Raw genomic sequence first — 67184 nt, forward strand, 5'->3', positions numbered from 1 at the left:
GGTTTCATTGCGTAAAAATACAACAATACTTACACATCGGTGTGAGCGTCAGTCTCACACTCCTAAATCATTAGATATCGTCGGACATAATTCGATGTCCGGTTAAAGACCTCTGACGAAAAAATAATGAAAAAAACACAATCGCAATTATTTCCATTTTGTTCTTCTCGAAGTTGGGAACTCGAATCGAGGTGGGATTCGAATTACATTCGGATTGTCGTGATAACACGCGTGACGTTAAATGCTTTTAATTATTATTTGGAATAGGTTTTTTGTCGAATCAAATGAGATTGGGGTTCCTTAATTCGACTGTTATGTGCTGTACTGTGACATACCTAGGGAGCGTAGTTCTTTAGTCGTTGAAGGGATAAAAGTGCCTTTTCATTGCGAGGAAGCCTTCCTTAGCCTTCGTGTTCTGAACATAATATTTTTTTTATCTTATTAAGGCTTCGAATCTAAATGAATATTGAAGATTTTTGTCTAAACTCTAAACCTTTAAAAATAAAACAGCTTTTGATGAACTTGAACCTTAATATTGTTATTTTCTGCAGAACGATAGGATAAAATTATCTATATTGTACATTCCATAATCGAATTATTACTTGTTTTACAATATTTATTTAATATAGGAATTCCTATTGAATTTGAATACACAAATAGACGTGCGTTTATTCCGACATAATGTGGACTTATTGGCAAAGAATACTTATACCTACTCTAAAAAAGAGCTTATTGGTAATTAACTATGCCAGATAACGTTAAATATACAAATACCCGCAATTACTGTAATTATTGTAAACCTATGAAACATGTACCATGAGTTTTTTTTAAATCTCCATTTATATTCAAACTCAAAAACTTTTAAAAACTTTTACCAGCTTTATAAATGGTATTTTTTTAACTACTGCCTACTAATAGCACACACCTTTCGTTTTGATTTCCTACCTACTGCATTATGCTTGTATAGACCTACGGAATCCAGAATTCTTACAGCGTTAATAATTTATTTGGCTTCTTTGTAAAGCCGCTATATTAAATTCATTCTTTTCATATTATCTAATAAAGAACCGTAAAACGTGTCTTTGTGTATTTTTCTTTTATATTATTAGCTTAATAATAGGACTTTAATATCGTCATTTCTATCGCTGTAAATATCTAAGTATTTTAAACAAGGCTCAAAAATAATTTTGCAATTTTCTTAAAAATTACGTTTGAAAAGTTCTTCAAAGAATATAATATACCTAGTAATCGAAAAATAGGATTGTAAATGTTTCGGTTTGAAAAATTATCCTTAAGGATTTAAAGATTGTGTACCTCTTTAGGAAAGGTGTTCAATTCATTACATTTTCTGATTTATGAGGCTATTCATATAGCTTATAACGACAATGCAACCCAACAACCTTTATTGTAAATAAACAAATAAAAATCAAAATGTTTTGTATATGGCAACTTTTATGGTCTATTTCAATTTTCTTCAATTTTAACTTTAATAGGTACCCGATTTGCCTGTAAAAATGATAATTGAAGAAAGCTTTACGTCATATTACATAGGCTAAGTGTAGTTGCTAGTCCAGTCACGTAGATCGTGCAATATCACCTTGATAACACCATTATCAAAGTCGAATTAACCTACATAACATTCAATGAAGACAGTTGGTTTGGTAAATGGTAACGCGCCATTTTGTAAATACTTTTTGGTTACCATGGCAACCACAATTAGTAATCTAAAGTCTTGTAAATGGTAATATAGGTAAACCAGAATCTGATGGCAAATAGGGAAATCAAAATTTTGAGTGTGCAACCCTAGGGAAAATGGACTGAACGATCTTGATACTGCTTACTTTTTATTTTGACCTCAATATCATTAGTCACATTACATAAGTGGATAAAACTGTACTTAATAATGAGATATATCCACGAAATATTATGTAGGTACTTAGGCACTTATAACATATTAATATTATACATATTATTATTATTTTTATATAGGTAATACATATTATTTATTTATACATACCTATATTTGTATATATCATTATGCCATGTGAAAATATGGATTTTAATGATAATTATCTGGATTAAAACTCGATTATTTATAAAATATATTATATGATAAGTACGATGTTTTATAAAATAGAACAAAAATAAAATAAAATCATGTTTATTTTCGTTTTTCGTATTAACACATTATAAAATTGACTTGGACTGCTTGGACTTGACATATAGCCGTATTGTAAGCGCCTGTAATAAGTTTCCATAAAATTATATTTTAACCCATTGACCACCGTAAGCCCCGATCGGGGCGCGACACAATAGATTTTCTATTGTGTCTGTGATTCCGAGGACTGATGGATTAATCAACAAACAATAGTATAGTTAAGTACCTACTTATAACATTTTTTATTTAAAGTATCAAAACGGGTAAGTCCAATTTAGCAATAAAATCTTTCACGCGCTTTAAAACTGAAAATTGTGATGTGTTTGATCCTTCTTCATCGAATGTTTTTCTATAGATATTGTAAACAACACCTATTGCTTGTGATCGCAGCGGTTTTATCGATATTTCGAAGATTTTGAAGACAAAATCCGAAAAATTAATCATCAACACAAATAATTTGACAACCAATTTGATAGTTGTCAAATAAAGTTGCCACATGAAAATCTTTTATTTTTGAAATATAAATATGCCATCAGATTCTGGTAGACCTATAATCAACAATGATATGACTTTTTTTTGGAAAATTCAAAACTTTCCGTAGATATTATATTCCACAGCATGGTCTAATCAAAAATGTATGTTTTTTACACAATGTGTTTGTGTGTCTGTCACTAGAGTAGGTTTTTTATACGTTAGTTAGGTACCTACAGTGGCAAAACAAAAAGATTGATTGGTAGCCAATGACATTTACATAATATCTTTACTTTATATCATTGTTGGTAGCCATATCACTAAGCACCTAAGAGTAAATTGATATTATCTATGATAATTAGGGAAATTGAAAGAATGAAGCAAAATAATTTCAATTTTATTATAAAAGTACAAAAATGATAAACTTAACTAATGTACGTATGACTATTACAATAATTCTAAAATACAACTATTCTACCTGTTTAACGTAATTAATATATTTTATTTAATAGAATAAATTCGTCACTCTTCAACAATTTTATTAGGGTAAATGATATAAAAAATAAGTTTCACATTAAAAAATTCCAAACAGAGGTTTTTGCGTATTTTATTATACATAGCTGATGAGCTCATAAAAATTATATGATTTTTAAAAAAGGAATTGGAGAAAGTTTTTTTTAATATTGCGTTGGAAAATCATTAAGTACTTTATAATAATTATTTGTTTTTGTTGTCGTTGTCGTTGTAGTGGAAAAAATATTTAACAGTAATTAAACATGAAATTCAGCGTAACGTTATATTAAAAATAATATGTATTATTTTTATACTTGGTAAATTATAACAATCTATTTAAGTTATCAATAAAACTCTTTTCCGAGATCATATCCTTAGCTTCCATTTGTATATCTTTGTATCACATGTGCATAATCTGAAAAAAAACAATTTATATTAAAACCATGTGTTAAGAATAGCGCCATCTACAAAAACTGCAGAAACTAAACAATTAATAATAGCACCATCTATGAATTTTATGCGGAACTACTATCTGTTTTCTTTTTAATTATTTTTGACCAATTACAATAATCATTAATATTCAATGTTATTAAAAATAAATTTACATTATACATATTTATGATTTACAGAATGTTACATTATATAAAATTTGGAATATTATAAATTTTTAATTATAAAGATTAAACATTTTGAAATCAGCGACATCTATCAAAAATCCGCCAAACTACGTCGCATCAAAGTGAGTTACAGTTGTCCATACCCTTTGTCAGATGTCGCTAGTGCTTCCGCCGCTCATCCCGCCCGGTCTTCTCCTGCCGCTTGAGGTCATTGATCGCCGTCACGCTGCCGAAAAGCACTTTCGCCGTCACTTGCTGAAAATGTACGTATTACCAGTTAGATGATACAAGATTGATAGAACACGGCACAGTGTGATTTGTATGGAAATGAAGATTTGTTTTTCCGATCAGAGAACGCAGCGGCTTGAGATACAAGTCCAATTTTGTGTTTAAATTGATGGCATAGCTACTAAGTATTTCGTATAATATTATGTAGGATGCTATAGAAAAAAGTTATTGTTCAATCATATTTTTTCGATCCAATGTCTGTGGAGTCAATATCGTTAGCAATTATTTTGAAAACATAGACATTAATTCTGAGCCCTAACAGAAGTGCGTGTCATTATTTGCAAATAATTGTTATTGTCTGACCTGAAAATTAATTATATCTTACTCATGATTCTACAAGCCCCTAATATTATAAGATTAGATTCCCTTAGGAATTAGGAAAATTATTGAGGAAACATTCTCATGCAAAGGTCTCTAGGAATTTGTACATATGTAGGTAATTTAAACCGTTTATCTTCCATAATATGCAAAGCTTATGCAATATTTAATCAAGGTACTATACCTTGATATATTATAATAATAAAAATGTTATGCCGGGTCCAGACTGGTGAAACGTAACATGCAATGTAACATTCTGCCTTTCATTGCATGTTCGCTGCTGGTGTGGACGCATAGCGCGCTCATAACGCGCATTCACTACGAACCTCCCGTAGTCGTGTTCCTTGCCCCTTTGTGTTCGTCGAAAAACCGACAAATTTCGGATCGCTCCGCGCGCGGCTTGTAATGCTCGTAGCATGCGCGTGTAATGCACAATTCGCGCGCGCAAGACGTCCAAACTATGAGAAATTGTTACAAAGTGTGTTACCTTTCATGATACATTGCAGCAATGTGGACGGTGAATTCTTTCATTGCATGTTACATTGCATGTTACGTTTCACCAGTCTGGACCCGGCATTAGATTTCATATAAAAATATTGAACAGAATATATAAAAAAAGACAAACACACGACTATATTCTAACACGAAATATGAAAAATAGAGACAACACAAATTATATTCCATTTATGAAAAGCAGGTCAATTCGATCTAATGAAAATATTATATTAAAAAATCCATTCCCGTACATTCACGCAAGTTCTCATTAAATTTTAATTAAAGGAAAAAGTGAATAAAATAGCGACCTATTTGAAATAAAAGCTCGTATAAATTGGACGGCAAACCGCAAATAATCTGACGTCATGTAAAACCTACTTTCTCTGAATGCATCTATTGTTCCTTCTCCCTTGCTAATTGGCTGTAATGAGTTCTTGTGACCTTGTACTTACAATTTATTACAGTGGGATATTGAATATAGATAAAATAGACTCTTATGAATGGCAGGTCGTCTAGAATTTTCCTAAGTTTTGAAGTTCAGCATGAGATCGTTTATTAGAGACTTAAAAGGAACCTTTTGAATTTATTTCATTGGAGAAAAACTGATTTAATTTCTAACATAGCGAATTATCTGGAGGAGTCAGTGTACAAATTATATAGTCCAGTCTGTGGGGAAATGTAAAAGCCTCTGCTCTACAAAAGGTGGCGTAGAAAATAATAGGTAATGGGCTTAGCTTAGAATTCCAATAATTGATATTTGATATACCGACAGAGGAAATAAATACGATTGAAACAAGCCTTTATCTTTAGATATCTCTTACACAAATTGATGTAATAAAAGTTCCACTAATCCAGATTAATCTGGACTATATTTAGTCATCGGGTCTTCATTTTCAATTCAGTAGTTCTGTAATACTGATCACTTAATACCATTAGGCATATTATTTATTATTTGACGACATTACTTATATCTTTATATTTAGAAATTAAAGATTTTAACGGATTTTAAACGCAATTTATTCATTATATTAATTTTCCGACGTTTCGCATACTTTGCAGCGAGCGTGATCACGGGGAGACTGAATAAATCGCGTTTAAATTCGATAAAATCTTTAATTTCTAAATGTTTTACACTCGCGTAAAATTAAACACTAGAAAATAATAATATTTCCTCATTTTCCAAACTGTATTAACTCGGTTTCTTAAAGATTTAAGTTTCTAATCGCAAAAACCCAATTTAATCTCTATACTTAGAAAGTTCTAGATAAGATTATATTTGATATCATCAGCGCGAAAAAGAATTACGAGTGATCTAAAACAGCAATAAATATTGATTAAACCTTAGCCATGATGAATTGGCACAGGATCCCTTTGAAGGAAGTTATTTGCTGAGGCTTTTGAAGTCGCTCGTGTTATTCTTGTTTCATACTTTGTTATTATTAGATTATCGGAAGCTTTAGGCTTATTTGTGTTATTATCAAAATAGTATTCGTTTAAGGATAACCGTTTCTTATTGTTTTAGGTACAAAAAAAATACGTGTGGCACTCGAGGACTGCCGCGGGAAAGCTATAGCATAGCATCGCTGTGCCGGTTGGAGTGGGGGGCGTTAGGTTTTTTCGTTACGGAATAGAAGCTATGCAATAGCTTAAAAATAATATTAGCAACGCTGCAAGGTTTGGTCTGTTTGTAAAATTCACAAATTCGTCTAGAATGGGAAAACGGAGAGATGGAGTTACCGTCGCATTTCTAATTAGTGTAAGTACGGACTAGAGTTAAATTGTTTTCATTATTATGTGTAATATTGAACTTGTTCTTCTAATGTATCTTTAGCCACCTTCAGAAGTGATAGCCAATTACAATCAACGTGTAGTAGGTAATACGGTAAGACATGATGCGCCTAAGCGTCAATATTAGTGAGTTTCATAGTTAATTGAGCAGGATATATTAAGCTGTAGGTATAAGTAGGGCCGTAAAATATAAGCTGCTATAATAATATTATCACCTTCATAATAATATTATATCGATATGACAGAAATGTGATAAAACATCAGAAGAGGTGTGCATGTATTGTATACCGCAATACAGGGAATTAGATCATCCATTGCCTACTATAAATATTTCTAATGTTCCTACAGATATGTAAAACAGAGACCTAATCCTGTCTAATTATAGTAAACGATAGCAATTTCGCGTCGATAAACATTAAAACTGGGCCGTAAAACCGATTTACTGTGACACACGGAAGGAAGCCATTCCGTGCCAATTGCCTAGAGTGCTTAAGAAAACAATACATATTTCGCTTGCATGTGACATAAAAGAAAATTCATTGGCCCATATACCCTTGGCAAATGTTCAGGGTTGCCAGTGAGCTCATTAGGGCTGCAATGGGTTTGTCGTAAACCTTAAAAGGAACGGAATTTTTCTGGGTAAATAGTAAGTGCAAATACTTAGTGGTGTTCGATTATGTCAAATGTTGTTGTTTTATTTTTACAGATCATGTGAATCGAATATTATTTTTTTTGGGTGATAATTATGAGCACACGCACTTTAATAACGTCAAAGTGGAAAATTTTGAGATTTTGAATTTAACTGGCCATAATATATAATTAATACACAAAAGGTGCAAAGAAAACTCTACATTTTCGATTCAACCGAAAATATTTGTGTGTTCCAACCATTAGCAGAAAAATGTCTGTAATTAAATGAAGTTTAAATTGTAAGCATTCTAAAACTTGCAAAATTATAACCCTAGGCCATGGAATTTTTATTTTTATCATCAAAACAACATCGTTAACGCTTTCAAAGCGTTTATATCAAGATATCAATGTGTGTGTTTTGTTTTTATATAGTTGTAAGTGGTTGTAAGTAGGTAGTTATAGTAATTTTAACTGTGATTTTAACCATTTGTCTTACAGTTGAAGCTATGATGGAGCTTTGTCGAATTATTATTAGTGTCATTTTTATCAACATTCAATTCCAAATTAGTGCAAGCTTAAGCAAAATCGACATGTTTGGTATGGATAGTATATAATAATCATAATAAGTTGGAATATATTTGCAGAACTTTTGTTATTGTTAATTAAATTAACTTCAAAATCAAAGCGTTTCTATGGGTATATCTTCGATTATAGAATCATGCAAGTATTATAAAAGGTACCTATTTCCGTCTACAGAACCCTAAAAATTTACATTATGCAATTAAAATTTCGCTTCAAAAAGGTGATTCAGCCATACCGGATCGTAATTGTAACAAAGTGTCGAAATGTGAGACAAAATTGGCGCTGTGTATGGTAATGGGAAAGGATCGATTTTTGGTAGCCTCGATTCGATTTTAAATCTACATCAATGTGTGAAGAGAAAACTTTTAAGGCTTTGTCAGACAGGACGCGTACTTAGCGCGCGTCAGAGCGTTAAGTGGACGCCGCAATATGACGCTAAGATGTGTTCTACTACCATCGTAGAATACCGTCAAACAGAGCGCCGGCGCTAGCAGTACGCAACGCTCTGTCGCGGCGTTAGGACGCTTTAACGTCGGGTGTTGTATTTTTTTACAAATTTTATTTTAGCGTCGGAGTTAATAGGCGTAAAATAATAATAAAATACTGCATAATGACCGAAAATTTGATAGAATTGGTTAGAAAATATCCATGCTTATATAATACGAAGGATAGTTCATATAAACTATAAAGATATATCAATGAAGGCAAAATTGTGGGCACAAATCGGAGAAGAAATTAATGAAACTGGTAAGTAAAAAATTCTTCCGACTCCGGAGTTAATATCGCTGTACCTTGTTTTGTTCGTAAGTAATAATTATGTAAACAACATGCAGCTTTAATAATATCAATTGCTGTGTCCTAACGCGCGCTAAAGCGTTCTGTTTGACGAAGCCTCGCGCGACGTTAAAACAGGACGCTGCAGCGCTACTACGCAGCGCTAAAATACGCGTCCTATCTGACAAAGCCTTCAAATTTAACAAACGGTAAAAATAATGGGTTGTTTACCACAAATTTAAAAATATACATTTTTGATTGGTCGATAAAAAAAACAAAATACACCTAGTTTTAACAGCTTTGGTGTGGCTTTGGGCTTCACGGCTTTGATGTGTTCATCCCACTTTATCGCATGGCATGACCACAAATTCCTGTAACATTTTTCCTTCTTAAATTTTGTTTACTCCCAAAGAAGAGTTTTTCTCTAATAACTTTCTTTCAGATATCTGTCACATCTCTTCTTGGATATGTTTTATCGTCAATCTTACCACAGTAAGTTATGTTCAACGAACAGGAGTATCCTGCCGTACCCTGTTCGTTCAATAATATTCTCGTTTATCTGAAACGGACAGTCTCCTGCCCAGTTTCTTTTCAGAAATATTCTTGTCTTAATTTGTTCTGCTGTTCTATAGAAGTATTTGCCAGAGATATTCTACTTGCAAGTCCAATGTTAACAATGGCCTTAACACTGGCGTCTGCGAGTCGCTCCACATTTTGTAATTATAACATGACGTCGCAGTCGGCTATTATGTCAAAATCGAGATCAACCGGACCGGTTCCTTCTCGATCATTGAGCGGTAATTAAAGAAAAATTGTCGCTTTTGGGGTACCGTTGTAATAAATTTTGTAACTGTTTTTGCACTGTGCTCGAAAATACTTCAGAAATTGAAGGCTTGGTTTCGGTAAAGAAGTAGATGCAACAGAACTCAACAATTAACTATGAATTATTTATCGACTTTGATGAAAACTATCCTAAATACCTTATGTTATCAGAAACTAGTGGACATACACCTACACACGGTCGCTATCTATTATTGTTATGGATTTATTCATGTGAATATTTAACTGTAACTGCAGTGTGACTCCTACGCAAAGAAATGGCCAGACCAATTTATATGGATTGTCGCGCCTACACTTCAATCGTCACAATGAGTGGCTAATTACTTTATACTATTGCAATTTTAATTAGTGCTTATAGGTACATATGTATACTAAACTTTGATACATATACGACCGATAAAATTATCCCTGCTAGCGACATGGGATGTTAATACGGCTCTAGGATAAAGGTTGAAAAGTTTAACCAGGTAATTGCCATATTATGTAGCAACAGATAGCCATGTTGCCAATTGTTTGAAAGTTACTAAGGATAAAGATGTACAAGAACTCCCTTACATAACCTACGCCTAAAACCGTAAAACTTCTTTTAGGTTTGCACGTTAATCTATACTTATTTCTAATAGGAGAGACTGGTCTGGTTTGAAAAATTCTTTCAGTGTTATATAGCCCATTTATTGATGGAGGCTATTACATCGGAACAATGCGGGTAAAACCGTGGGGCACAGCTAGTCCTCTTATTATAATAATATAAGATAAACATATGCAGATTTTATTTTAATAGTTACCTGATAATTTCCATTGCTGCTGACGTTTGGCGGGTTGTATCCCCGACTGCCGAAGCCTGGGGTGGGTCCACCATGATACAGGGTGTTGTTGTTAGCGTCACGCGTCGTCGCGGTGGCGTATGTTGACTTGCAGTTGTGGGACATGCTGTATAGCTGGAAAATATGATTGAGAATATTATACAGAGTGGAAATTTTCTATAGGCCCTGGAGAGAAAGTACTTAAAATACTGGAAATATTGAATTTTGCTGAAAGGAAACGTTTCTTTGTTTTTAAAAAGGAATTTCATTACAATTTTTTGACAATTTATTGCCATGATCGGGAATTGAACAAAGGATTAAGAGTTGGAATCATTATTAAGTTATTTTTGTTCTTGTTAGTTTTTAAAACAAATGCTTCGTTAGTTGGTTTCAGTCTACGAATAAAAGTTATTTATTCGGGAGTTTCAGGTTTCATTGGTTCAAAATAAGTGGAATCAGCGACGTTTATGTTTAGCTCAGTATTTTAATATATTTTTAGTTTACTACTTAAAACATCTTAATTACAGACAAAAATATAACTGTTTAATTGAAAATAACCGAATTAAGACCTATACCTTTGTGTTTATCTCATTCTCAATTACATAAAATTTATTTATTATCAAATTACGAGGAAATACCGTGTCATATAAATCCCGGACTCAAACCCGGAACAGTCACTTAAAAAAGCGTTATTTAATAAAATATCGCATAACACATTATTTATCTTAAATATTTACGTAATACGGCTAACCGCAAAAGAAAAAGGGTTCCGTGTGAGGAAAAAAACCCAGAATTAATTGTTCCGTAAAAACAATTTTAAATGTGTATGAAGTAATATTAATATAGAAGTGTCATTTTAAGGTCAAGGAATAAGTCGGAATTTCCGTTCGCGGAATTTCAGGCACAATCTTCATATTATAATTATTTAACACACTGCATTTCTTAATAATTTCTGTATATTATGCAATTTTGTTGGAAATGCAATTTATTGATTATATTCGATAGTAAATAAAGGGTTCTAGAGCTATACGTAATTACTTATAGTATTGTAGGTATTTGTATATGTATATGCATGCATGTTAGTTCACTCATTCCTCTAATTTTTTTACGAATTTCGATTATTATTGCGTTTAATTTAGATAGTAAAAATTGTCAAATATTGAAAAAAAAAAAATCTTCGTATTCTTTAAAAAAATCTTCGTAGTTTTTATTTCGAAAAATTTTTATATCGTTTTTACCTGTTTTCTTTGTTATTTGATTCGCCAACCTTACCACGACTGGTTAGTGGTTATTTATTAAATACATAGAAGCCAATTATAAAAGCGGGCCTGCCAAAAGTGTAGCAAGTTGGTCGATACAGTTATTAACAGTAAATGAAATAAGAGATGAAAATTTATGTGCGGTTCAAGGGATAGGATGACGCGGGAATTATTTATTATGATATACTTTACTTAAAACATACCATTCAACGTTTTAAGTAATTAAGAAGCTTTTTATTATTATGTGTATATAATTATTAGTTACACTCTTATTTATTTATTATTATGTTATTTATTTATTATGTTATATTTTTAAAATCACTGAATGACACGATTTTGAAAAGTTTCTCTGGCAGAAGGCTCTTGTTAAATGCTTAAAATTAAATATTTCATGTTATTGTGATATAGCAGTATAAAATAATTAAAGTGCGATTTTCTTAATAAAAATACTGTGTATCGCGAAAACAATTTAGTTTCAGTTATCACTAACCTTGAGTTGTTTTTTTGATAACAATCAAAGATTTTCCTTAACATTATTTTAATAAGTACCTTCTTAAAGAAAACGTAATATTAATTACATCGAATGCATTTAATTTATTTTATCTTCCATCTACGCTATGTAATTGATCTAGTTTCCCATTTATGACGTCACCAATAATTAAATTCAGCCATATTGCAATATCCAGTTCCTAAGAAACGCCCGTAGCAGGTTCCAATATCCAAGGCATCTGATACCAAAGTTGGATAATCCAACCGGTTATCAAATATGATTAAATGTGGGCTATTTAATTAACTAGCTTTTTCACGCGGGTCTTACTTATATTTTGTGGGGTTTTATTATGTTTCTATTGATGTAAAGTATTATGGTGGCATGGTATTGCTACTGATCTTCATCTATTCATACTAAAATATATAGGTATGTATTTAAAATTACAGTAGGCATCGTTATAATATAGGCTGATTGTTGACTAGTCAGAATTAATAAAGTTGTTTGATCCAAGATGATAACAGAAATACTACGTCAATGTATTATATAATTAAGTTACATAACATTACGAATTATTACCGTATGTAATACATTAATATCAGACTTAGGTTTTAGTCATCAAAGCGTTCATTAAACATAGTTCAGTAAATAAAAAAAAATGTTGACAAAGCTAACAATGAACAAACGGTCAAGGAAAATGAAATACCTTATATGATTAAATATATTCATTGATTGATAACAGGCCCGTAGATTGCATAGCATTTGCATGTCTAATAAGACGACATAGTACTGATAATACGTGTATATTAGGGATTATGTAAAAATAAGGCCTTTTACAAAAACCTTGGTTATCTGGCACGGTTAAGTACATTTCTATGGGGTTCCCACTTCCCACTGTTGAACTCAACATATGCAATCAATTCCATAGGGAACAAGTCGACACGATATATCAAATTTCAAACTTGGCCTATCTAATTGGTGGGTTTAGGCTGGTCGGTGGTTAGTGTCGTGTCTTATGTCGAACATAACCTAACAAATCTATAGTTTTAGGGTACAAGTCGAGAAAATATGATTTGAAATAGTACGGAACCAACACTCATTTTATTAGTTTAAAAATAATTATCTATACCGCCTCGCAAATTCTTTATTTCCTCTTAGTTTAGCAACTTCATATAAATAATACATGGTCATTATGCAAAATGCCGCTATTTATCACTTGATCGACAACACATATATTTTATTAATCATATTCACTTCAATTTCTTCGCCTTCCGCATTGAGGCTGTATCAACTCGTTATTATCTTATCAATAACTGGGCTCTAATTATAATATTAAATTATTCGTATGAATAACACGAGGCGTAATATTGTGTGTATGTTTTTTAGTTAGTTCAATAAATATAAAAAAGACGTGTGGCACTCGGGGACTGCCGTGGTAAAGCTATTGCATGCTATGCCTTCAAGCCACACCTCCGCGCCCGTCGGAGTGGGGAGCGTGAGGTTTTTCGTTACTAAATTTCTGGATTTCGGTCCCCGCGCTCAAGGCCCGCGATAGAAACTATGCAATAGCTTAATTAATAAATTAAGTGCGCGTGAATCGAATTGAACCATCTAATTTTCGTGTTATTTTTATAAGTAAACTACTAACTAACTGTCCCGGCAAACGTTCTGCGGCCGATTCTTAGTACTACCCGACATACCCGACATGCACAAAAAATTTCATGAAAATCGGTTAAGCCGTTTCGGAGGAGTATGGTAATTAACAATGTGACACAGGAATTTTATATAACAACAATTTACAAGTACAAGGCTTAATGAAGCCAGTGAGTTATGTTTTTAATTTCTGTAATTCAACTTGTATTAGATAACTAGGGACATACGAAACAGATTAATATATGTTTACATTTAACGTTGGTCAAGTAATTACTAAACTGTAATTTTCTTTGCACAAACCAAATGAAATGACATGATACAAACTTAGTCAATAGTAAATTAGTACCGTGCCAACAAATTATCCGATTACTTTGGTCATTCAACTCTATAAAAACCAGTCTAATTATGATAGGAATTCTGGATTTGTTTTCGTAGTATTTAATTGGAATGACATTAAATATGTTGGCACATTATATTGATTAATTATTTAAATAATAGGAAATGTGAAAGTTATTACGTCATGAGTCTTTTTCTGCTGAAAACTTTGTTCTCTTATCGAAAAATTGATTAATCGTAGATATATCGAACTCATAGTATTTCCTAAAAAGATCTTAATTATTGTATAAATCCTAAAAAGATATACGTATAATGTTAAAAAAAAATTATGACTTCAGCTTCTTGATTTTAAATAATATATTATTATTTATATAGTTATGGTAATTTAAGAATTAAATAAATTTTCATTTCACCACGAAAGAGCAAAAAAAAACATTAAACCGCTTACGCTTATGACTTGGCTCCTTCCTGTTTTGATGTATTTTGTGCTCCAAAATAAATTAATACTTAAGTTTGTCAACTTGATGCGGTCTATATAAAGTTATATACGAGTATCTTGTGTTCATTTCATTGGAAAAGAAACGTGTTTTTTTAATGAAGTGTCGAATATCTTAATACTATTATAAAGGCGAAAGTTTGTAAGGATGTATGGATGTATGGATGTTTGTTACTCTTTCACGTAAAAACTACTGAACCGATTACAATGAAATTTAGCACACATATAGAAGGTAACTTGGATTAACACATAGGATAGGTTTTATCCCGGAAATCCCACGGGAACGGGAACTATACGGGTTTTCCTTTGAAAACGCGGGCGAAGCCGCGGGCGGAATTCTAGTAGATTTTATAATTATTTGCGGATGATTGCATGTTAGTTAAAGTGTAACTAGTTTTATGGGCTGAATAAAACTAATGAAAAGACGTTTAATATAACTCTGGTAGAGAAAGGTTTTGCAAAATAAAATTGTGTTTTAAAATTAATGTGGAATTTTAAAAAGTTTAGTTTTTTAAATCCGTCTATTATCGTTTAGAAACATGAATAAGATATTGGAAATATATTTCTAAACCTATGTCTTTCCACTGAGAACTAAATATTAAGTATCAAGATGTTTAAACAGTTATGGTAGTATATTTTACCCTGAAAATAATATTCGTTACTGATAAAGTAAATGAGATGAAAACAGGAAAATTAAGGGAACGGTGCGGATGCTAGGTATTTATATTTTTATTCTCAATGTTTCGTTTGTACTGTGATAATAATCCGTACTGCCTTACTGGATTTTTGACATTTTTTGTATCAAACAACATCGTATAGGAGCTACCAACGTTGACAAGAGAGCATTTTAGTATATTTGGTTCTTTGATATACTGTTCCTCTTGCTATTTCGGTTAGAGTCCGGGCTGTCTGGCTGGTCGCAGTGGTTGCGTTTATTAGTGCGCATCTTATCTGCACAGGAAAATATCCGTAATTTAAAGTCATTTTTTAACGCGTAATTTTTAATCTTTTGCCTTTAGATAGATCCATGAGACATAATTTTTTTATTGCCAGACGTTTTTTTCGTTGTTAAATAGGTGCCAGACGCAATTTTTTATTTCAAATTCATTAAAATGTCATCGAAATAAGTGAAATTCCATCAACATGAGTCCCCGTAAAGGATATACTATGTATAATATTCATTTTACTATTTACAATTTTTTAGCAACAATCTACCATGGTGCCTCCTTTTCCCAACGAACCTCAAATAGGACGTTAATGTAAACTTGATAAAAACCAAATATCATCAAATTCATATTAATACCCAAAAGTGTAATAAATATGAAACCATCTATTAAAAATATTAGTTTACTAATTATTCAATATAAATATTAAAAAAGGATAATATAATATAAGTAATAAAGTTATTACTTACCTTTTAAGCGGAATCATGTTGATGTAATTTCACTTATTTCGATGACATTTTAATGATTTTGAAATAATAAATTGCGTATGGCACCTATTTAACAACGAAAAAAACGTCTTGCAATAACAAATTTATGTCTGATGGATCTATCTAAAGGCAAAAGATTAAAAATTACGCGTTAATAAATGACTTTAAGTTACGGATATTTTCCTGTGCTCACTAATAAACGCAACCACTACCGCCAGCCAGACAGCGCGGACTCTAACATAGCAAGAGAAACAGTATATCAAAAACCCAACTATACTAAAATGACTTTTTTTAAAACGTTAATAGCTCCCGTACCAACAGCTATAATAATCATTTTATAAAGAAACGGAATATTAAAAAGATACGAATAATTGAAAATATAATTATTTGACTTTTTTATTTTAGTACAACATATCATTACATAGTTAGCTAGCTACTAGTTATTATTCTTAATCCATACTAATATTATAAATGCGAAAGTAACTCTGTCTGTCTGTCTGTTACTCAATCACGCCTTAACTACTGAACCAATTTACATGAAATTTGGTATAGAGATATTTTGATATCCGAGAAAGGACATAGGCTACTTTTTATCCCGGGAAATAGGATAGGTTTAATCCCGGAAATCCCACGGGAACGGGAACTATGCGGGTTTTTCTTTGACTGCGCGGGCTAAGCTGCGGGTGCAGGAAAGCTAGTAGGCATAAATTCGATGTCGCTGCCTGTCCGTCCCTATGAATGTTTCAATCTACGGAAAGGATATTGAAGTTATTTTTAATTATTGATAGAGTTGTTCTTGAGGAAGATTTTAGTATATAATTTATTAAGTTTTCTAGAAAGCGGGCGAAGCCGCGCGTTGAAGGCGGTTTGGAAGGTCTTATAATTATGTAGATCAATCATAATGCTTGTAAACATTTTGAAAAGAATGCGATAAATTAAATATTTACTTTATTTATAATAATAAAACGTCAATAAACTAATTATAATTACAACCGGTTTTTATAAATTATTGCCAGAAGCAGGATCTAAAGATAAAACTTGTATGATTTACGTTTTTAAAGTGAAACTTTTATTACATCGTCTCAAACTTTTTGGTCTGTGTAGCGCATGTCGCGTGTATCGCGGCTGCCGAGTAGGTATCTACTCGGCAGCCGACCGTCACGCGACATGCGCTACACAAAGCAGTGTTCGGAACCGTTCGAACAGTTTCACTTTTACCGTGGTTTCATAAAACCACACAACATTTTTTTTTAAATATAATTATTAATTACTATAATGTCATATATATACGAGTTTACCCAACTGCGTCACATAAAGGGTAATGTTAAAAAATAATAAAAAATGTATCTAATATCTCGCTAGCACCGTTCAAAGTTCACAAAAAGACCTAATTGAATGAAACATGAAATATGAAGACACAAATTTTATAAAAAAACAACATAATAATATCGTCCTTTAATTTTCTCAAAGAAATAATGAAATTCTACATACCTATATTCTAATAGGCTTCATTATGGAATTAGAAGGTCGATTTTCGACCACCAGGGAAATGTAATTATTAGTACATATATACCTATCTATACTAATATTATAAAGCTGAAGAGTTTGTTTGTTTGTTTGAACGCGCTAATCTCGGGAACTACTGGTCCGATTGGAAAAATTCTTTCGGTGTTAGATAGCCCATTTATCGAGGAAGGTTATATGCTATATATCATCACGCTACGACCAACAGGGGTGGAGCCACGGGGGTGAAACCGCGCGAGCAGCTAGTCTATAATAAATAAGCAAGTACCCATGGTCAATAATTTGGAATCGTATATGACAGTTAGCTTGAAAAACTTACGTAATAATAGGTATTTACAATTTGGGGCACTTTTGAGTAGGTATAAAAGTGTGTTTTTTTTGTGGTTATTTTGCGTGTGTGAAATTATTCGTTAATAATTTACACGTCAAGGGATGTTTTCCTTTGGTCAAGTTTAGAGGAAAAAGTTTTAGCATAGATAAAAGTGATAAAACATACAGATAAAAATAAAATTTGTTGTTTCAATATTTGTGTAGGAGATCTTTTTGGAGGAGAACCCACGGAGGGTTGTCGCGTAAAAACCATATAAGAGTTGTTTGGAATATTTTGATATAATATTATGTTACATATGTATTTAGTAAAATTTAATTTTAATACTGACATGATTAAAAAGAGCAACTATGGAGTTTTTTGCCGGTTCTTCCCCGTAGCTACTGCTTTCCGAATCGGTGGTAAATGTTAAAAATATGTGATGACGATTCAAAAGTGCTTGTAGAAGAAGTCTAATTGAATAAATAAATGTTTGAGTTTGAGTTTGAGTTTTATATGTTGTATTTACTTGTTTATAGGTGACATATTAGGTAGGTACCTACATCGTAATATTATAATTTAGATGTATCGAATTCGTGCTTTCACGACAAAGACAGATAATTAATATCAAATGGGTTCGTTAAAAAATAAGAGTGAGTAAAAAATTCATAAGGTAACCATTTAATATGAGTTATATTGGTAATCTATGAAAATAAGGCGCCAATATCTGGTCGTAGTAAAAATATGTATTTAATTTACATTGAATATCCTTACACAATGATTATATTTCAAAGTACTCAGTTATGGAAAGTTTTTATTATATTTTGAAGCAAAAAATGCTTCGAATTTTTTCGCTAAATATTGAACAACATTGTAGATTACTAATTTACATACGTAATGAGTTTCATTATATTAAGTGTAATAAAAGCACTTTCGGCTCACATTTACGAATTGCCTTATTTGGCGCGATGCAGTTTTTATATCGGAATTTTTTCTTCAATGTAATTTAATTTTAAAGATAATGTAAATTGTTTTAGTGTAAAAGTAGGGACTTAATAACAAAAAGCTCCAATTTTTTCATTTTAAATATTAATAACACTTTTAACTTGGAATGAAAGCAGGGAAGAAACCTGAAAATATGTTTCTCCAATTATTTTATTTCTTTTTAATATTAATAATACTTTTAACGATGGAATGAAATAACATTTCAGACAAAATTAGGGCTATTGTACCTTATAATAAAACTTAACCTAACAATTACAGTGAAGTGAACCTTTTCGCACAAAAATGGCTGACACAATCTGTATGAAATTTGCTACAGGGATAGATCTGAATTAGCACATGGATTTTTGTTTCAAAGCGAGTAAAATGCTTCAGCTAATAATTTAAAATATGCAAAACTTAAATACTTTCCAATATATTTTAGGTTAATTCGAATAGACGAAAAGGCTAACCACTACACCAAAAGACCATGAGACATTCCATAGATATGTATCAACTATCATTACAATTAATATTATTAAGAACAGTCAACCCGGACGTCCTAATATAAGTCTATTTAAATAGTAAATTAGATTTGTCGATCGCCTAGATCCGGCAGGTTAAACCCAAAATTATTATTGAATATCATTAGTACAAGATATATCTATAAAGTGAAAAACCCGTATTGTCTCTAAACCGGATAAAAAGCAGGACTTACTTTATTCTGTGACTAGATTTCCGCCCGCGGCTTCGCCCGCGTTTTCAAAGGAAAACCCGCATAGTTCCCGTTCCCGTGAGATTTCCGGGATAAAACCTATCCTATGTGTTAGTCCAAGTTACCCTCTATATGTGTGCTAAATTTCATTGTAATCGGTTCAGTAGTTTTTACGTGAAAGAGTAACAAACATCCATACATCCATACAAACTTTCGCCTTTATAATAGTATATTATGATATAATCATAATGAAAATGAACTAAATTCTATTCCCTAGTCGTAATAATATACCATTTCATTTGTGCTAAATCACTTCTATATTTTTTGCGTGAAAGAGCATACATTTTTTGTATTTAGGTTTGTATAAGTAGAAATATAAATAATGTAAATCTGACAGTAAATATGTAACATATTTACATTTCGCACGCATCAGACCAAATAAAATTGATGTTTGTGAATTGTTGTTAAATTTAGTTTGTATGCAAATAAATATGTTAAATTATAATAATAATATATTCCAACCAACTTAATTGCTCTATTATTTTACCTTCTATTTAGGGCCAATTTTTCAATGCTTGGATAAAACTTATCCGTCCAATAAAGTATTACACGATAATATTAAAATGTCACGTAAACTGTCAAATACGGGCAATTAGAATACGTTTTTAAAATGATAGTTTTATACATTATTCGACAAATAAGTTTTATCCAAGCATTGAAAAATCGGCCGTTAAAATAAACATACTATCTACCTATTACCATTCTTGGAAAATTCCAAACATAAAAATAACATAATCTACTAAATATACATGTAAATAATGAAACGCATCTTAAAATAGCATCTGACCAATCCGGTTTCTAACTGTATCATTGGGTCAGACAGCCGGAATCGATCCCGCTACCTGTACATTGATTGTTATCTATTGTCTATGTATAGTGGTTTTGCTTTTGGTCTAACTTTTTTTCTATTATCTATGGTAGAGCAATGAGGAGGTCACTAATCTTCTCAATGACTGACTTCTGAATAACTGATCTGATAACGCACGGCCCTAACTACAAAAATTTGGCATGTAAATAGCTAAGTCTACCATTATGAGGGCTTCCGCTAAGAAAGGATTTTGATAAACTACCCTCAAAGAGATTAAAATAGGGGATTAAAGTTTTTACCATGAAATTTTATTTTTATTTTTTATCAATATAAGTAACGTTATCTACACAAGGAAGTAAAATAAATATTATTTTTCGTTTTTTCTACTATAAAGCTCTCATATCTCATTTTTTTAAACTATGTATTAAAAAAATCTGATCGTACAAAGGCTACAATAATTATCACTTACTGGGTAAAGCCTTAAAATCACTGTTCACTTCACAGCACAAATAACTTAATACTATTCAAAAACGGTAGCAGTCTTAATACATGACACACAGTCTCACTCAAAACCGCATGTAGTATGAATGTTTTTATAAATCGACATATTGACAAAATCTATGAAATAACGGACGCGGCTGTAGTGCAACGGGGGAAGGGGGGGGTAATTACTGCCACTGTGTATGTCATGGGGAATTTTGGAACGGGAATTTTGTGTACACTGGACTTTATAAGCATGGCAAAAAGTGGGGTATTCCAGAATTTTGTATATCTCAGTTTTGATTCGATTGGTTGTGTCTATCTTCACAAACATGGGCATTAATTTTATAGGATGTACTGAATCTTTAGTCAAACTTAAAAATAAAATGAAGCTTTATGTAGCTGACAAGTTATACTAACTGAAGTGATTTTGTCTTCCTAGCTATTTTTTCAAATGTAAAAGAAGAATCCTTAGGTCTAATATTTGTTTATATTTAGCTATGAAGAAGAACAACTTCGGAAAGTTGAGAATAACAATTTCCTTTCAGAATTTCAGCGATCTTCTGATCCCGTATTGGATACAAATGTTATTTTGTATCAAAATGTAAGTCTGTCTGTTACGGCTAAAGGTAGGTGAGAACATAAACTTAAGATTAGCCGGCTAAACTTAGGTTTATTTTCGACGAGGTGTTAATGTTAGTTTGTTCTATCTTTAGCCGGCTAAACTTAAGTGTAACCGCAGGCCCGTGGCTAAAAATGTCGGGGTGGGTAGATTTGGTTACTATAATACATGCAAGGAACAGGGCGAGTGTTTTCTGGCACTTCGCCGGCTGCTGCCGCAGCACGCTCGCTGCGCTCGCTCGGCTCGTGCGGGTCTTAAGAGTTCTAACCTAACCTAACCTAGCCACCAGCTTTCTGCCCTGAGTCGGGGTGGGTAGATTTGGTTACTATAATACATGTAAGGAACAGGGCGAGTGTTTTCTGGCACTGTGCGGGCCCCTCAAGCCCTCCACCGGCCCGGCGCTAACCAAATCTACCCACCCCGACATTTTTAGCCACGGGCCTGCGGTTACACTTAAGTTTAGCCGGCTAAAGATAGAACAAACTAACATTAACACCTCGTCGAAAATAAACCTAAGTTTAGCCGGCTAATCTTAAGTTTATGTTCTCACCTACCTTTAGCCGTGACATGTCTATTTTACAAATGTTCTACAAATCTGAACCTGAAGCCTGATAATCCGTACCAGAATGTGCCTTTTTAATAAGTATTAAAGAAAGTAGTATAGCCACAAGTACAAGTTGTTCTCGTCTCCGTTTACGTATTGCAAGTACTATGCTTCATTAAACTTGTGTGCTAATTCTTAATGACGGCTGAGGCTATGAAACGAGCTTCCATTTATAGGTTAAGCAACCTTAAGCGCGGTCAGTAGATGGATGGGTGATCCGTGATCGTAGAGAAGTCTACAAACCATTGCAAGATAGCAGTCATTTGTTTTGCTCTCGTAGGCGACCAATAAAATAGATTTATTGATGCATAAACTGTGATAAAACGTAGAATAACATGAACCTTTGCACTTTCAGAGCAATCTGTAAATTATCAAAAACTCACACACACTCATATAATAATACGAATATCAAATATAGAAACAACCTGTGTTCGAGTACCTACACCTACAAATGAATTAGGAGGATGGCACGCACGATTCACAACTTTGTTAACAACATAACCTGTTGTAAATAAATATGTGACAATAATATTTGCTCTGACGCTATTATATTATATCCTAGGGAAACCCCTGTTTGTAAGTAATTTATTGTCACAAAGTCAACAATTAGATTAGCGGTGTTTTATATTTAGAAATTCTAAAGTTCTCCGTTTTGTATAAATGTAATGCTAAGTGAAACTATTCTGTATTAACATCCTGGAATTCGGAATTTTACTGTAAAGACTAAGTATGAACTCACGCCTTTCCAATATATATAGGTTTGATCAAATTTCATAACGACATTCTTAAAAGTAACTTATTAAAACAAATATGCTAGTTATTAAACTAATTATATGAACCAATGCTACTAACAATTGGGGGGTACTACATTTTCTTTACATTAATTTTATTACCTCAATTCAAGCTTGATATTATCTAACATACTGAAAATCGCCATTTTCATAGCCTCATAGTAATTTGAGTGCATTGACCCGAGGCTGTCTTACATCCGCCGAATAGAAGTGATCAAATAGTTTGTCTGTATGTCTGTTATTGTGACCTCCTTTGTGCATTTGGATAGGTTGTTTTTTATAAGATGAATGTGATTTCTTTCCGATCTTTTTGGGTTACTGCATTATCAATAGTACAATAGGAATACTTCCTTAAGGAAACTGTTTTAAAGAGAGATAGAGACAAGCATTTTATTCGTATTCTATATTGTTATATCTAAAAAATAGCACATACCTACTTACTTCTAAAAATAATGAAACTATTAACGAAAACAATCAGAACGACTAAGTAGTTATGGCTGTAATTATTTATTGATAACTGGTTTAAAATTTATTTGCATTAATTTATATTTATAAAAATCCTTTTTGATGATTAAAAATAAAAAAATGTGTGAACACACGTAAGAAGTGAAACTTCTTTATGACCTTATTTTTTAAAAAATAATTTACTATATGCAACTTTACAGAAATATGTCGAATCACGCGTGGTAGGGATAAGAAAAAGATGGCGCGTAACGGAAAAATGTCATGCGTAACCAAAAAATGTTACACTAAATTTTTTTCCAACCCCGATAAAGAAGTTTCACTTCAAAAACCGCACATTTCCTTTTCCATTTTGCTAATATTTGCTACTAATTTGAAATGATATGTGTGATATTTACAAAGTTTACATGTAGTATAAATTCTTTCGCTTTTCCCTACAAGTATTTAAAGAAAATCTCATTTAAACTGAAGTGTATTTATATCCACTTTCTTGTATTGATTTTAATTCAACCGACCATTTAATTGTGTAGTGATCGATCTAATAAGATTTATTGGAGCTGGCTTTTAAAAAGCTTCGAGCTTGTTCAATTAAGATCTAATAGCGGACATTATTTATAAAGAGAAATGTATTAGGTTTTATTTACTGTGTGTTTTTTAAACAGCGTATTTTTTTAATAACCTGGATACTAATAATAAGGGTAAATTTGTATTAAATTAAATTATTATAATTTGAAGTATTGCAAAACAAAATGTTACTCAAAATCCTCTCTGTCTGCCATCTTTAAATATCTATAGGCATTATATTTCAGTGGTAAATATGTATAATGATTATTAAAATTAGTTAGATAGATATTAATAGTTTAGAATTTGTGTATCGTCTAATAATTTGATATTGCATTTTTTGGACTATGTATTAGCTAGTATTAAAAATAAAACTTTAAGCTAGTATAGTATTAGGTATATTATCTGTGCTTTTAGTAATCGAATTATTACCATAATCACCATAATAAGAATTAATATAGGTATTACGGTTGTTACTTTTCGCTATTAAGCAAACTTAACCTCTTATTTGGATTACAGGCTTATTTTTACGCCAAAGCGGAGTTTATACGGTCTCTAGGTTTAGGTATAAATCTCAAAAGGGTCGCGAATATTGGCCCCTAAATCACTATTAATTAAACCACACTCCAACGATTTATCTAAAACGAAAATCAGACCTTTGACATTGGTCAACTTTACTATATTATCTTTGTATGGAATATGTCTAGTATTAGCTATAGTTTATTAGTATAGTTCTGCCTATTGTGGTCTAGTGGAGAAAAAATTGTAGATTCTCTGGTTTGAATATGCATTAGGAACGTAGAAGAGAAGAAAATTTGTTCTTAAGAAAACAGTTTTTAAGGATGGTTGTCATATATGTGAGTATTATTTGCAAGAAAAACTAATCATAACTATTTATCATAACTTTTTGTATATACTAGTGTGACTACAATACAATTAGTACAATAAATAAATAAATTATTTCCCTATGATTATGGCATTGACTAAGCAGTGATTTATATTCTAACCTTTCTCTCAACGATTTTAGCATCGTTACTAATGAACCGCGATTGTTAAGCTAAAAGCTATGGTATTTACTTAACAATGTATCTATGAGTAATGATAATTATTATTACTTTCTTTGTCATGAAGGACATTTAGTGAATCATGTTGAGTGAATAAGCTAATGCAACTTCTGTAGTGGGAGTCGATTCTTGAGTAATAAAAAGTTACTATATTCTATCGCCTTGTGTATTCTTACTGCCACTTATTATCTATACTAATATTATAAAGCTGAAGTTCTTGTTCGTTGCTTTCAACGCGCTAATCTGGTCCGATTTGAAAAAAAATTTTTTGGTGTTAGATAGCTCATTTATCGAGGAAAGCTATATCATCACGCCAACAGGAGCGGAGCAATGCGGGTAAAACCACGGGATACAGCTAGTTGTTCTAACTTCTATACAAGCTGATTGTCAGGTGTCCCGTGACCCGTCTTCTTCAGGGTTGATCGAAGGTCTAAAAACGTATAGGCTAAGTATAGGCTAAGTCAGTTTTCTATATTGGTGAAAGAAATGTCAAAATTATTTTAAAAGTAAAGTTAAAATAGCTACAAGATAAGTGAGTGGGAGCGAAACTATTTAATATTGTATCCAAAATTATCATCAATATATTGGCTGACTAGCTTTCCGCCTGCGGCTTCGCCCGCGTTTTCAAAGAAAAACCCGCATAGTTCCCGTTCCCGTGGGATTTCCGGGATAAAACCTAGCCTATGTTACTCGTGGATAATGTAGCTTTCGAATGGTGAAAGAATTTTTAAAATCGGTCCAGTAGTTTATGAGCCTATTCATTACAATCAAACAAACAAACAAACAAACAAAGTTTTCCTCTTTATAATATTATAGTGTAGATATCGTGGGACGATTTCCATTTATATACGTAGATGAATATTTAATAGATGAATGCTTGTATTTTCTATACTTAATATTATAAAGAGGAAAGGTTTGTATGTATGTATGGTTTTCACGCAAAAACTACTGGACCGATTTTGATGAAATTTGGCACAGACAATCTTTAGACCCTGAGAAAGAACATAGGCTACCTTTTATTGCGAAATATACACCACGGGCGAAGCCGGAGCGCACCGCTAGTAACTAAATATAGAAAATAGCTGTCTTTATTTTATTAACCACGTAATTATGTGATAAGGGCGCTCAATAAATTGTTCCCTTTGGTGCATGTTTTTCTTTCAATAATGTTTGATATTTGGACTTGGGTTAAGAATATTTTTGACCAACACCAACCAATGTAGTTTCGTATTTCTTTACTATTTTTGTACTCATAACGTCACTCAGGTATTTACGAAAATATAATAAAATGAGCGAGTGATTTATCATGAATGTCAACGACAGGTCCGATACTGGTGGGAACCGGTTCGAACCGGTGTTGCGTCAGGGCGCGAAAATTGGAGCATATTTATCGGTTCTTGTTTCAGTGGTTCCATCAAAAGTTAAGTTAAAACTTTTTTCATTTATGAACGCTGTTATAAGTGGGAAGTCAATTTTATATTATAATCTTATATAGCAAACTTCTAATAAAATAATAATTTGAATTTAAGATGTATGCTGAAACGACTATTCATAATTCTTCTCTTTCTGATTTCGATTAAATTTTGCACAAATCTTTGAAATGTAGTCTGAACTCTGAATAAGCATATAAGATACTTTTTTTCGAGTAAGTACCTATGTAGGAACCCGATTCACAAGTTAAACGTACGTTTATATTTTGCTAGGTTTTTCATGGATTCGAGATCCTTCGGCAAGAAACTCAATAGTTCAAATTCGAAACGTACAAACAATACCGTATAGTATGTACCTCACATCTCCAATACAATTCACTTTGACCGACATCTTTGAAAGTCCATAGATCAAAGATCAAAAGATCGAAAAGCCCTTTGGCAGTTTGTATGCATTTTACATCAGTTTTCATTGTATATTCTTTCACAACTGAAGCGAAAATAAGGAAGTCTGTCTGTCAGTTACGATTCTCCGGCTTAACCACAGCACCGATCGAGTCATCGAGATAAAATTTTCGAAGACCTAGAGGTTTTATTTTTCATCAAGAAATAAGTGTTAAAATATTGGTTGGAAGTTTTTAATCGTAGTAGCTATGTGGGCTGAAAACGCGAGGCAAAGGTATGTCTGTTGGTCAAAATTTACTCTTAATTATCATTTTAATGTATTTTTTATGAGGAGGATAAAACAGTAGCATATAGTAGTTGTGATAAACTTCAGGACAAGGCCGATGCAAGTTGGTCTTGAATAAAATTAATCCTTTACTTAATATTATGTACATATTTACATATAGAATCTTATCTTATATATAAAAATGAATCGCAAAATGTGTTGGTAAGCGCATAACTCGAGAACGGCTGAACCGATTTCGATAATTCTTTTTTTATTATATTCCTTGAAGTACGAGGATGGTTCTTATGTAGAGAAAACGTAAATATTATGTACCACGGGCGAAGCCGGGGCGGACCGCTAGTAGAAAATAACTTTGGTTTATTTCCATACGGAAGTGCTGCCTAGCGACTGTTTTAAAATCGTGTAAAAAAATGGAATTTTAGTACAATTTTAATTTTAACAAGATAACCTTGAAACGTGTTCAGATGGTTTGACATTTCTTGGCGTAAACTTTACAATTTATTACTTATTCTTTTTTTATCTGTGCATAGATAATAATCAGAAATTGGCGTATGCTGTGCAGAAAAATTGGGTAATACGTACTTTGTACTTGTATACGTAGTATATTATTATTAGTCTGTGGTAATACACATAATTAAAATATTCATGAATTATGTTTTTTGTCAATAAATCATTAGCTCCTATGTAGATATAAATATATTATGCGTGTGCGATGCATCTAAGATTAATTTTGCATAGCAAAAACCGTGTCCTATTTTTTCTAATTTTTAGGTAAGTAAGGTAAACTGTTTTCTCTAAAAAATATGGAATGTCGCTCCTATTCCGGTAGCGAAAATATTAAGATTGAACCCCGATTTCCATGACCACACAACCTTTTCAGCCATTATGTCAAAATAAAAAAAAATGTAAAGATAAAACCCCTTACATTCAAGCTTCACTTATGGTTAGTTAACTTTCTAGACTTAGGGTCAAAGGCCACAGCTTTCTAGTACTTAGCTGTCATCTCGAGATATGTATTATCTTGCTCTCAACGAATTCGTTGAATAACAGGCTATTGTTTCTTATTTTTTCAGATTTGTATATTTCTACATTACAAATACATTTTAAGGTAAATAAACTATATTTCTTGTATTTTATCAAATTCAGTGTACATAGCGGCATTTAAATATAAAAATTGCATTATTTACATTTTTTGTTGGAAAATCTTGAGATATCAGTATATAAATAGGTATGTAAGTTATAAATAAATCTGTGCAATCAAGTGATAGTGATATGAGATAAAGTTTCAATAAAAACCCCAATAAATGTTGCACACGTATTAAAGTTCGGAAAACAATAATTCGAAAATATTAATATCCTTTCGCCGGGTTCCTAATAAAACTATGACAATAATAATATATTTAATGTTCGTCCCAAACCTTCATAAATCTAAACAAAATAAGGGACTTGTAATTTATAACACACGACTTTGTATTTCACTAACAATCAGAATTGTACCCTTTGGAGGGAAAGTTTCAAAACCTTTCGTGGGAAAAAGGTTTTATGACAAGATGTGTGTAAATGTCACGATTGAGTAGCAGATAAATATCGATTTATTGCACACTCAAGAGTCTAACATTGATGTAACATAATATAATTCGTCAATCAATTCATTGAATAATATGTTTTATTAATTTAAAACTTACGTCTATAATTTTTTTAGAGAATGGGTGCAGTAGCTTATTTAAAAACAATCAATACTTTTTATAACTACATAATTAAAAAAAAAAACACTCACCTTGGCCGTATAAATACTGAAAAAAAAAAAACACAAGAACTGGTCGCGCGCAAACTGACAGTTGTCAAAATTGAAAAACGCGGGCGCGCGGTTTTGATAATTTTGAATTTGGAATTGCTAGTGCCGCGACTGCATTGCGATTCGCGTTGGATGTTTGTAATGAATGGCCGGTAGTGAGGTGCGCGTTGGCTTTGTCGGCTATGGCGGGAGTAATATTTGTTGATGCTTTCGATCGACTTAATTTTAATGGTCGTGCACTGATATAAATATCTAGATGCACTTTTGGACAAAAATTTACGCTGACCTTGTGTGGCTGTGAGGTAAATATCAGTTGAATATATTTTTTAATAAAAACGTCATAACTGGAAGACGTAGGTACTGCGAATAGAACTCTTTTCAAATATTAAAGTTATGTGGTTTAATTTTCGAATCGCAAATCCAGTAATTTATACATCAATGTTTTGTTACAGCGCGATTTTATTTTTTACTTTCCAAAAAGTACAATTAAAAGTTGATACAGAATTGGCACTGAAGCCTGGTTAAGGATTACATTAAAATGTAGAGCGTTGCTAACGGTATTTGGTAATTATTTCGTCGAATGATATCGATACGTTGTTTTTGTTTTTATTTGGTGTGTTCATTAGTGTAAGTGTGTTTATTGGAGTATCGTATTTAAGTAATAAATATAATGTTTAAAAGCTACAGAAGAATGTGTAGTTATATTGACATGATTTTAAATCAGCAACTAGGTATGCAGTTTCTTGCCGGTTCTTCTCCATAGATACTGCTTTCCGAAACGGTGTTAAATGTTAAAATAGTCTAGTAGTGCTTCTAGAAGAAGTCTAAATGAATAAATAAATGTTTGAGTTTGAGTTTATGGTTTTATATATGTATGTTTATGTTTTTATATACCTACGTGCTTGGTGGTACACCGCGATATCCACATATTATGTACTATTATATATATATTATACTAATATAGTATTTGGCTTCTACAATTTACTATAGTACTTACTTTATTATCAAATGATCCTTTGTTCCTAATGAATGAGCAATAGAAAACATATATTGATTGTATATTTGTAGCGTTAATGACTGATGATTCACAATTATTAATTCAAATTCATATTATATAATCAAATTGATAGACACTTTTTGTAGATTGCAAACGAAACTAATTATTAGGAGAAGATAATATGTACAGTTACCTTAAAAAATGGGTTTTTCATATGTAACGGTCAAATCTATGGGGACTTTCCAATATAAATGAAGTTTACGTTCCAAAAGTAAGTCGAATAACTGGCATCTATTTATTCATTATTTTATGAGGGTTTTCTAACTCACTACATTATTTTAGAGTTGACCGATATTATCTAACATCTCGATTTTCAATGATATTTCTAAAACAATAAGGTTGGTATGGAAAACGTATTTTATTGATAAGAATGCATTGCTCATTTGTAATTTTTAATAATAGACTTAAAAATTAAAAAAAAGACGGAACTTGAAAGTATTGTTCAATTATTTATTTATATGGTTTTATAAAGCTTTTAAGTTTTTGCTAAGCTTTTCGCCCGCGGCTTCGCCCGCGTTTTCAAAGAAAAACCAGCATAATTCCCGTTCCCATGGAATTTCCGGGATAAAACCTATCCTTCGTGTTAATCCAAGTTACCCTATATACGTGTGCTTAATTGTAATCGGTTCAGTAGTATTTGCGTGAAAGAGTAACAAACACACACATACACATCCATCCTCACAAACTTTTGCATTTATAATATTATAGTAGGATAGGACCAGTAGGAATAGGATAGGATTCAGTCTGTTAATTATAATCTGTACTCCATGGACAATAGAATTGATCATTTAATAAGCATGATTTATTTATTGTCTGTTACTAAAATAAAGTATCAAATAATGTAATTCGCTCTATAAATGTTTAACAGTGCATAGATTCGCGCTGAAACAAGCTGACATTTGTAACAAATCTGCTACGACTTATTAGTTACATTTGAGACTAAATAATGTAGTGCTTTATAACTAAATAATCTATGACATTAGTATGAGTTTATTCATTATTAGTCATCGTTCATTATTTATTTATTTATTTATAGAAGGCACAGTAACAGAATATAATCCAAAAACATTTACCTACATCAACTTACTAAAATTATATCCCAATTACAACTGCACACAATATTTAAATTAATACAAATATTTATAACTAGCTGCTCCGCGCGGTTTCACCCCCGTGGCTCCACTCCTGTAGGTCGTAGCGTGATGATATATTATAGCCTAAGAAGCCTATAGCCTTCCTCGATAAATGAGCTATCTAACACCGAAAGAATTTATGAAATCGGACCAGTAGTTCCCGAGATTAGCGCGTTCATACAAACAAACTCTTCAGCTTTATAATATTAGTATAGATATACATAAAAAGTGAATACCGTATAATCTTAGATCATTCGTATAATATAACAAATTTATATCTTTAACAAATTTCATGTCCGTTTAGAAGTTTTTGTGTGATAGAGTAGTACTACGAGCTTGATATAAGTAAAAGATTTACTCCACATTATCGATCGAATTTGATTTAAAAGTAAATCTCACAATACTTACCTAATAACATGTTTAAAAAAGTGAAGTCCCATGTCCCCAAGTGGGGTAAGGGGCAGATGCATTATACATCTGTTTCACTGATCGATTTTCTTTAGGGACAATTAGGTGATCAGCCTTCTGTGTCCTACCAGACCAAGACTTTTTTTTCTTCGTCTCCACCAGGAATCGAACCCAGGACCCCTCGGTGCTACGGTCGGCGGTCGAATAACATGTTTAACATTACCATATTTAGGTAAAAAAAAATACTTTATCTGAAGTCAATCCTGTACAAATAAAATAGACCTAAATATAATTTATAAAACCCATATCTCACAATACAAACGGGATTTATTTGTTCTAAATAGCACGAAGATGTTCTCAAACTTAACAAGTGATTTTAGCTAACAAATTTGAACTAAATCAGCTGACATTTCGTTTGAATATGATCGTTAACATGGAGTGGGATATATTTAACATTGTAATTACAATAAAAATAAATTAACAACCAACGTATTCGTCTAGCTGCTAGCTGGTGGAAGCTTTGGTTTAAAAAAAGTTCTAATGGAATTTTTAAACAATTAAATTCACAAAAGGCACTTATTCTGAATTACACTTTAATTAATCTTATTATTTTACCTTACACTCCATAATATGAAGAATAATTAATTAATACAATACAATAATTATGAAGAATAATAGAAATTTAAGAAAAAATTGAAAAAGCTCTCTTTTCTCTTCTTCTCCACACACGACTCTACATAGAAAAATAAACCAAAAAATAAACACAATTTATTTATTTATTTTAAAACTCCAGCTCCATGTTATTTACCGGCAAAACCTAAGTCTAGACTTTAGTTCCCACGTAGCTCGATGCAATTCTAGTGTGTAATGTCAGAGGTACATGTTTTTTACACGGTTTGCCCTGTAAAGTTAATGTATGGGAACTTAGGTATGAAAAATGTAAACCAAAGTGGGAGGGACGAAGGGATTTATGCAAATAACGTTATTAAAATAAAGATAGAATAAACGAAAATAACAGGGTCTAACAGTATGTATTTCTCTTATTGCTGTCCTCATTTTAACAAAAGCTACTAGAATGTAACTTTGACCGGAATCGTATTGCCATTTCACTCTGAAAATTTACTTTAGTAAAACTAAACTACACTAAGCAAGGATTGATAAAATAAAGAAAGGACCATTTTTTAACACACACATACACACTCAAGATACACACACTGACAACACTAAAAACAATAAACACAACTACACACATGAACAGTATCTATCGGTATAGAGCATATATCTTCTAGTATCAAAGTTTAAACCTAGACTTCTTTGGAAGTGCATTTCAGTTTGGATTCCATCCAATACGAAGAGTTACCTATAGGCCAAGGTTTTTAGCTTTTAAAAGCTCTATAAATTATAAATTTGTTTGTACATTGTGTTTACTAATTACCAATGCTTTCAAAAGAGGTGAATAATTAATATACCTATATTTGATTATTAAAGATTAGTAGATATCCGTTAATTAAATTTTAGAATATTCTGTGTTTTATTAATTTCTGGTTCCGTATTATATTTTCAGTAAGTTTTGTGGATTCGTAGATTGAACAATTTGAAACGCCTGCCTCTCCCGTTTTAAAGGCCAAATAATTTAATTAGATTCTTCCGTAAATTACTTATTATAAACCAACAAATTCACAAAATTTATTAATGTTAACTCTATAAAATATTAGCATAGAGACAGGTTTTATTTACGAATACGTTTTATTTTTATCATCATCATCATCAGCCAATATACGTTCCCACTGCTGGGACACGGGTCTCCTATGAGAGTAGGCCATAATCCACCACGCTGGCCAAGTGCGGGTTGGCGGATGTCACATGTCGTCGAACTTTTGATTCTAAGACATGTCGGTTTCCTCACGATTACTTTTATGTAAGAGGATATATTTTATAAAAAGTAAACGTAGATTTAATAATAATATTGAAAAGTAATTAATAAAATTATCGTTCACTTTAAATGATTTATTAGTACATTTCAAATTAATGTTACATGTAATACTGTGCGATTCCCACGATAAATCAATATCTATGTAATCAATGAACATGTTTATTGAGCTATTAATATATGTTCATCTTTACAGATAATATACTGGAAATATAATATGTTATTGTAGTATTCATTTGTTTACATAAAAATAATAAAAGTCGCATGCAATGTATGCTTTAAACTTTCGAACGAGCCACAAATAGCATTGTAATTTGACATTTGTTTAGAGAAAAAAGTTCAAACAGAGTGCAGCCAATGCAAATCATTACTAATTTTTACTTTTTTGAGGTTTACGCTTTTTATGAAAGATATTTTTACTTATTTTAGAAACTATCAATGTATTTTCAGCATGTCTACTTATAACGCATTATTACGTTTTTCCCCATTATCATTTAATTAACTTAATTAAGGTTTTAGAGAACGATAATAATTAGAAAGCGAATTCCTTGTAATATCAGACAGACTTATAAATAACGAAAATTTGCTCTTTCTTATCTCTCAATAAAAGGGCATACGTTCTATAATATTATGCTTGAAAAGTATAATATTTTCTGTATTTTTCGTGTATAAATGGACCAGTAATGTCGGTCTCACGTCCCAAAAATTTACATTTGGTGCCTTATGTTACGTTTCTAGGGATAACCTGTATACATTTGTATAAATATAAACCTTTAAATAGGGGTTTATTTTGAAAGGCGCTGGGTTATTTGTTTACATTGTTTACAATAATATGTAAACGAGGTAGGACTTGAATGTTTGTGAGTTAGTAAAATTATTTTTTAATCTAAGCTATAATAACAGTGGCATTAGATGAACCTTTTAATATTCGGATTGTTTTAATAGAAAATTGACCTTTCGATTCCATAATTTTTCTTCTAGTTCATTGGAACTCCACAGTTAAAAAAAAATATAGACCCAATAAGACGTAATAATTTTTTGATGTGTCTCTGCTCACTGCTGTGCCTAGTATTTAATACTAGGTAGGTCTTTAGGTGCTCAAAAATGTACCTATTCAATATTTACTAATTGAAGTCACCGAAACCGAATAAACACATACAAAAGTCAAAATAAACAATTTGATGCAACGCAGCCATAATTTCCTAGGCACGAAACCTTTGTACTATAATGAAATCCATTTAAGCGGTTACGTCTAAAGGTCCTAACCTTTATGCTATTCTCACGGCTATAAAAATTTATAATGTCACTGTTACTATTAAATGCTGTATTTTCTGATAAATAACCAACAAAAATTGATCGTATTTTACATACAATTTTGTGCGTTGTCAATTTTATATGCGTTTAAACTTTAAACCTGATTTATGTATTATTGTTTATTTGGAGATTTATTTTTCTTTCTTTCTGCAGTTATTCCCATATTATTAATGTTTCTTTTCATACAAAATATATGTTAATCTGAATAAACTGCTAAGCAATAAGTGAATATTTGCCCATATGTCTTACTTAAATTAATAATTATTGAATTTTGTCTTATTTTATAGTGTTATAAAGATTCAGATCATGATTCGTACTTTATCCATACTAATATTATAAATGCGAAAGTAACCCTGTCTGTCTGTCTGTTATTCAATCACGCCTTAACTACTGAATCAATTTGCATGAAATTTGGTATAGAGATATTTTGATACCCGAGAAAGGACATAGGCTACTTTTTACCCCGGGAAATAGGATAGGTTTTATCCCGGAAATCCCACGGGAACGGGAACTGTGGGGGTTTTTCTTTGACTGCTCGGGCGAAGCTGCGGGTTCTAGCGGAAAGCTAGTTTATTAAAATTTGCAAAATGGACTATGGACGGAGAAGTAATAATATGGCGATAAGTATCTATAGATTTAATATAGGACGTTTTATTATAGCGGCTGAAAAAATTGTTCCTGTGTTTTTTTGATAAATTTTTGTGTTATTATCAACACCACACACACATATATATTTTATTATATGTGAATAGAGTAATAAAATCAAATAAACTCATATTTTTATTCATAACGTGTTTATGTAAGTTTCTTTCGAATGTAACTAGAGTACGCTATGCAGACACTATTAATGTTAATCCCCATTGATATTGATACCTCGTGGGTATAGATGTATGGATGTATGGTGTGTGACCATCAAGAAACGTCTGCTCGTTTGCCTTTCTATGAGACAAAGGTAAACTGCATCATTTGTGTCTGGCTAGATCCTAGATAGGTCTTAATCAGTAAAATTCTTATGTTTATCCAATTAAAAACCATTAGAATTAAGATTATCGTGATCGTTACTTCCGGAGGGACTATTGGAAATTTGATGAAAATTGTATTTTCTCTAGTGTCTGACTGCAAATAAATATGTATTTCCTACGCAACTTCATAGAGCCAAAAGGAATTTTTTACTGTTAATGAATCTTAACATTGACTGGTCATTGGTTATAGTGATTAGGGAACTACGCAAATATTTTCGGGATTAATTAAGGGCCAATTAACTAAGTCCCTAATGCTAAAATTAGATTTAATCCGTTTTTAGCAGTTTGAACTTTGGTAAAAGAATATTTTAACTAAATCTCAAATAAAGATACATAAATGATCACAGATTAATAATTAGACGTAAGTTAGGGTGCCAATATTTTCTTCATAGATTTTAGTATAGCAACAATTTGCCATATATTTCTACCTTGGCTAAGGTACAATAGGATCCGATAGATCGTAAGGTCCTGGGGTCGTTGTGTCGGACCCGTTCGGATGGTGCGATAGTGTCGTCACGGATGTTCGTGTACTTTGAATAAGGCGGGTTATCAACGGATGGGAGAACGCGACGGTCTTAGGAATTGTGTTGGATGATATATTTTGTATTGTATTTGAGGTTTTAAGGATGACTTTTTTAATGTAATTTAGGGGTATTTTTGGCTAGTGATTATGGGAATTATACACGGAAATAACTTTATCTTAAGGTATAGCATATTATATGTTTTTAATTAGCTAGTAATGCGTTTGCGTCTGTGAGATGATAAAACGTCGTTCTCTCTACAACTGTTCTAACTTCTTGAAGGTATCTGTTATTGATTTCATCCAGCAGTTATGCAGGAAAAATATTAATAAAACATTTAATATACATATTTATTATTGCGTTTTATTTCCTACCGTCTTGCAACTGTCCACTATTGAAAGTTTCTTACGTATGCATGCTTGTAACATGCAATTACGCATTTATTATCACTGACATAATATTTTTGAAAGCTGAAACGCCGCGTTACAAACGCCAGCATATGTACCTAACACCTATTTAACTATGTAAAGGTCAAGCTAGCGTGATATTTAGATACTGAGATTCGGATATAACGGTAATGTTAAATAACAACGGCTTATTGTTTTGTGCTTGTCTATTTTTAACTCGGTTAAAGGTTCTGTTTTGGTTTGAAGTCGTGATGGTGCAGCGGCTAAATACTATAACGATAGTTCGGAAATATTTGTGTAAGGAATTAGATTGAAAAATGAATTACATAATATCCTATGAATTTTTCCACACAAATGAAGTAGTAATTAACATATTTCAGGAATTGTTTTTATTTTTTAAAACTGTTAGAAAATGTTTGCATCCATCGTTTTGCCGAATTTTGAATTCAAAAAATTCTAATCGTTTAGCTCCAATAGACCTCGTCTGGAAAGACCCTCGAAGCGCTCAAAAACAGTCAAAAAGTATGTTATTGCTGTAGGTTGATGACTATGCATCAAAAGGTGCAAAACAGAGCTGGGAACCAATTTAGAAGTTCATACAAATGGGCGCCATTGAACCGACAAATGTAGAAAGGATGTACGAAAAGTGAATTATTCGTCAAAGTCACTTTCAATTGGAGTCAGCTATCGATTCTGCTCACCTTTCATTTAACTTATAGCAAGCACTCTTTTGTGGAACGTTGCTATGCATCTTTTGAAAGGCGTTGTCGTTTGGAGTCAAAATATCAATTGGTTAGAGATGGGTCATAGATGTAAAATGTATGGAAGAACTTTGTTATAGGTTTATGTCATATTTGGATAGTGTTGTTATAAACGGATTGTCTCTTTAGGAGAAAATCTTTTAATATTGAATTTTTAATATTAGCTTACAACATCTATATAACTACATATATTTATCAGATGAAAAATACAAATTTTTCAGTACTAATGTGTAAATAAAATGTTATCCTAATATAGTATTTTTTTTCATTTATGTTTTGAGGGTCATAACATTAAAACAAATTCAAAATTAACATATGCTTAACTTTATTTATAACCTAATTAAATGCTATACAATTCTTAATTGAATACAAACTTATTTATTAGAAACTTTACCAAAAATCACTATCAGTTTCAAACGAATTGGGCAGATCATTCGCAGTGGGCGTCTCATCAATTGTTTCGTAATTGGATAAATCGAATTTATCAGCTAAGAAAGTATCAGCTGGATACGTGACTGGTTTATCCGTAGAAAAGAACGCCTCCATTCTGCTCATTGTTGGTTTTTGTGTTGTGTCAATAGCGGCGGTCGTTGTTTCGACGTCTTTAATCATGTCATCAAATTTGACAATTTCCTCATCTTTTTCAGGTTTAGGACGACAGAAGCCTTCATTGAACACCCAACCGTGAGGACAGATGAAGATTTGCGGGGTGAGAGACCCTTTTTTGGAAAGACAGACGTAGTAGTGGTTAGGGCTGGTTGATAGAGATCCTGCTTGGCCCACTTTAGAACAAAGTGGGACGGGTCTGCTGGTGCATTGACCGTTGGGAAGAAGGACCTGGAAAACAATATATTGACATTAAACGAAATAAAAATACCTTCAAAGCTTTCAATAATTATTGTAAAATCAACAATAAGTATCCTTTTTTAAATCCAATTCATACATGTTGTCTTTAAAACATTTAAAACTGAATTATATACCTACAGGAGTGAAATACAAATAATAATAAACTTACCGAACATTGTGCAGTTTGTGGATCGTATCCGTAATGTCTGGGACACAAGGCGACTCTGTGGTCTGCTGGTCTACCGTCAGGCAAACCTTCTGGCGGGGAGCAGAGGTGGAACTTCCTGCAGTCGAATGCGTCAGGGAATATTCCCACCTAAAAGCAAGTAACTTAATCACTTCTGAACCTTATGTATTTAGTGAAGAGTATCAAGATATTATACGTTAATTGAATGCTAAATGGAATACTGTCTATATTTTCAACAAAACTAAACTTAAAATAATGAATGAATAAAAAAAATATTTTTTTAAATATTTTTTCAGCTACGCCAGTACTTTATCACTTCTATACTATAGCTACATTATGGTACAGTAGACATTTTTATAATCTTACCTGTTCACAAGTATGCTGATATTTCTGTGTGACGACATCGCACTCCGGCACGGCTTCCGAGCTACACTTCTTCAAATGAGCGTTGCAAGTCTGATCTCCAGGGCATTGGTGTAGTGGTACCTAAAAATTAATAATTAATGCACAAAAATGAATTAAAAATATTTTTTTAAGGATACAAAAAATCACGAGACGATATAAAAAACAATGCTTTTTGTTGTATCGTGGTGATCGATAGCTAATCTCTCGGCTATCAATTCATACAGTTAAGAACATGTATTGTAAATTGTAATAAAAGGCTACTTTTCAGCTATTCAGCTCGCGATTTGATTTCTACCATTGGTCAGTCTATGCAATTAGAAACAAAGATTACAATAACACCATTATGATCTATCTTTGTTCCAAATTTCATCCGTCTAACTAATAGCAAACATCCATCCATCATCGGATACTTTCATATTTGTAAAAGTTCGCTTATGGGATTTATTTGCGTTTATTTAAATAGGATATTTTCCTAAGAAAAAACGTCGATTTAATAACTTCAGATTATAACATTCGTACGTATTTTAGTACACATTGTTCTCGATCTTTCTTTAACAGTATCTGGCACACCTAAATACAGAAACCTCAAATAAAAATATTGTTTACATTCAATCATATCTAATGCTATAACGAATGACCTTTTTTGGATTGAATCAACTATTAATTATTATGGAAATAAGTTGATTCAGAGTCATATGAATTTTAACATTGCATATACCAATGTATAGAGAAGTAAGATTTTAAACTGAAAGAAGCAGATTATTCTTAGATTTCCTCGCCTCCAGAGAAATACCGTATCTAAACTTACTACAAGATTAGAAGAAAATTGAATGAAATTGCATATCTCAGCAGCTTTTCCTTTGAAAGACTTACATATATTATAACTCTTGTTAAATATATGTCTTAGGAAAGGAAATACGAGAACAAAACACGGTTATGTGGATAATGTGTTCTCTATACAATCACTACGTAAAACAATGTCGCTTTCCGCCATCTGTATTGATCTTTAAAATTACGCAACAGATTTTGATGGTTATTTTTAAAAGATAGATTGATATAAATTTATAAAGAATAGAAAAAATTCGATCACGAGGCGGGACTCGAACCCGCATCCTTCGCGCCATTCCGGGGCGGATGCCTAACCAACTCAGCCACTCGTGACCCGCCAGAGCAATCGAATTTATTCTATTCTTTCAGTTTTATGTGTCTGAAGGGACACACCGCGCGCCATCTATTGAGATGATTAACAACCATTTCAACCAATATGAAGCACTTTTCAGTGAATACAATATTGTAACGATGGAACACGACCTTTGTTGTTGAAATTATATTTTTGGTTTTATGGCATTCAAAATGCTTTATAAATATAAATTTATAAAGAATAGAAAAAATTCGATCACGAGGCGGGACTCGAACCCGCATCCTTCGCGCCATTCCGGGGCGGATGCCTAACCAACTCAGCCACTCGTGACCCGCCAGAGCAATCGAATTTATTCTATTCTTTCAGTTTTATGTGTCTGAAGGGACACACCGCGCGCCATCTATTGAGATGATTAACAACCATTTCAACCAATATGAAGCACTTTTCAGTGAATACAATATTGTAACGATGGAACACGACCTTTGTTGTTGAAATTATATTTTTGGTTTTATGGCATTCAAAATGCTTTATAAATATAAATTTATAAAGAATAGAAAAAATTCGATCACGAGGCGGGACTCGAACCCGCATCCTTCGCGCCATTCCGGGGCGGATGCCTAACCAACTCAGCCACTCGTTATATTTATAAAGCATTTTGAATGCCATAAAACCAAAAATATAATTTCAACAACAAAGGTCGTGTTCCATCGTTACAATATTGTATTCACTGAAAAGTGCTTCATATTGGTTGAAATGGTTGTTAATCATCTCAATAGATGGCGCGCGGTGTGTCCCTTCAGACACATAAAACTGAAAGAATAGAATAAATTCGATTGCTCTGGCGGGTCACGAGTGGCTGAGTTGGTTAGGCATCCGCCCCGGAATGGCGCGAAGGATGCGGGTTCGAGTCCCGCCTCGTGATCGAATTTTTTCTATTCTTTATAAATTTATATTTATAAAGCATTTTGAATGCCATAAAACCAAAAATATAATTTCAACAACAAAGGTCGTGTTCCATCGTTACAATATTGTATTCACTGAAAAGTGCTTCATATTGGTTGAAATGGTTGTTAATCATCTCAATAGATGGCGCGCGGTGTGTCCCTTCAGACACATAAAACTGAAAGAATAGAATAAATTCGATTGCTCTGGCGGGTCACGAGTGGCTGAGTTGGTTAGGCATCCGCCCCGGAATGGCGCGAAGGATGCGGGTTCGAGTCCCGCCTCGTGATCGAATTTTTTCTATTCTTTATAAATTTATATTTATAAAGCATTTTGAATGCCATAAAACCAAAAATATAATTTCAGATAGATTGATTCAAGAGGAAGGTTTTAGTATATAATTTATTAGGTTTTAGACAAACCGAGTGAAGCCGCGAGTGAAAAGCTTTTTTTCAATTAACACATTTTGGCATTAACTATATTAGCAGTAACAAGAAAATACCTTAAGCCATCCCACTGGCAGAGCGACACACGTGATAGCATGGGTGCAGTTCTGGCAAGTCATGCCAGATTCCCGACAGATACCTTCCACGTCCACCTCACCACTGCCTAAGGATCTGCCAAGGGGTACACCAGCCATTCTGTTGCCTGATATGACTCCGCCTAGATCGATGGCAGACTGGAATTATAGAGGATTACTTGTGATGATATTAAATTAAGTTAAGAAACTTATAAAAGAGTTATTGAAGTTGTATAGAGAATTAAATAAAAATCATTTATTATAAAAATAAACAATACTAAAGGTAGTAAGGAGTAACATTTAACATAGATTGTCCTAGAAAATAAAGCTGTTTATTAAATAAAATCTAACAATTTACGTTGAAGCGGTTAGGAACGAAAATTCATACTAATATTATAAATGCGAAAGTAAGTCTTTCTGTCTGTCTGTTACTCAATCACGCCTAAACTACTGAACCAATTTGCATGAAATTTGGTATGGAGATATTTTGATACCCGAAAAAGGACATAGGCTACCTTTTATTGCGAAATATGTACCACGGGCGAAGCCGGGGCGGACCTCTAGTATAATATAAATTGTTGTCCTATTATTTATTTCGACGCTCAATGTAGGTAGGTATGTAGGTATTTTTTTGGACAAAATATAATGTGTAGGTTGTACAAGTACAATTAATTTTGCGTGACATGAAGAAAAACTTGGAATTTTTCTGCAAAGTGGAGTAAAAGAGTAAAATTAGTGGAGATTTTACTTTCAGGTAAAGAACAATTATTGAACCCAGGATATATACAAATAATAACTAATATAATATAACAACTCAATATACACTTACCATACTGCCAATCACAAAAATCGAAAGAAATAATATTTTAATCCACATTTTGGACAAATTCAGTCGCTCCAGATAAAGTTCGTAACACGTTTGAGTAGTAAATTTTGGAAGGCCGGTAATCTTTGACCTCTTATCTTATTCGATTGCGCAGTATAAAATGAAAATAAAAATATCTTCCGTAGTCTTTATTGTAGAAATAAAAAAGTTCCTTTGTATTCATTTTTGATAAAACTTTTAAATTTATAAAATAACTCCTACTTTGATTAAGTCATAGTTTAGAACGACTAAACCAAACTTCAAAATTAATAATTTAGAAAGAAATATAATTATATTTATGCATGGAATAATTGATTGGTCATGTTACATTATAATTAGTTAAAAATCCGGTGATAATTATCAGTATAACGTTATTTAGTAATGATTAAATAATTAAGGTATAAAAAGCTCATGTCTTTTCCTCTTAAATATCAGCTGTTCGATTGAATTAAAATCCAGTTAATCCGATATACTTCATATTTAATAACATTTCCAACTGGAAAATATTTTGCTAAAATTTAAATTTTTAACGCCTGACCAAAAATGAAAGCAAATACGGTGATGGAAATTAAATGAAGTAATTTCCGCAGGCGTGAAAAAACAACGAGATCTCCCACATTTTTCGTGTTCATCAAATTCCGCAACGCAGCCAATGGTCCATACAAGATCTTGAGATAATATCGTTGATATATGAGGCGTGAATCCGCACAAGTTAATCACTGGAAGCAAAAAGCCACCGAGAAAAATGGTGATATTATTTTAAGAGATATTTCACGGTTGGAGCAGTACTTAGTAATAATATCTCTTGGAAATTATGATTAAAAAATTGTTTATGTGGTTCAAGTTAATAGAGGATGGAATCATAGATATTAAGGGCTGCCCTAAAATAGGTAAGACAATGCATTTATTAATTTTGTTTTTCCAAACTTGCGTTTTTGTGTAAAGCAAGGTACAAACCATTGTTATAAAAACAACATTGATTATTTAGCGATATTTAAAACAATGTATATGAACTCCTTACGCAAGCTGCACCTTCAGCATGTGATGGCGGATCGGCGTTGTCAGCAAATAACAGACAAATAAAATATTTCATGTAATAAGTATTTTATTTGGTATTTTAACATTTCACAAAACATTCTGGATTAAAAAGGTTGAATATTTTAAATGGTATCTAGCCTTGCCCTTCAAGCATACAACCTATGTTAAATGCAGTGATATAGAGTTGTGTTTTTTATATTTTATTTTTTATAAAATGTGTCTTTGCATGTCATGAATATAATAAAAATTATTAGAGAAGTCGCGGGTTACAGCTAGTCAGTTCATAACCTGTACAAAGTGACTTCGCTTATCCTGTACAGGTAGGTAGGTATGTAACGATTGGCTGATGGATGATCACTTAGCTTAGCTTGAGGTACAAGTGATAAAATGTAGCGATTTTAATATTTCCAGTTTGAGAGAAGAAGAGTTAGATATTGAAATATAAATTGACGGAAAATTAAGAATTGTATAAATAATTATTTATATTTGTTACGTTTTCACTAAAACTATTGTTTTAAATTTTTAATTTACTCTGCAATTATAACAGTTATAGGTAGGTATATATACCTCCCTATAACTTTCTGTCGACTTACCAATTCCATAAAAAATAAAACGTAGCTATCTCATGCCTTAAACCCCACAAAAAGGGTTGATCCATTCTATATGTAATTCGTCATGAATTGTGCGAAATTCGTTTTTATAAAACCGAAATCCATTTAACGTAGCTTTTGTGTTCTCATATGTATTAATGATGAATAAAAGCAAGTCAAAATGTATGAACTGAATGGGATATTAATGGAATATATCTATACTAATATTATAAAGCTGAAGAGTTTGTTTGTTTGTTTGTTTGAACGCGCTAATCTCGGGAAGTACCGGTCCGATTTGAAAAATTCTTTCGGTGTTAGATAGCCCATTTATCGAGGAAGGTTATAGGCTATATATTATCACGCTACGACCAACAGGAGTTGAGCCACGGGGGTGAAACCGCGCGGAGCAGCTAGTGCATTATATTATGTAGCGTAGTAAACTTCTATATTATGTTAAATAAAATATATACGCTTAATAATATAAAGCTGTAGTTTTTTATTTGAAAGCGCTAACCTTAGGAGGTATGTATTTCAAAAATTCTTCCACTGTTGGATATTATGTACTACCTACTTGATCCTTGAGTGTTATAGACTAGTGCTAATATTGTATGTGCGAAACCGATGCGGATCGCTAGTCCTACTAATATTATAAACGCGAAAGTTTTAATGTTTGTTACTGCTTCACGCAAAAACTGCTGTACCGATTTTCATGAAATTGGGCGTACGCATAGAGAGTAACTTGGATTAACACATAGGAACGGGAACTATGCGGGTTTTCCTTTGACTACACGGGCGAAGCTACGGGAAAAACTAGTGAGTATACATAAAATATAAACAGTAAGTATATACATAGTATAAAGCAAGCGGTCTGGAATTCGATGCTTGGCGGAGAGAAAAAGAAAGGTTCCGTCTGGCACAGAAGACTAATTACTTAGCTTGCTTGTAAAGAAAAATCGATTTAAAATTGACTTTGGCAGTTGTAAATGCACTTTCCTGAAACTAGTTATTGGTGAAAATGAAATAAATAGCAGTTTAAATAAACTACAACTACAGGTTTGGTTAAACTCTTTGAATAAAAGAAAAGAATTGCATGTGTATTTCTGGCATTATTTTTTACATATCTAATTTAATTAGATTTTCCTAAGCTAACTGATATAGGGATAAACTTCGGCAACTTTTATGTAGGAAAAACAAAGAGTTGTTTGCAAAAATCTCATGTAATGCTGACCAACACATATTACGTATTATTTCCACGACAAAACAAACAGCCAAAGCCATTCATATCGCAATGATTAATATTAAATAAACGTATGAAAAAGTTTATGCTGCAATGTTTTGTAAATATTTCAAATTCTGCTGCTCCGGGAAAAGCGGTGCCATAAATAATAAACTGGAACTCGACAATCTGTCGCCATCGCTTGCGGTTGCTGACGTTTTTTTAATGAAAATCAGTTGACATTTGGATGTTTACCAGTTTAAAAAAGTTGTGGGGTTGAACTAGCTATTCGTTTTTATGTTTTCGTTTAGAGGGATACTAAATATATATTCTATTAGTCCATGTAAATACTAATGAAATGCCTTTACTTAAATTACGGATTTAAAGGTAGCGAATAAAGGTGATAAAAGTTTCTCTTTGATTCGCTCTTATATTCTTTAGTCTTTACCGGGGAAATCTATGGGTTAAAGAAACGTTATTTGCATTCACACAATCGCGTCGTTAGTGTAGTGTTCCACCTATCAGACAGTATGCACAAAGGATCCTGGATTTATCTTTAGTAAAACAACCACTGGTAGAGCAAAGATACCAACATAATACAGTATAACATTTCAACCTAAATATGAATTTTCGTACAAAATTTTCTTTGTATCGACAATTGCTCTAACAAAACCTCACTACATCCATACCAATAGAACCTTCCGGTTCAATCCAATTACAATCAGATATATAGGCCAGGAACACATCCATCTATTACCGAGGACCAAAGCGATCTCTAAACAAACGCCCGCATACAAAACATCCAGAATGCTGCTAACCCGAAAATCGACCATAAAAACTTAGGCTCGATGCGCACTGCAGCAGTGGAAGCGATTAAATACATTATCTATACTAATATTATAAAGCTGAAGAGTTTGTTTGTTTGTTTGAACGCGCTAATCTCAGGAACTACTGGTCCAATTTGAAAAATTATTTCGGTGTTATCGAGGAAGGCTATATAATATCATCACGCTAAAACAAACAGGAGCGGAGCAATGCGTGTGTAACCGCGGAGCACAGCTAGTACTTGATAAAGGATTATTTTTATGAAGGAAGTATTTAAGAACATCTTGCAAATATTCAGATCATACTGGTAAACTCAAACAAACTTTTAAATAAGCCTTATTTAAGAGTACTGGAATAATATTGCGTATTGTTTAACAGTTTACACTTCTGTTTGTAATAAGTTTTCAATTTAGTAACTAAATTACTAGGTACACAAATTAATTATTAATACGTAGAATCCAGCATTGATTATCATTTATTCAATAGCATGTATTTAATGAAATAGTATTCATTATTCCAGCTTAACCATATTCAATGGAATTGCCTCTTCATTCTCATTTAAGTATTAATTATTACCAACTAGCGACCCGCTCCGGCTTCGCACGGGTGCAATGGCGGCCGGCCGGTACCGCCGCAAACGCTAAGTCCCGCAATTTTTAAATCTGTATTATCTTCGAAAATATTCACTTAAATCATACGGTGTAAAGGGCCATATAGATCTATATTAAATTAACAATGTATTCAAGGTATTTAATTCATTAAGGATTAATGCTGTATTGGTTAAAATCGCTTCGAAAATTAACCATTATTTGTCGTAAAAAATAAATGACAAAAAAAGTTATTGTGGGTTATCCATAAGACATAGACATATACCATCGCGGACTTTTCTGTAGACCTTTTCAATGTGTACATTATTTTGATAAAACTCGTAGGGTTCAGCTTGCGTTTGCAATGTAAGCGGAAAAAATGTAATTATTTACGACATCACATTAGAAACCTCAAAAATAACAGTACTTCTCCACTATTTAATGGATGTTATTATACATATAAACCTTCCTCTTGAATCACTCTATCTATTAAAAAAAACCGCATCAAAATCCGTTGCGTAGTTTCAAAGATTTAAGCGTACAAAGGGACATAGGGACATAGGGACAGAGAAAGCGACTTTGTTTTATACTATGTAGTGATAGTGATTTCAAACTATTACATCAAACTATTACATACATAATTACTCATACTAAATTTCATCCCGTAGTGGCCAAGTACACCCGAATAAGTCTGAGAGCTATCTCTTGCAAGCTCTGCACTGCAGTGACCGCGCTTGGCAACATGACCCACGGTTGTTGCCAAAGCTATTTTGTTTTTCAAATTGATTCCCGAGCACGATGGGCTGGATTACATTTCTGGCAATTCTTGTATGCGTTTTAGGTCAATTGTTGGTTTTCAGGGCAAATATTTGTGTGATGAACACAATTATTTGTTCTTGGGTCTGGGTGTTATTATCTATATATGTATTTATTAAATATTATATTTATCGTCGCCTAGTCTTAATCACAACACAAGCCTTAATTGAGCTTACTGTGGGACTAGGTCGATTTGTGTAATAATGTCCTATAATATTTATTTATTTATTTATAACTAGACTTGGAGGCCTAAATAGTTTATACCTGTACTTTAGATTACGTGAAATGAATATTGCAATTTGGAGAAGGTTTTTAGGCTTTATACTCGATACTATAAAACCCTCGCAATTTGGTTAGTCCTTTAACTACATAGGCTAAGGAAAAGGAATGAAACTCCTCAATTTTATGGCATTCTTATTGACTAACTACGTTTTCAAGTACGACATCGTATTAACTTTTCAGAAAGCTTCATTAATTTAGGAGGTAAAGCCCCATAGAAATAAATCGAAATAGCACATAACTTTTATAACATCTACTTGCCTTTAAATCTGCCAGTAATATAGTAGGTTACTTTATATTCCTAGGCGATAAGTTTCTAGGTTATGGAAGGAACTGGTAATAACGGTCACTCTTGTAAAACGGCATCACGCCGAAAACAGGATTGTTACCAAGCCTGGGCCAATGCGCTTGTGTCTAGTGATCCAGACGCCCGTACTCTTAAGAGACAACTAAACTCGGCCTGTAGGTCCTTCAAAAGAGCTATTGCAAGAGCTAAGTCTGAGCATATTGCAAAGCTTGGCGAGAAACTCGCCCGACTTCCTTCGGGAACACGAGCCTTTTGGGCACTCGCCAAAGCTGTGCAAGGAAACTTTTGTCGGCCGTCATTGCCATCTCTACGCATGGAGAATGACTTGTTGGCCCACACGGCGAAAGAGAAAGCTGATCTTCTAAGCTCCCTTTTCGCCGCTAACTCGACTTTGGATGACATGGGAAAATCACCACCTACCATCCCACGGTTTGAGGGCTCTATGCCGGACATCCGTTTCACCCAGAGCGCTGTGCGTAAAGCACTTTTCGCTCTAGACATCCACAAGTCGAGTGGACCCGACGGTATTCCTCCTGTTGTGTTGAAGATGTGTGCACCTGAGTTGGCGCCGGTTCTCACGCGACTTTTCCAGCACTCCTATTCCACAGGCGTCGTCCCGAACACATGGAAGACAGCTTTAGTACATCCCATCCCGAAAAAAGGCGATCGCTCGGATCCGTCCAACTATCGACCCATAGCCATCACTTCCTTGCTCTCCAAGATAATGGAAACCATTATCAATCGCCAGGTGCTCAAATATCTGGAAGAGCGCCAGCTGATTAGTGACCGACAGTACGGTTTCCGTCGTGGCCGGTCAGCTGGCGATCTTCTTGTATATTTGACTCACCGCTGGGCGTCAGCGATTGAGAGCAAGGGGGAAGGCTTAGCCGTCAGCTTGGACATAGCGAAAGCTTTCGATCGGGTATGGCACAAAGCGCTTCTTGCGAAGCTTCCTTCCTATGGGCTTCCTGAGAAATTTTGCCAGTGGGTTGGTTGGTTTGGTGGGTAGTCGACGGTTCATGCTCCGATCCTAAGCCTGTGAATGCTGGTGTCCCACAAGGCTGCGTTCTGTCTCCCACTCTGTTTCTTCTGCATATCAATGATATGCTGCTAGACGGCAGCATTCATTGCTATGCAGACGACAGTACTGGTGATACAATATACACCGGCCACAGCAATATTTCTCAGGACCGCGTCATTGAGTGCCGGAACTACCTCGTGTCTTCAATAGAAACCTCCTTAGAAGAGGTATCTAACTGGGGCCGACGTAACTTAGTCCAATTCAACCCCAAGAAGACACAGGTCTGCGCGTTCACCGCAAAAAAGCTTCCCTTTGTCGTAACTCCTCGTTTTCAGGGTATTCCTCTCTCTGCCACAGCTAGCATCGGTATTCTTGGTCTCGAAATCTCGAGTAGCGTACAGTTCTCCTGTCATTTGGAAGGAAAGGCCAAATTGGCTTCACAGAAACTTGGTGTGCTCTGTCGAGCGGGGCAGTATTTCACGTCGCACCACCGCCTTATGCTTTATAAGGCGCAAGTTAGGCCGCACATGGAATACTGCTCCCACATCTGGGCCGGGGCACCTCAACAACACCTCCTTCCATTTGACCGTATTCAAAGGAGAGCAGTACGACTCGTTAACGAGCCAAGTCTTACCGATCGGCTTGATACTTTGGCGCTGCGAAGAGACGTCGCTTCACTGTGTGTTTTCTATCGCATCTACAATGGGGAGTGCTCTGAGGAGCTGTTTGGAACAATACCTGCCGCTGAGTTCCATCACCGTACTGCACGCCACAAACTCAGATACCACCCACACCACCTTGACTCCTGGCGATCGACAACTGCGCGCTTCAAAAGAAGCTTCTTTCCGCGCACAACGAGTTTATGGAACGAACTTCCTCATGCGGTGTTTCCAAACGGTTACGACTTAGGGACCTTCAAGAAAAGAGCGTACTCCTACCTTAAAGGCCGGCAACGCACTAACAATGTCCCCGGCATTGCTGGTGCCTATGGGCGACGCGGTGCACTTAACATCAGGTGACGCGTCTGCTCTGTTGCCTCCTCTTATATAAAAAAAAAAAAAAAATAACGCTAATAAGACCCAAGTCTAGCGGTTACGTCTGCGCTATACGTAGATATAAATTTGATAGCAACTAATTAATGAAATTCCTAAGTTATATTAGGAGCTGTATTATCGATATTGACTCGGTATTGGTTACATCAGAATGCAGGTATCTCCACTAATAATATAGTATATAAGTTATCTATTTCTACAGTTTCTTACCGGTTCTTCTGAATAGATCCTGATTTCCGAATAATGATGTAATGATGTATGTATGTAGGTAATGATGTATGTTAAAAATATGTAATAACTATTCGAAAGTGCTTCTAAAAGAAGTTTATTTGAATAAATAAATGTTTAAGTTTTTGTTTACACTTATTATTTGTATTGGTATTCGGGTGTTTTTAATTCAGAAATTAAAGAGTTCATGATGGAAGTAATGCGAACAGATTCGACGTAGTTTGCAGAAGTAGGATTACATAAAATACCTTATAAATGGCATTTAATTGATCAATACATTCAATAATTTTATTTGACAGTAGTAAATACAACTAGTACTGGATAAATATCCAAGTTAAGATCCGATATAAAATAAATATTGAAAAAAAAACAATCTTGAAAGTTTATGTTGTCTTAAAATTACGAAAATAAGTTCCGAGTCGAAAACAATTCTCAACTTCTTCCAAGCATATTCATTTGATAATTTATTGTATTCCCGAAATAATAATCCTATTAATAGCTTGAGTAACCACATTTCATTTAGTTGTATGAAAACAGTTGTTTTAACCAAGAATACGCAATGGGCCGCGACGTTTGATTCACGAGCTGAAGAAACCTTGCGGGACTTAATATTCTATTTTAAAGAGACCTTTTTACAATATGCGATTAATATCATATGACATTACTAATAAATACCGCTCGTCGAATATTTTGTAATGTTGTTAAGGTGTAGATATTTGCACGCTCAACTACGAGCAGAATGTCTAAGAACCTATAAAATTTGTACCTCAGCTTTGTAACTACATTCAGCAAATAAAGGCAATTTGAATTTGAATTTTGAATTTACCTAACTGCTTTGGTGTTTGATTTAAATATCTATTTGCTAAAGTTTAAATAGGTCTTACGGAACAGGAGCAGATGTATTGTTTGTTAGTGATTATGGAATACTTTCTAATAGGCTTGAACAAACATATTGTACATATTAATTTTTTTTTGTTGAATTTTATTTGCCTTTACCCATACAATTATAGTTCTTTTATATACTATAATTTCACAAGAACAGCGAACAACCTAAGAGGCAAAAAATTAATGAAGACTCCTATCGTGCGATATAATAAAATGCAAGCCAAAATTGAGAATTATAAAATCGTGTCGCATCCGTGTCGCAGCATAAACGCGACCCGACCTTAAAACTTTGTGGCTCCGAACACAGAGTAGTGAATTATGGTGTCATTCGTAGAATGTATATTACCGTACATATTGAAATTTATGTTTGTGCAAATTGAATGGAAAAGTCAGTTTTCAATTTTCTACGTGCGTCCAAGTTTGTCTTGCTCTGTCTGCATTTGTTAAGCTGATTCGAGATGTTTTGTTTTACAAAATAAGGTAAAGACTGAGGTAATTTATTTTATACAAAAGTTTTTCACTGAGGTGTTTGATGGTTTGTGTATCTGGAAACTAATTAAAACAGACTTTTTCGATATAGAAAATCGATCAATGTGACTGATGTCTTACTGATGTGATACTTGCCCGCTAGTAATTCGCACTTGAATTACTTTTTAGAATCATGACGTAATACGTAATTATATTCTATAGCATAATGAACTTAATATAAATGTAAGGTAATTTAATTGAAGTATAATTACCTAACATTGTTTAATCGTTTACAATTAAACCAAAAAAAAATCAACTTCCTTGTTGTACAGTCTGGCACAAAAGTATCTAATAAATAGATACGAAATAATAACTTTTGGGTCTCATTTTATCTTATCATAACCGTGCTAATGTTCTGAGTCAAAGTCTCGAAGGTTCCATCAGAAAGTCGTTGACGGTTCCCGCTTATTGCCTTCCGACACGACACCACGACAACCTAATTTAGAATTACCATTGATTTGCGTTTATTTTAAACATTATTATTAGGTACCTATATATACTAATATTATAAAGAGGAAAGGTTTGTATGTATGTATGTATGTATGTATGGTTTTCACGCATAAACTACTGGACCGATTTTGATGAAATTTGGCACAGATAATCTTTAGACCCTGAGAAAGAACATAGGCTAACTTTTATTGCGAAATATGTACCACGGGCGAAGCCGGGGCGGACCGCTAGTATAGTATAACTATGATAGAAGATACTTTCCACTTGGTATAAGGAACTATTGTGAATTTAGTCAGTCAGATGTCAGTTTAATCGCAATAAGCTCAGTATGTCCTGTACTTAATGTTATTTATATTTTAAAACAATTTTTTACGATCTGTATACTAAAGTAGTAGGTAGTGTATAAAGAAAAGGGATTTTGTTGCTTTACCACCAATAACTATGCTATTTTGACCACTTTTTTACTGGTTGAGGCTTAGAAATAAAAAACGAAAAAAATAAATAAAATATACGTATAAACTCACTCAGCTTTGTTCAAAACATTTTTATCTCATTTAGCGATGAGGAAATGGGTAACAACACAAACAGAAGTTTTAATTAAAACCAACTCATGTTAGTTTAAATAATTTTATGACTGACGCGTTTGGGTTTGTGCCGTGTTTTATTTTAAACTAGCTAAAAAGCTTGGTTTCGCTAAGTTTAATGATCCAGTCATGATAATGAATTTAGACAATAATTTTATTACATATTTATTTTATGAGATAAATTATCCACTCTATCACAGAATACTTAATAGTAGAGTCATTAGGACTATGTAAAACCATGTAAAACGTTATATTTACGAGCCTTGGCTGGTTAGTAGACAAGCCTACATGAAGGTGTAATTAATATAAAATACTAGCTTTCCGCCCGCGGCTTCGCTCGCGTTTTCAAAGAAAAACCCGTTCCCGTAGGATTTCCGGGATAAAACCTATCCTATGTCCTTTCTCGGGTATCAAAATATCTCTATACCAAATTTCATGCAAATTGGTTCAGTAGTTAAGGCGTGATTGAGTAACAGACAGACAGACAGAGTTACTTTCGCATTTATAATATTAGTATGGATTACCTTACTTATATGAATAAGTATATACAATTTTTTTAGTTGTCGAACTAGCAGTGCATAATTTCAAAGTACGTGTGTAAATTATTAATCTTAACTTTTTATATTATAAATGCTACCTTCTTATAATTATTGCACTATTTTTGGTGTGGCAATAATTATAGTGATACATTTTAATTTTCACTAACCAAAGAATACGTTGCAAGGTCTCTGAAATATAAAAAAGCATGTTAGATGAGAAAAATGATTTTGAACTTGGAAGCAAATGGTAGGAGTCCCCAAAAAATTGTCCAAACATTGATAACTCAAGATTGACGGTCACTAACGAGCGACGTTCGTCTATCGGGGACGATATGAAAATTAAATAACTTTTTCATAAACGACCATCGTTTAGAAACGATTTAAGGACCTTTTATTAGATTCAATAAACATTATATACACTTTCTTTATAATCTTGCTATCGAAATTATGAATACTTATAAATTATTTAAATATCACACACCTCTTGTAACTGAAAAAAGTCGGGCAGGATTTATATCACAGAAGATTTATATAATACTAACTTTCCGCCCTCGGCTTCGCCCGCGTTTCCAAAGAAAAACCCGCATAGTTCCCGTTCCCGTGGGATTTCCGGGATGTGTTAATCCAAGTTGCCCTCTATAGGTATGTGTGCTAAATTTCATTGTAATCGGTTCAGTAGTATTTGTGTGAAAGAGTAACAAACACACACATATCCTTACAAACTGTCGCATTTATTATATGTATTACATTATAGTAGGATATTAGTAGGATAGGATTACCATCTTTGGGTTTGTGAATTTGTCTCCCATGGATCACTATGACTACTATGACATTTAAACATTTAACCCTACCGAAAACATGATACATAATATCTAATCTTATATATAAAAATGAATCGTAAAATGTGTTGGTAAGCGCATAACTCGAGAACGGCTGAACCGATTTCGATAATTCTTTTTTTATTATATTCCTTGAAGTACGAGGATGGTTCTTAAGTGGAGAAAACGTAAATATTATGTACCACGGGCGAAGCCGGGGCGGACCGCTAGTATCTAATATTTTCAATTACCTCAGTACCAAAAATAGGAGGCTGTGTTTAATAAAATTCAAGAATCTAATATTCTAAACAGTATAAGTTTGGTACTCAGTAACTATTTAGTAACAACGGTAATAAGCACTACTCAAATAGTAGACACTTACTCTACAGAACATAAAACTATAAAAACAAACAAGACGACTTGAATTTGATCAAATAATGAAATGAACAAATGCAAAAGGAAAATTTACACGAACGGAAGTTCTGAGAATGTGAATCACAAAGTAGACCTTTGTAAATGTTCACGGGAAAGAACTTAATTTGAACGCTCAGTAGTTTAAGCCTTTCGCTTATGTTATTTATGCTAATATTACATATTGTTTTGTTTGCTTTGTGATGTTTAAGATTCATTTAGGGCTGACGTCCTATTGGGCGTCGTCGCCGTGTCGCGGCCACTTTACACGGTCGCGACCTGCCTCCCTGATGATGGGCACCGGATGATGGAACGGGGATATAATCCATCATCCGGTGCGGAGAGGCGGCGTGAGAAGTGTTCCACTCACGCCGCCCCCCCAGGAAGGTAGACCTGGCGGCCTCCCGCCACATTCGCGTTGGGCCTGGAGACAGGCTGCCGCTGACGGGTCTGCGGACGCGGTTCTACCGAATACCCGCGGCCCCGTCAATAAAGCGGCACGGCGGAACACAGTGGAGTTTAGTTGGTAGGACCCTGCACTCAGCAGGGTGAGTCCGACATAACCCAGTTTTTTTTGGTTTCACAGTTTTTGTCAGGTAAACGGACGGTAATGAAAATTTACGCCAGAAAGTACTAAATAGTCTATTAGGGACCTTTTCTGGATTTGAAATATGTCTTGAATGATAAATTACAGAGGATACTTTCTTAATTCATAGAATTGTATGTTTGCTAGCTCACCCGGGAAACGCTTTTCGACAAACACTTTTATTAAGTAGGCGCATAAAAAATAGCGGCCACTTCTCAAACCTATTAATCTGTCAAGTAGTTTCAGAAAAGCTACATTACAATTACAAGAACAGCGATTGTTGTTTTCTTAATTTCTTATAACTAATTAATTTAAAATATAATGGTATAGGTACCTTTTGAAAATCTGAATATTCAAGTCATAGGTGCTGCTTCGAATAATAAGTACATTTTACAATATTTGCCAATTATCTTACTGACAATTTATTCTTTCTTTAGGGACAATCAAAGTCTAAGGAAAATAAATACACTGTTTCAATATTAAGGAGACGCTTGTGCAAATTTGGGACCTCATTTAGAAATAAGAATACCTACCTACTCATTGATATGACTTATTTAAATTGTGTAGTAACATAATAAGGTTCTTATTTATCTTCCCATAAAACCTGTATCATCCTACTATATTATATTATAAATGCGAAAGTGTGTGTGTGTGTGTGTGTTTGTTACTCTTTCACGCAAATTCTACTGAACCGATTACAATAAAATTCAGCACACATATAGAGGGTAACTTGAATTAACACATAGGATAGGTTTTACCCCGGATATCCCACGGGAACGGGAACTATGCGGGTTTTAGTTTGAAAACGCGGGCGAAGCCGCGGGCGGAAAACTACTTATTAAATAATTACATAAAAAGCTTAAATAATTACAAAGAAACAATCTTAAAAAGTTTTTTAGTACAGCTAAAAGTTTGGTTGTAGTGGGTTCGATTCCCATATTCTTAGTTAGCTGCATGCATAGTTAAGCTTTTTTTAGTACTTCAAGGTGATGTGAAAAGTTCTAGATATTAATTTATTTACTTAATCAAAAGAACTTCTACATACAAGACTACAATATTAAATTCCATACAATTCACTAGTCTAATTATATTTCGTTAGGAATTAGAAATAAGAACGTCTCTTATATAAATCAAATCAAATCAAATCAAATCAAATCAATGAATGATTTGATTAAATTATATTTTGTTAGGAACTAGAAATAATAACGTCTCTTATAAATTATTTTTAAGAGCTTTAATATGAAAAATCTGGACGTTAACTCATATTAAGTCCTATTTCATAAGATAAAACCACCTTTAAGATAAATAATGGCATTAACTTCATTAAACGCAGTTTATTAAAAAACAACGTTTTGAGAATGGCGGAGGGATTTTGAGACTCATCGCATTTAATTCGGAATTTTCGTTGGTCCCGTGTTGATTCATGATTGTAGGGTGGATACGCCTATATGAATAAGTGTTTTGTCTGTTTGTCCATGTATAGGTTAAATTTTGACTCCACTGACAAAATTAATGCTTTACAAAGATAAAGAAATATTTATCGAGCTGAACAATCCTCCTGTAACAAGTAGCTGCAGCAGAAAGCTGAATACTGAATAATATAATTATTGCACTAATGTAGTTTGCACTCTAGTGCATTCCTCTAGGAATATAAAAGAAAGTTAAAGTCATATTTTATGGTTATAAACAGCATTATTATAGGAAGTTAAGTTAAAATTGCATAAGGTATAAAACACTATTAGCATTTCAACCTATTCCAGTTTATTCTGACAAATGGGTACTAAAAAGCGTTATAATTTCACAGGTTATAGCAATTTCATGGCTCCAGAGCTATATTAATGGCATTTATTTATATTTTATAAAGTCCCAGTTAATCACAATAATTGGTTCCCCTACTGTCGCAACGATCTGCAATGAATCGGTATTTTGAAAACTATTCGGAAACGATTCATTCGCCGTTCAATTGTCCGTAATGTAGAGTCCGCAGAAAAACATAAACATAAAAAAATATTGAAATGATTTAAATTAATTTTCATAATACACAAATTAACAATATAGATCCATAGATATCGTACAATGAACTATTTAATGTGTTGACTAAACGCCAATTTTTCTATATACATGTATAATATTGATTCAAGAGTTTTTTTGGTAGTCAGTAAGAAAAATAATAATTGTTCACATTTATTATGACTAGTATCTTCTATAGAATTGATAGAAAGCAATATTTTAAACTTATTATTTTTATGGTCATTATTTAATAATGACACACGCTACTGAAGATTTATCTTTTTATATTAATTTTATTGATAAATCTGTATTAAACACATTAACAAATACTATAAACAAAGCTTTGAACCAATCTACAAGTAATATTCTGCATATAAACAGGTAATATTTGAAAATATTATCTAGTTGTATAAAAATCCAATGACACAACGTCGCACACACGAAGTAACAGCGTGGTAACAGCAAGCAAATGCAGTACGTGCCGCGGCATAAATTTATAGCGAATGTGATATGGGTACGTGCGTGTTTTCGTTATTAAATATATTGTAGACACCGGTACTGTGGATGGATTTGGTATTGTTTGTTGTAAATATTGCATGTTGAAGGAATTTGAATATATAATTGAGATTTAACTATTAAGTACTTTTTAGATGATAAAAAAAAAGAACAAAAATGTATGATTGGTAGAAAAATACATATTGATAGTATTTTAAGTTTCTTATAAAACACGACAAGAAACTTTTACTGAAACCGACTTTTGTACACTCTACAAAGTCGTGTAGACCTCTAGATTATATTATAATTGAATGATTATTAAATGATTTTTCTGACCGTACTTCACCGTTACATAACTCGCTGCTTATTGGCTATTGAATTCGTTAATCGATTTAATTATAGCTACGCTTAGAGACAGAGCTTTCTAAGCAATATTTATTATATTTATTTGCATTATATTATTAATTAGGGGAGCGTAGTAAAATTGTGCATTATAGTAACGATGTTTTAGTTATACACATTTCAATGAGAAAATTAATGATACTGTAAAACTCAATTGTTTGAGAATACTTTTTATATTCAAATTGAATAAATCCTTAATAAGTTACTTTACATGGCATAACATACTTTAGGATATGGTACGGACAAAGTATGCACATAAAATTATAAATTGGGTGTCACAAAACTGCAGAAAAATTAATTATAGGTATTTTTTAAATTAACTTATTTTTTACATGAATTTTTAATTCACCTTTTTTGCACACCGTACCGAATTTCAGTTGCTATGTAATGCGGCTGCTTATTGCCTGTTAGTTCCGAAATAAAGCTTCTATTTGGAACAATATTGGAATTTTAGAAATGTTCCGGGCTGGAACTCTTGCTTCAGTCTTGGAAGAGATAAGAGTATTCTGTGATCAATGCATCTTGTAATCCTTATCTTTTTAACCAACTTCAATCAAGGAGGATGTTCGATGTTTTATTCTTTAGTTCAATAAGTAAGGTTATGCAATTGTCGATGCTTAAAATGAAAAGAATTTGTTTATAATCATACTGGCATTGATTTACCATTAGAATAAAAATAGGCTTGAAAAGAGGGGCAGTGAAAATCTGGTCGATTAGGCGAAGAATTTGTTTGTTGAATGCTCCCATATCAGGAACTACTGGCCCGATTTCGATATTCCTTTCACCTAACACCTTTGAATATGTGTTTTATCCCTTCATGGTATATGCTACATATTTACTACGGATAAAGCCGGGGCGAACCGCTAGTATACTTATATAATAGTAGATAAAACGAAAAGAATAAAGAAAATACAGTTTCAAAGACATTAACGTCAAATAAATTGCACCATCAATTGTTATCAAAATGACTTATTTGATATTCTGTTTAGGATATTATTTTGCATCAAAGCAAACACATACTAGTTTGAGCCGCTACTTTTCTTACTATATTAATAATTTTTCAAAGTATAACACATAAGTTATTGTGTTTTAAAGAAAATCATATGCAATTGAGTTAACTTTAGAGAGACAATTGAATGATAAATTAAATATAGTTTTATATGGCTTGTGTTTTATAAGCAGTGAGCTAAAAATATCGATGAGTATGATAGATCTAGTATTGAGCCTTGATAGCTATAGCTGCCTGAAAAATGACCCACAGGTTAAGTAACCAAAGCGATCATGTGTTGATGGATGACCAGAGCGGATACGTTTTGAGGGGCTCGTAAAATGGCTGACTGCTGTTTGTTATAGTAAGTTTGTTATAGTAATTATTTGGAGTTTATATTACTGACTAAAAAACTTGAGGAGCAATAATATTTGTGATTAACTAATTGTCTTTTTTTTATTGTAAGTTTACATAAATGCGATATTGAAGATACAATTTGTTTATTTTTACTCTTTCAACTCATTTGCCGAGTTATTACTTAGTTAATTAATGTAAAATTGGAAAAAGTAGTATTTATAAAGATTATCAGAAATATTACTCGAGAAAGTGATAAACAAACAAACAGTTGAACTTAAAGAAGATTGATAGAGCTAATTATGTCGTTCTAAGTTCCGTTCAATTACTTAAAAATTAGGTCACATTTCAGTCTATAAAATGTACTAAAACGTTGGATAAACCTCAAAATATTGAGTAAAATGATAAAGTACATACTGTTTCTATATTTTGTGAATACATCTTTTGCTTTTAAAAATGATACCATACAGTTAGTTGTGGATTATTTTAAGGAGAATAATGTGAAATCTGTATGCTGGTTGTCTTGTGATAATGACGGTAAGATATATTGAGACATAGTTTTTAATAATTTACTTAAATTCATACTAATATTCTCAACATTATTATCACTACATATTATTATAAAAAAGTCATCCGTTGCGTCTCTCTGTTTGCTTGTTCGTGAAAACTATTGCATCGATTTTCATTCTGTTTTCACTAATGGATAACGTAATTATATATAGGCTTTTGGTCCCTAGCAAAAGCGGTAGAAGCCAATTTCTGCAAAACATCTCTACCACCACTTTTAAAACCTGACGGTGCACTTGCCCATAGTGCGAGAGAAAAAGCTGATCTCTTCGCAAATCTCTTTGCAAACAATTCGCGTCTGGACGATGGCAATAAGGTACCTCCTTCTCTACCTCACTGTGGTTTAAGCATGCCTGAATTCCGTATCACTCAAAAAGAGGTCATTAAATGTCTCCGGAGTCTAGATGTGAATAAGGCAAGTGGACCAGACGGTATTCCTGCTCTGGTGCTTAAGAATTGTGCTCCTGAATTATCACCGATCTTAACACGACTGTACCGCCTATCGTACGAAACTGGTAAAGTTCCTATGTCTTGGAAAATAGCCAATGTCCAACCAATCCCGAAAAAAGGAAGTCGCAGTGACCCGGGAAACTACCGGCCGATCTCTGTCACCTCCATAATGTGTAAGGTAATGGAGCGTATTTTAAATAACAGGCTTCTGAGATACCTGGAAGGTAACGATCTCCTCAGCGATCATCAATACGGATTTCGTCGTCATAGGTCTACTGGGGACCTTCTTGTTCACCTTACCCACATGTTTGGATCTGCCATTGAGAAGCTTGGGGAAGCGGTTGCGGTTTCTCTCGACATCTCCAAAGCATTTGACAGGGTCTGGCACAGCGGTCTTATAAGCAAGCTTCCTGCATTTGGGATTTGTCCAGGTCTGTGCAAATGGATATCTGACTTTTTGGATGAGCGTTCTATTCGAGTGGTGATCGATGGTTGTTCGTCGGATCAATTACCACTAAACGCCGGAGTTCCACAAGGGTCGGTTCTGTCTGCAACTTTGTTTTTGCTTCACATAAACGACTTGTTAGGTCCTAATATATACGCGTATGCGGATGACAGCACAGTTGTAGACAGTTATACGTCCGAAGCGCAGACAGGCAATAAAGTGTTGGTGGAACAAAGAGTGGCTATGGTTGAGCGGTTGAATCTTACTTTAAAAGCGGTCTCTAAATGGGGTGAAGCTAATTTAGTCGGGTTCAACTCTTCAAAAACACAGGCTTGTCTGTTTACAGCTAAGCGCACTGGTTTCAGTCTAACACCCAGTTTTCAGGATGTGTCCTTAAATTTATCCAATGAGCTGGAGCTTCTAGGTCTAACACTCTCTTCTAGCCTGAATTTCAAGAGCTTCATTGAGTCCAAAGTACAAGTTGCAGCTAAGAAGCTCGGAATACTTTCTAAGGTGAGGGAGTTCTTCACAGCGGAACAGCTCTTAAACCTTTACAAAGCCCAGGTTCGCTCCGGTGTGGAGTACTGCTCTCATCTTTGGGCAGGTGCAGCTAAATATCAACTCAACGCTTTGGACTCCATCGAAAAACGAGCGATTAGACTCATTGCAAATGAATCCTTAACCGCATGCAAACTGCATAGTCTGGAACATCGTCGGAACGTAGCCAGTTTGGCGGTTTTCTACAGAATCTTTCACGGCGAATGTGCTGAGGAACTGCATAACCTGTTACCAGCTTCTCCTTTTTATCATCGAGGGACTCGACGTCGGGCCGGTCTCCACCCTTATGTCATCGACATCCCACCCATACGCACTAAGCGATTCGCTTCTTCTTTTTCTTATGCGTACTAGTAAGGAGTGGAACAATCTTCCGGCTTCCGTTTTTCCCAGAAACTACAATCTGGATTTATTTAAGAGAAATGTGAATAGACACTTATTAGGCAAACATGCTCCATCCTAGACCACGCTTGTCGCTTTCCATCAGGCGAAGCGATGGTCAAATGCTTGCCTAATCCTAGCATAAAAAAAAAAAAAAAAAAAAAATATATAATTTATAAAGTTTCAAAATACGCGGGCGAAGTTGCGGGCGGAAAGCTAGTTGTAAAACCATAGTTACCATTAATTAACCTAACCATTATTTGTCTGGATGTAAACGAGTAAAAAATACACATAAAATTGAAACAAAAACATATTTCTAAGTCCGTCTTTACAGTCTATAATACTTAATTTTTATACTAAGATCGTCTTTACAGTTTCCTATACACAAATTATCATTTTAAATTATATTTCAGATCATAAATTCGTGAAAGCAGCAAATAATAATTCGATATCTGTATCGCAGTATAACTTCGCCAAATCGGGTAATTTAACTGGATTTAAATCGTGCTTGCGTCGATCTTACACGTTTACTGGAGTCAGTGTTAAAGCGGATTGTCATTTATTTGATATCATGATTTATGTATGTATTTGAATAACATAATTAAGAATAATATCCGCATTGCTTTCCTAATCTAAATCCATACTAATATTATAAAGCTGAAGAGTTTGTTTATTAGAACGCGCTAATCTCGGGAACTACTGGTCCGATTTGAAAAATTCTTTCGGTGTTAGATAGCCCATTTATCGAGGAAGGTTACAGGCTATATATCATCACGCTACGACCTACAGGGGTGGAGCCACGGGGGTGAAACCGCGCGGAGCAGCTAGTTAAAAATACAACTCCTACCAATAATGTTTTCCTGAAGGCTTGTAGTGTGCTAGTAGGCACAAGACATGGTTCAATATTATTTTGTATCATAACTCAACTCAAACTCAAACTAATGTGGTCTTTATTACATTAATTGTGTTTTAATAATCTTTATTTTTGAATAATAAAATCTTTTCCAATCTATGTTCATTGTATATGTTGTTCATCTTATTAACTTTATGTTATACTGCTTTTTATATCAGGAACTTTATATTCGTAGACTCATAAGTCTTGATAGAAAATCTGTTTAACTTACCTACAGGAAAAATTTGTTATTTATTTTCAGGCATCCGAAAATAAGCTGTTAAATTCAAATTATAAATGGCTTATTATAAATGATAATAAGACTGCATTAACAAGCGAGTCTTTGGATGAAAATATATTTTCTAAACTGAATTTATCAGTTAATGCGGAAGTGACTCTTGCAAGCCGTGAAGGTTACTCTTTGTTTATTTTATTTATTTTTAACTAGATTACTGCCCGCAGCTTCTACCACATTAAGAAAAACCCACATAGTTCCCGTCCCTGTGGGATTTCTTAGACAAGTAGTCTACGCCTTATTCTGGGTCTTCAGCTATATACATATCAAAGTTCATTGTAATCGGTTCCGTAGTATTTACGTGAAAGAATAAAAAACATCCATTTATCCATCAATAATAATAATAATTAATCACAAACAAAAATAAATTTATGTCCCACAACACATTAAATTCTCTAAACGGCCTCTGCGTGTTGGACCTGTGTCCCTACGTAAGCCTTCCAAAGGACCGGGTATCTTCCTTCTGGTTGTGCCCGTGTATTATGGAGAGTGACATCACTACATAAGTACATAGTATAAAACAAAGTCGCTTTCTCTGTCCCTATGTCCCTTTGTATGCTTAAATCTTTTAAACTACGCAACGGATTTTGATGCGGTTTTTTTTAATAGATAGAGTGATTCAAGAGGAAGGTTTTAGTATATAATTTATTAGGTTTTAGACAAAGCGGGCGAAGCCGCGGGCGGTAAGCTAGTAATTAATAATTGGCTTTTAGCTGAAACAAATCCCTATAATAAAATTCCCTTAATTTAATATTGAATAAGATTTAAATAATATAATTAAGAACAATATAAAACAAATAGGTAACTCTGTTTTAGGATTGGATTTTAGGTTGGAGGAAGTTTTTAATTTCGGTAAGATACAAGGAGGTCGTGTTGTTGTTAACGAAATTGGGTTCTGGAGTTTGGGAAATGGTAAGTTTTATTAAGTTCTGTAGAAGATTTGTTTAATAAATATTTGAGTCGATATATTATGTGACTAATTGTGGCTAGTAATTTATAGTAAGACATGCAAATATAATTGAATCGTCTTGGCTTTCATATTAATTATGCTTTTATTTCAAGATTGGAAGAATATTAATTCAAAATATGATTTAAAAATTACTCACTATAGTTAATCAAGGGCAGATAATCAGTATTACATCTATCGAAGGATGGATTTAAATCGTTTATCTATACATACTAATATTATAAAGAGGAAAGGTTTGTATTGTAGCGACGACAAGCCAATTTACGAGTTACCGAAATATTTCAAGTGTAGTACCTACTAAGAAAGTTCCCACCATAGGTTCACACGGTAACTCGTATATAAACAGTTTGTGCGTTATGCACAGTTAGTTAAGGGCTTGTCGGGACGCGGGTTGGTCGCATTAGGTCGAATATTAATTACATACCGAATAAATATATGTAGTTAACGAAATATAACCTTTGCGTAGTTATTCATCTTTTATTACACCCGCACATAACAAGCCCCTACATTGGTGACCCCCGACGAAAAGTGAACATTATTATATAGTGAATTGCATAGATATCGTTTGTTTAAAATTTAATTCAAAATGAATCCGGCAGTTCCAGTTACAGCAGTTTCGTCGGTACAGTTAAACCTTCTCGAGCAGTTAGCACAACTAACGCAGCGGGTAAACCAGCTGGAATGTGCAGGCTCGAGAGGCAAATCGTTTAGCAGTCGAAAGTACGGAAATCGCACGCATCGCTCCGCATCCCAAAGTCGCGATCGTGCAGGGATATCAAAACAGAAAAATCCCAATTGGCTATGTTTTTTCATTACTGCTTTAAGCATATCGCCAGATTGTACTATCGTCAACCTTGTGCGTGGCAGAAGCAGCAGGAGAGCCGACTTTTAATAATTTTACCAGTGTCGAAAAATAACCAATCCGCGAGTGAGTGTACTGTGTAGTGATTATAAAGTGTAGTTAAGTGTAATTAAGACATTTGGTAGTAAGTTAATGACTTTATATATTAGTTTACGGCGACCGTATAAATGGTCATTATTTTTTATCGCCGAGGTAACTCAAACTATGTTTTTGTTTATAAAGTGCAGATTTTTTTAGCACCCTAGGGCCGATGCATCGCTCGCACTTATGACGGACGCATCGGATACTCATGTAGGTTATTTTTCTAAGAATCTATCTAAGATTGAACGCAAGTATAGTACGTATGATAGGGAGTTATTAGCAATTTACTTGGCTATTCGTCATTTTCGGAATATGGTCGAAGGACGACAGTTAGCGGTGTATACGGATCACAAACCGTTAATTTATGCATTTTCTAAAGTAAATAGCGAGAAAGAGTTACCCAGACGTACACGACACTTGATATTCATTAGTGAGTTCACAACGGATTTGAAACACGTTAGTGGGCAAGATAATGTCGTTGCAGATTTGTTATCACGAGTCGCAACAATAAGTTGTCCCACTGTAATAGATTACGCAGAACTTGCTTAGAATCAACAACAAGATTCTTATATGTTACAATTATCTAATTCGAAAGACGCTAATAATAGGTCAAAGAAAATAATGTTACTTGAAAGCGGTACATTTATTTATTGTAATTTAGATAATGTTAAAATTAGACCCTATTTGACTGATAAATTTCGACGTATTGCTTTTGATAGTGTACATAATTTATGTCATCCCGGAATAAGGACTACACGCAAATTGATTCAAAATCGTTTTTATTGGCCAAATATGATTCGTCACGTTGGCCAATGGGTTAAAAGTTAAAACATGCATTGAATGTCAACGATCGAAGTTTAATCGACATACAATGTCAGGTTTAGGATCGTTTCTGCAGTGCAATAGGTTTGAACATATTCATGTTGATTTAATTGGACCTTTACCCACTTCACCCGAAGGTTTTAGGACGTATTGCCTAACCATAGTGATAGGGGGACGCGATGGCCAGAATGTTTTCCTACGAGATATATAACTGCTGAAACGATTTCGCGTGTAATATATGAAGGATGGATCTCTCGTTTCGGTTGTCCGAAAAAGCTAACAAGCGATCAAGGACGCCAATTCGAAAGTCAATTATTTGCTACACTAATGAAGTTATTAGGTATTAATAAATTACATACGGAACAACTTTACGATTACCAGGTGATTATTACGATAAAAAATCGAGTTTTGAAATAAATAGCAGTCTTGAGTATGCAAGTAAATTACGAGACTCTATTAGGAAATATCAGTCAGTAGCTATTAGGCAAAATGAAAGACGGAACATATTTATTCACCCCGATTTAGAAAAGTGCGATTATGTTTTTGTAAGAAACGACGCAGTACGTAAGCCTTTATAACCAACATACGACGGTCCTTATCGTGTGTTGAGTCGAGAGGAAAAGGTATTTTACATTCAAATGACTGGCAGGAAAGTTAGAATATCAGTAGACCGTCTAAAACCTGCATATTATTTGAATGATGATAGTGATACGACATCTGGGGCAGATACTGAGGTTCCATTACAAATACCAAGTAGCGAATTGCCTAATACACATACCACGCGTAGTGGAAGAGCTATACGATTACCAGTACGATTTAGGTAATAGTATTGTATTTGTAATTTTTTCCACTATTTTATATTTATTAGAATTACGATGATTATAAGTATTCTTAAGTCTTCTTAGAAATGTATAATAAATACTTAGTAATCAACACATCGTATTTAATAAATAATAGCACTTATGAAATTTGAAACGAGTTTTTTATTCATTGTTTAACGTTTTAAGTATGGTATTTCAAATTTATGTTTGTGTTGAGTTTTGATTGAAATGTTTACTACTTAGAAATTTAAGTACTTTTGATTTATGGCTTTTGAGTGTTTAGTAGTAGCCTTTGTAATATTAAACGATACAAGTGTAAAGAACGTATTGGGATTTGAAATGTTAATGTTACTAAGTGTTAGATGACGTGTAACAATTATCGCACGCCACTTAGAAGACCCGACCAAGTTTTTATAATAACATAAATAGTTTAACGAAATTAGGTGTTAACTGTTAACCACTTGTATACGTTATGATTGATTTATATTGTGAACATTTTTTATACTTTATATTGTAAACATTTTGTAACCTTATATAGCGACACTTTATATATACCCCTTTGTTTATTGTTTAATTTTATTGTAAGATTTTTTTACTTGTATACCCTTTTTATTTTAAGGGGGGAATGATGTAGCGACGACAAGCCAATTTACGAGTTACCGAAATATTTCAAGTGTAGTACCTACTAAGAAAGTTCCCACCATAGGTTCACACGGTAACTCGTATATAAACAGTTTGTGCGTTAT

The 67184-nt window shown here is 33.3% G+C and overlaps 2 protein-coding genes across 3 annotated transcripts; both read right to left on the reverse strand.

The window, feature by feature from the left end:
- Positions 1 to 3009: 3009 nt before the first annotated feature.
- LOC149486286 (uncharacterized) lies at positions 3010 to 29007 on the reverse strand. Of its 2 annotated transcripts, none has more exons than XM_089697769.1 (4): positions 28815 to 29007; positions 10260 to 10412; positions 3903 to 4014; positions 3010 to 3557 (listed from the first exon to the last, which is right to left on the reverse strand). In XM_089697769.1, the coding sequence occupies exons 2-3, from the start codon at positions 10401 to 10403 to the stop codon at positions 3919 to 3921; spliced, it is 240 nt and encodes a 79-aa protein (XP_089553895.1). In that variant the 5' UTR covers positions 10404 to 10412; positions 28815 to 29007; the 3' UTR covers positions 3010 to 3557; positions 3903 to 3918. The 2 variants fall into 2 exon arrangements, with proteins under 2 accessions (XP_089553895.1, XP_089553896.1); XM_089697770.1 differs by lacking the exon at positions 28815 to 29007 and adding an exon at positions 20805 to 20955.
- An 8697-nt stretch (positions 29008 to 37704) lies between these two features.
- LOC149486287 (uncharacterized) lies at positions 37705 to 42333 on the reverse strand. Its single transcript, XM_089697750.1, has 5 exons — positions 42256 to 42333; positions 41409 to 41585; positions 38785 to 38904; positions 38401 to 38547; positions 37705 to 38222 (listed from the first exon to the last, which is right to left on the reverse strand). The coding sequence occupies exons 1-5, from the start codon at positions 42301 to 42303 to the stop codon at positions 37776 to 37778; spliced, it is 939 nt and encodes a 312-aa protein (XP_089553876.1). The 5' UTR covers positions 42304 to 42333; the 3' UTR covers positions 37705 to 37775.
- Positions 42334 to 67184: the final 24851 nt, after the last annotated feature.

Source organism: Colias philodice, chromosome 8 (genome assembly GCF_061535455.1).
Source record: "Colias philodice isolate Cphi_HAF_F1 chromosome 8, ilColPhil1 Martin Lab GWU primary, whole genome shotgun sequence".
Classification (NCBI taxonomy): domain Eukaryota; kingdom Metazoa; phylum Arthropoda; class Insecta; order Lepidoptera; family Pieridae; genus Colias; species Colias philodice.

Coding starts and splice junctions, on each gene's coding strand:
- LOC149486286 (XM_089697769.1), bottom strand. CDS start 10,403: ATGTCCCACAACTGCAAGTCAACATACGCCACCGCGACGACGCGTGAC. Junction 4,015..10,259: donor GCAGCAATGGAAATTATCAG/GTAACTATTAAA, acceptor GTACATTTTCAG/CAAGTGACGGCGAAAGTGCT.
- LOC149486287 (XM_089697750.1), bottom strand. CDS start 42,303: ATGTGGATTAAAATATTATTTCTTTCGATTTTTGTGATTGGCAGTATG. Junction 41,586..42,255: donor TTTTTGTGATTGGCAGTATG/GTAAGTGTATAT, acceptor CTATAATTCCAG/TCTGCCATCGATCTAGGCGG. Junction 38,905..41,408: donor TGCCAGTGGGATGGCTTAAG/GTATTTTCTTGT, acceptor ATTAATTTTTAG/GTACCACTACACCAATGCCC.